Source organism: Acartia tonsa, chromosome 4 (genome assembly GCF_053477335.1).
Source record: "Acartia tonsa isolate MP-2025a chromosome 4, ASM5347733v1, whole genome shotgun sequence".
NCBI lineage: Eukaryota > Metazoa > Arthropoda > Copepoda > Calanoida > Acartiidae > Acartia > Acartia tonsa.
In genome coordinates, this window is record NC_137263.1 from 52,903,304 (window position 1) to 52,972,716 (window position 69,413).

General features: G+C 35.2%; 8 protein-coding genes across 28 annotated transcripts in view; 2 read left to right on the forward strand and 6 right to left on the reverse strand.

The window, feature by feature from the left end:
• LOC145317749 (uncharacterized) overlaps nt 1-5,747 on the reverse strand; it is a 5,865-nt gene extending 118 nt beyond the window's left edge. Inside the window, exons 1-9 of one of the 5 annotated variants that reach the window (XM_080158981.1) lie at nt 4,918-5,057; nt 4,005-4,118; nt 2,638-3,215; nt 2,342-2,398; nt 1,864-1,904; nt 1,394-1,530; nt 930-1,013; nt 452-536; nt 1-265 (exon numbers count right to left, since the gene is read on the reverse strand). The exon at nt 1-265 is cut by the window's left edge and continues 118 nt beyond it. In XM_080158981.1, coding sequence (XP_080015107.1) covers nt 533-536; nt 930-1,013; nt 1,394-1,530; nt 1,864-1,904; nt 2,342-2,398; nt 2,638-2,827 — 513 coding nt within the window. In that variant the 5' untranslated portion in view covers nt 2,828-3,215; nt 4,005-4,118; nt 4,918-5,057 and the 3' untranslated portion in view covers nt 1-265; nt 452-532. Of the gene's footprint in view, nt 266-294; nt 1,014-1,393; nt 1,531-1,863; nt 1,905-2,341; nt 2,399-2,637; nt 3,216-4,004; nt 4,119-4,917; nt 5,058-5,640 lie in introns of those variants that run through there. The other 4 variants (XM_080158977.1, XM_080158980.1, XM_080158979.1 and 1 more) reach the window with 4 other exon arrangements.
• Nucleotides 5,748-10,998: 5,251 nt separating this feature from the next.
• On the reverse strand, nt 10,999-16,863 carry LOC145317750 (uncharacterized). 5 transcript variants are annotated; one of them, XM_080158986.1, is made up of 9 exons: nt 16,034-16,173; nt 15,121-15,234; nt 13,754-14,331; nt 13,458-13,514; nt 12,980-13,020; nt 12,510-12,646; nt 12,046-12,129; nt 11,568-11,652; nt 10,999-11,381 (listed from the first exon to the last, which is right to left on the reverse strand). In XM_080158986.1, the coding sequence occupies exons 3-8, from the start codon at nt 13,941-13,943 to the stop codon at nt 11,649-11,651; spliced, it is 513 nt and encodes a 170-aa protein (XP_080015112.1). In that variant the 5' UTR covers nt 13,944-14,331; nt 15,121-15,234; nt 16,034-16,173; the 3' UTR covers nt 10,999-11,381; nt 11,568-11,648. The 5 variants fall into 5 exon arrangements, with proteins under 5 accessions (XP_080015112.1, XP_080015108.1, XP_080015111.1 ...); XM_080158982.1 differs by having other exon boundaries at nt 11,364-11,381; nt 11,568-12,129; XM_080158985.1 differs by lacking the exon at nt 10,999-11,381 and having other exon boundaries at nt 11,411-12,129.
• A 15,629-nt stretch (nt 16,864-32,492) lies between these two features.
• LOC145317754 (transcription factor Jra-like) lies at nt 32,493-37,626 on the forward strand. The gene is made up of 2 exons (XM_080158998.1): nt 32,493-32,639; nt 34,763-37,626. Exon 2 carries the CDS (start codon nt 34,833-34,835, stop codon nt 35,850-35,852), a length of 1,020 nt encoding a protein of 339 aa, XP_080015124.1. The 5' UTR covers nt 32,493-32,639; nt 34,763-34,832; the 3' UTR covers nt 35,853-37,626.
• Nucleotides 37,627-37,987: 361 nt separating this feature from the next.
• On the reverse strand, nt 37,988-41,803 carry LOC145317755 (uncharacterized). Of its 2 annotated transcripts, none has more exons than XM_080159001.1 (6): nt 41,648-41,803; nt 41,100-41,185; nt 40,735-40,825; nt 40,412-40,503; nt 39,645-39,816; nt 37,988-39,388 (listed from the first exon to the last, which is right to left on the reverse strand). In XM_080159001.1, exons 1-6 carry the CDS (start codon nt 41,670-41,672, stop codon nt 39,189-39,191), a joined length of 666 nt encoding a protein of 221 aa, XP_080015127.1. In that variant the 5' UTR covers nt 41,673-41,803; the 3' UTR covers nt 37,988-39,188. The 2 variants fall into 2 exon arrangements, with proteins under 2 accessions (XP_080015127.1, XP_080015126.1); XM_080159000.1 differs by having other exon boundaries at nt 40,412-40,524.
• Nucleotides 37,988-52,199, reverse strand: LOC145317752 (zinc finger CCHC domain-containing protein 8 homolog). Of its 10 annotated transcripts, none has more exons than XM_080158996.1 (16): nt 52,030-52,199; nt 51,598-51,654; nt 51,272-51,343; nt 50,797-50,877; nt 50,622-50,698; nt 49,327-49,481; nt 48,717-48,824; nt 48,543-48,623; nt 47,977-48,074; nt 47,594-47,679; nt 47,178-47,268; nt 46,858-46,970; nt 46,071-46,242; nt 45,538-45,784; nt 44,998-45,161; nt 37,988-38,620 (listed from the first exon to the last, which is right to left on the reverse strand). In XM_080158996.1, exons 1-14 carry the CDS (start codon nt 52,136-52,138, stop codon nt 45,585-45,587), a joined length of 1,500 nt encoding a protein of 499 aa, XP_080015122.1. In that variant the 5' UTR covers nt 52,139-52,199; the 3' UTR covers nt 37,988-38,620; nt 44,998-45,161; nt 45,538-45,584. The 10 variants fall into 10 exon arrangements, with proteins under 10 accessions (XP_080015122.1, XP_080015120.1, XP_080015121.1 ...); XM_080158994.1 differs by having other exon boundaries at nt 44,998-45,175; XM_080158995.1 differs by having other exon boundaries at nt 45,533-45,784.
• A 97-nt stretch (nt 52,200-52,296) lies between these two features.
• LOC145317756 (FUN14 domain-containing protein 1A-like) lies at nt 52,297-55,818 on the reverse strand. 2 transcript variants are annotated; one of them, XM_080159003.1, is made up of 5 exons: nt 55,298-55,818; nt 54,741-54,821; nt 54,376-54,522; nt 53,681-53,766; nt 52,297-53,293 (listed from the first exon to the last, which is right to left on the reverse strand). In XM_080159003.1, exons 1-5 carry the CDS (start codon nt 55,358-55,360, stop codon nt 53,221-53,223), a joined length of 450 nt encoding a protein of 149 aa, XP_080015129.1. In that variant the 5' UTR covers nt 55,361-55,818; the 3' UTR covers nt 52,297-53,220. The 2 variants fall into 2 exon arrangements, with proteins under 2 accessions (XP_080015129.1, XP_080015128.1); XM_080159002.1 differs by having other exon boundaries at nt 52,969-53,293; nt 53,681-53,781; nt 55,298-55,810.
• Nucleotides 55,819-56,103: 285 nt separating this feature from the next.
• On the reverse strand, nt 56,104-59,591 carry LOC145317751 (propionyl-CoA carboxylase alpha chain, mitochondrial-like). Its single transcript, XM_080158987.1, has 5 exons — nt 59,452-59,591; nt 57,871-58,912; nt 57,624-57,726; nt 56,546-57,333; nt 56,104-56,413 (listed from the first exon to the last, which is right to left on the reverse strand). The coding sequence occupies exons 1-5, from the start codon at nt 59,481-59,483 to the stop codon at nt 56,186-56,188; spliced, it is 2,193 nt and encodes a 730-aa protein (XP_080015113.1). The 5' UTR covers nt 59,484-59,591; the 3' UTR covers nt 56,104-56,185.
• Nucleotides 59,592-66,983: 7,392 nt separating this feature from the next.
• The window catches only part of Mtr4 (exosome RNA helicase Mtr4), a 29,621-nt gene continuing 27,191 nt past the window's right edge, over nt 66,984-69,413 (forward strand). For both annotated transcript variants that reach the window (XM_080159004.1, XM_080159005.1), the window contains exon 1: nt 66,984-68,575. In XM_080159004.1, coding sequence (XP_080015130.1) covers nt 68,345-68,575 — 231 coding nt within the window. In that variant the 5' untranslated portion in view covers nt 66,984-68,344. The remainder of the gene's footprint in view (nt 68,576-69,413) is intronic.

Genomic DNA, 69,413 nt, shown 5'->3' on the forward strand with positions numbered 1-69,413 from the left:
TGCTCCATTTTGGGATGGAAACATTGATTTTGAGGATTATTTCTTATCCTTATGGAGGGTTGCTAGGTTCGCAAAGTTGGAGGATCCTATGCTTTTCAAGGACATCCTGTACAATAGGATTTTTGAGTGCAAAGGGAAGAAGATGGGGAGGTTGATTACGCCGGAGGCTAATGCTTCCTTAAGTGCTTTAGGTTATTACCTGTTGATAAGAAGGTTGGTGATACCTTTTGCTGATACAGAGTCGGCTACCGAATTCTTTTACGCCCTGAAACAAAAGAGTGGTCAGAATGTGGATGTGTTTTTCAATGCTAAATTGCGTCTGTTTAGGCTTATGCATCCTGGTCAAATTTCTAGACAATCTTGGCGTGATTTTTATAATAATGTGGCTAAGAATTTGCTGTTTTCTGATTTAGCTAGAGATATGGCTAATTTCATTGAATCTATGCATTACCTGGAAGATTACAGTGCTTTCTTGACTTATTTGATTCGCAGAGGTCAGCATTATGTAAGCTGGGCTCGTTCTGGACACGTATCACCTGAAAATGTAACGTCCTGTTATTCTCAGGCTATGGAAGGGTTGAGGCTAGAGGATTCTAGGGAGGTGAAAGCTAGGCCTGTAATCAGTGAAGTGCATGTATCTGATATGGAGGGCAGGACTGAGATTGGCGATAATAATGCGTGGATTGAAGGGGATGATGATATTCCTTGGGATCAGGTTGAGAACGTGATTGGGGCTCTGAATTCGAAGGCTAAAACTATGATTTGTTGGTATTGTGGGAAAAAAGGTCATGTAGTGGCTAGTTGCTGGCAGAAGAGAGATGGCAAGCCGCCAGCTCCTGATTCTCGCATAGGAAAGACCAAAGCTAAGTTTTTCTCAGCCGGTAGCGAAAAGAAAGAGGGTCCTGGAGTGCCTAATAATAGGGTAATACCTGAGCAGTTTCTGAAGAAGACAGTCAATCAGGTGGGGCCTGTTGTGGATAGGTGGGGCAATCAGGTGGGGCCTGTTGTGGATTCTGAAAAGAGCAGAGATGAGAAACAGTATGAGGCTATGATTGCTGACATAGCCAGAAACAATTTCCAGCAATATCCTATGTAATGGATATGATTGATTTGATGTATAAATCTCATTCTAGGATGAAATTTATAGATCGTTCTTTTATTCATATTCATTATATAGGCTATAGTACTGTAAATAGTTAATTTTGCTGTTTTGTATTTACATTATTGCTTTCAACTTTATAAAGCATTACTGTCTTGTTTATTCGTCAGTCAAGGTGTGATCGTGTTAATGAAAACATTATATATATATATTTATATATATATATATATATCTACTATATATTATTTTTTGATAAGTACCTATGTAAGGTTGAATACTTCGAGAGGTACTTACCTGTATAAAAAAAACTTGGAGTGTAGCTGTGTGATGCTGGTAGTTTGGGAGATGTACAGGATTTCATAAATTGAACAGTATGTTGGCGGCTGGTGACAGATGAGGGGCTGACTGCTGTGTAGTGGAATGATGTATATCTAAAATATATGGATATATTAATTATAATGACTAGTGTTTTCAAGAGATTGTGAAGTTTTTGAAGATAACGAAAATGCCTATTTGTGCGGATTTAGAATTTCTTGTGCCTGGGGCTGATATTCCGGTGAAGGAGTTAGGAATTATTGATACAGGAAATAATTTTAATTCTTTGATATCTAGAGAAATTCTTGATAAACATGGAGTTGAGTTTTGTCCTGCTAAATTATCAGCATATTCAGTAGATTTAAAGAAAGTTAATATTATTGGATATGTTGAGTTGAAATTTAGATTTGCTGGAACTCAAGCTGTGTTTACGGAGATATTTTATGTACCTGAGGTGACGAGTAGGTTGGTAAATCTTGGATCTGATTTCCTGAAAAAGAATAAAATTAATATTTGTTTGGATGAAGATAAGTTTGAATTTTGTGGGGAATCTGTTCCTATTAATTCCTGTTTACAGAAACAGGTGGTGGCAGAGATACAGAAAATTCCTATTTTGTTCGGACGAATGAATTCTGAAATTCCATCTAAACCTACCTTGCCAGGGATAAAGGAGGGGGGTGGGTTTGGAGAGTTATATTCAACGAAGTATAATGTGAAGTTGCTGGATAAAACTATTTTTTATCCTGGAGGATCTACCGCTGTGGTGCATGTGACTGGATTAAAGAATGATGGGCTTTGGTACGTGTCCCCTAATTCTTCTAAGATGACAAGTGGCAATGGGATTATGATTATTGAGGGGGTGTATCAGCCACGGAAAGATGGGTCCTGTGTGGTTAATGTGGTTAATGCGTCAATAAAACCTATTACCTTGCTGAGAAATGTGAAGATGGGGCATTGTTTCATCATGGATAATCAAGATGTTACCTGTAATAAAACAATTAATGAATTGGATAAGCCAGAAAAGTTGTCGGGGCAAAAAATGCATGAACGGGTACAGTTTATTATTCAAAAATTGAAGTTAGATGAAAATCAGATGATTAAGGAAAATCCAGAATTGAAACCCAGGATTATTAAAATTTGTTTGGAAAATTTTGATATCTTTTCAATGAATGATTCAGATATTGGTGATTGTAGATTAATGACATATAATATAGAATTGTTACCTGGAGCTAAACCTGTGAAGGCCAGAAATATTCCTTTGAATCCAGAGTACGATGCTAAATTGAAGGAACAGTTGACCAAATGGCTGGATGCTGGCATTATTGAGGAGGGTTTCTCGGATTGGTCCAGTCCTATCTTTGCTGTGAAAAAGAAGGCTGCACCTGGAGCAGAGGCTAAGTTGAGGTTTGTCATCGATTTCCGCAACCTCAACAACGTGACTAAGCGGGTGGCGTGGCCGCTGCCACTGATCTCGGATAATTTGACGAAGCTGGGTTCTGGCAAGGTGTTCAGTACTCTTGATTTGACAGCTGCCTACCATTCGATGACTATGGATGAAGACTCTAAACCGTTAACAGCTTTTAGTGCAGCAAACAGGATGTATTTGTTTAACAGGTTGCCATTTGGGTTGTGTAATGCACCCAGCCTGTTCTGTGCTCTGATGGATAAGGTGCTGTCTATCCTGCCAGGTATGTATGGATTCTGTATCAGCTACTTGGACGATCTGATCGTGTTTTCATCAAGTCCAGAGGAACATGTAGAGCATCTGCAGGCACTGTTTCAAGTTCTTCGGCAGGTCAACCTGAAATTAAATTTAGATAAGTGTGATTTATTGACTAGAGAATGCCATTATTTGGGACATATTATTAGTGCCGATGGATTGAAAATGAATCCTGCATATCTGGAACGGATTAAGGATTGGGGCAAGCCTAGAACAGGGAAGGAGTTGCAGAAATTTTTGGGATTTACTAATTATTACAGAGGATATTTTGCTGATTATGCCAAGAGGTCGTGCATGTTGGATAGTCACAGGAATGACACTATAATAAAGTGGACAGAAGAGTTGAACAGAGTATGGACTGAATTTATGGAAATGTTCAAGACTGAAATGTGTAAAGGCTATCCTCAATGGGATAATCCTAATCTTTTTATTGTGGATGTAGATTATAGTTCTCAGTATTTTGCAGGGATTATTTCGCAAGAACAGGATGGTGTGGAGAGAGTGGTTGGTGTCTGTAGTAAGAAGTGTAATGCTGCAGAACAAAATTATCCTTCCTATAAAGGAGAATTAGGTGCATTAGTATATGCATTAAAGAATTTTTTACACTTTTGTAGGTTTCGTGAGTTTTTGGTTCGGACAGACAGTATTTCACTAGTGCATTATAAACGTTGGGCTAAAGGATCAATAAACGGTGTCACCTATCGATGGATAACTTTCTTGCAAAGTTTTGACTTTACAGTTATCCATCGACAGGGGACTAAGCATGTGAACGTAGATTATTTGTCGAGAACTGAGTTAGATTGTAAGAATCATCGACTGAAGGATTGTCAGGAGTGTAGAGAGACAGATAATAAAATTTTGGATCCTTACCTGGATGATTCACCATTTCTGGATCAAATCTATTCTATTATGCAGGTACATTCTGCAGAGGATGAGGCGGATGTTGAGTTTGTCTGGCAAAGTAGTCTTCAGCAGGACGAGATCCTAAATGAAATAAGGTTATGGATATTGGAAAGGAGACAGTTGTCGTCTTATGAGAGGGCGGAGTTATCTGGCAGAAAAGAACTATTGTACAATCTTATTGGCCATATGTATGTGCTAGAGGGGGTTGTAATTTTCAGACAGCCTTTGGCCGAAGGGGGTTTCGTCGAGAGGCCTGTAGTGCCTCTTTCTTTATACAATGATATATTTGATTCAGCTCATGGTGGATATGGTTCTGGACATAGAGGTGTGCAGGAGACAATACGTAAGATAAATGAGAGATTTTTTATGCCTGGCGTGAACAAGTTTGTGGAATCGAGAATACGAAGTTGTATTACATGTTTGAAAAAGGCTGGAAGTAATCCTAAACATGTTTCACCTATAACTCATTCTGTTCAAAGTAGTGAAGTTTTTGCTAATATGTCCGTAGATCTGGTTGGACCTTGGACTCCATGTTATCATCAGGGACAGACGGTTAAATTTGTCTTAATCATGGTTTGTCTATTTTCTAGATATGTTTTTACATGTCCGTTGGTTGATGCTAAAACTGAAACAACTGTAAAGGCTATATTGGAAAATTTTGTACCTACCTATGGTTTATTTAGAGCTTTGAGATCGGATAGAGGTACAAATTTTACAAGCAATGTGTTTAAAGGCGTGATGAAAGGATTGGGGGTGGATACTGTCCTAATTCCCCCCAGGAATCCAAATTCGAATCCTGTAGAGAGGCAAAATCAAAGTTTGTATGCTGCTTTGAAAGTAGATGAAAATCATGGAACAAAGGACTGGGCTAAAAAATTACCTTTGGCTACGTTGGTGATTAACTGTTCCAAGAGTACTAGAACTGGATATTCTCCATTTTTTCTGGTTTTTGGTCGGCAGCCACGTATTCCTCTCGATTTTCTATCACCAGTCCCGTCTGTTGAATCTTCATCCTCGCGGTCGTATTTGGAATTTCTGAAAAATATGGAGGATGTAATTAAGAGAATTTCTACAAAATCCAAGTTATATTTAGAGGTTCAAAATAAACACAGAGTACAGAGGGAGGCATTAAGAGTTACAGATGTTTGTTATGCTTTCTTTAATATTGTAAAAACTGACGTGTCCAAGAAATTACAGTCTTTCTATGGAGGGCCTTTTATTGTAGTTAAGAAATTTTCGGATGCATTGTATGAGTTGGCACCTTTTGGGAATAATCCCATCAAGAAAAATCAGGTTGTAGCTAGGGATAAAATTCGAAAAATTCATGCTCGAACGGAAGTTCTAGGGGAGGAGGTTAATTTTAACGTTTTTCCTTTACCTGAAATTTGTCCGTCCGATGAGATATTTTTGGAGGTTGACAATATGCCTGTAGAGAAAGAAACTGTAGAGGAGAGAGAGAGTGAAGATGTTGTGTATTTGTCATCTGAAAATGATGGTTTTGAGTTGGCAGAGGAAAGACAGAGTGACGAGATTCAGGAGAAGGAGAGTGAGGTTGAGGTTGATAATGACAGAGTTTCAGAGAATGAGAATAGAGAAATTATACCTGTAGGTGAAGGAGTAGAGGTGGGAGTGACAGATGAATCTGTGGTGCCTGCTCCTGTAGCTGAGGGTAATTTTGACGAGGTTGAGCTTCCATCGGAACAATCGTTTTTGACTACGGCGCCGCCACAATCTTCACCTGAAAAATTAGTTACAATTAAGAAAAGTGGATCACGGGTGGCGAAATATTTATGGGACACTGGGAGGAGGTTAAGATCTCAGGTAGGGGGTCCTGTGGTACATGTTCAGATAGGAACTCGAGGACGGAGAAAGTAGGGAAAGGAGAGCTGATAATAATTATTTTTGAGAAAAAAAAAATATTATTAAAATACATATAAATATTTAAAAAAAAAATATATTATAATAAGAGTTCATGAATTGTTATTTGATTATTTTAATAACAAATATGTGCTGACAAAGCTAGTAGGTAGAAAGTTGCCCTGCAATGAAAGGCTTAATCAGTTGATATTTGCGGGTGAATTGGTGAACAGTTATCAGCTAATAATGTCTGGTCATAATAATAAATTTAAATCAGGTAAATATTTTTTAATTTGGGGATTGTGTTTGTTACCTTGTGGTGCTGATGTGATATCTGTGCAAGTAAAGGAGTGTGTTGGCGACGGTCCTGAGTTGAGGGCTTCAGAATGTACAGTATTTGGTCAGCATGAGTTTAATGGAACAGTCAGCGGTCATCTGTTAAAAAAAGTTGGAGTGAGATTTTTGCCCGCGGTACAATGTCACGTCGACAGAACGGTTCACACCTGGTATTGCGGCAAATATAGCCATCTACATTTAGGGGCACCAGCTGTTGTTAGTAGTGATGAGTTAATTTCTAGTGAAGATTGTAAAAGGATGGAGGAACAGAGGGTGTTAGACATAGATGGACGACGGTTGCCTGTAGCGTTTTATGACCGGTCACTGACTTATTTCATAAATGGTAGCATCCTGTATGATGATATGATGACGTATGGGATTGACCCTCAGTGCAGAGGAGATGGTATTTATTTAAATAATACCTTTGTGCCTAATACTTTTCAAGAAGTTCAGATTACAAGTTATTTGAAAAATATACAAATTTCAATGTTACCTGATAACAGTTGTTTTCTTGAGGACCAGTTCATTGGGGCACACTGTCTGGAGTCTGATCTGCGGCTTGGGCTTGATCGAGTGATAGTTCACAATAGATCACAGGAAGATAGACGTTATTTTAGTTATTTTCGGACTGTTGAAATTGTAAACTTAACTTTGTTTACATTTTCTAATATGGCGGATGATGCTAATAATCAGGGTGGCCAAAGTTGGTTGGCGATTTCTCCACAGTTTTCGTTGGGATTAAAACTGGGGAAAAAAGTGGAGTTTTCTGACTTTCTGACTGATTTGCATTATTTTCATACCAACGTTCCTGATGTAGTTTTGTGGATTACAACTGCTAAAAAGAATTTCTTTCCTTGGATGCGAAAAAAAGAGGAGGATGGTGCTTTATTATTACAGTTAACTTCTTCCTATCATCAAGTGGAAAGGATTTTGCAGGCAGAACAGGGGTGTTGGGAGAATAATTTGTTTCATTCCAACATCAAGCAAGTCGGAAATTTGTTGGTACAACATCTGGGGGAGATGGAGCTTGTGTCTGTATGTAAAAAAAGATGGTTGAATGTGACTATAGGAGCAGATTTGCCGTGTTATCTTGGTCATTTTTCTCTGTTTATGGATGACAGAATTGTTGCTGTAGAACCATTCACAAGATTAGTTAAAAATGTTTCCTTGTTAATGGTTGTCGAGTGTAGGAAAAATCCAGTATTTGTGAGAGTTAAACCTGGATTATATCTAGGCAATAAGGGGGCAGGAATGCAGCTGGTTCAGACTAAACGGCTGGAGGATAGTTGGTTGAAGGTACCATTGAATTTTGAGCATCTGCTGGATAAGGGAGAGAAAGGACAGGTGTTGGAGTCTGTGGAAGAGGCTAAACTTTCGGAATTGGCTGCTAATTCAAATGCGTTTGTTGTAGAGGTGACAGAAGATTGGTTTGTACATTTGTATAATTCCTCAATTGATTGGTTGACTAATAGTTGGCAGCATTTTGTTATGGCGGTGATGGGTGCTGCTGGGGTGGTTATTGGATTGCTGTGTGTTGGTTGTCTAGGCAGACTGTGTAATTGCGTCAAATTTTCGCGTTATCGGGAAAACAGTAATTAAAATTTGGCATCCCTGATAAATATAATTTATGTAAAGTATTTCGTTTTGAATGTCGTCTTATATATGAAAAATGTTAAAATATTAGAATATTAAAATGTTAATATTTAATTATTGATTATTATCAGGAAATGGAGATGGAAACGAAAGGCGGTATCAGCGGCCGTCTGGTCGGCGGGAGGAGCGTGAACCGTCTGTTGAGATGTTGGAAGCTGGCAGATCTAATCGGCGGCATGTTGTGTATAGAAGAGATGACAGGAGGCAGTATGATGTAGAATCCCCCAGGTATGAGCCTGGATATGATGATGAGGACGATGTTGGCAACGTGAGTCTTGAAGTTGAGCTTGATTCCAGGGATCGTCTGCCCAGTGAACAGAGTGGTTCGGAGATAGACAGTTGGACTGAGCCTACTACGGACAAGCCTGAAAAGGTGGCAGATACTGGTTCTGGTGATGGACGGCGCAGATTTGGTAAGTTTGTGCCAAATCAGGCTGCTGGGTCGGTCAGGTCTAAGGGAGCCAGCAAGGCTTATGATGATGCTGGGGAAGGTACTTCCAGAAGGGGAGCCAGCAATGCTTATAATGATGCTGGGGAAGGTACTTCCAGAAGGGGCGTGGTTAAGCGGCCTGCTGGGGCAGATTCTCTTGGGCCTAAACAAAAGAGGGAGTTACCAGATTTACGTGCTGAGGTTGAGAGAAATAAGGCTGAGCGCAAGAATGACAAACGTGGCTTGGCGCCGCTCAGTGATGAAGATATAGGTAAAATCAGTAATTCTGTTGCTGTGACTCTAAAGCCTATGATTGAGGAAAAAATTCGTGAAGCTGTAAGAGAATCAGTCAAAAGTTTGAACACTGCACAGAAACTTTGGCAGACGGACAGTCATAATCGGATTAAAGATATGTTGGCCTCGCATAAGAGGGATCTAATGGACTGTATAAGGAAGGTAGATACAGAGATGCAGCAAATGGTGGCTACTACTGCACAGCAAAAGACTTCTTATATGGTACAAAGTGTACAGACAGCAATGACTGATAATTGGGAAAGTAGTTCAGCCAAGTTGGGACAGCAGGTGAGCCAACAAGTGGAAAGTGTTTTGGCAGGACAGGGAACTAAGGTTCAAGAGGCTATTTCTGAGATGGCGAAAAAAGAGGCTGAAGTGCAAAGGCACCTGTCCAATATTTTTAGTGAGCTTAGCGAGATCCGGCGCAGAATAAACAATGACTTACCGGCGGCGTCATATTGGCAGTTGCAGCAGGCTGGAACTTCTGACGGTGCTGGGGCTAGCAACGGAGTGATGATGGTCTCGGGAGGTGTTCAGGTCACTGGTGGCGTTGAGATGGAGGTGGCAATGTCGGCAGATGGGCCAGCGGTTGCTGCAGAGGTGGCTGTTGCGAATGATACCGCCTCAGCGGTAAATGATGCTGTGATGGTGGCTGTAGGAGGGCCTGTAACTGCTGCAGCGAGTAATGCTGTCATAGCGGCAACAGTGGGCGTTTCGGCTGAGGTTGGTGGAGGGGCGCTGAACACTCCTCCTCCAGTGGGTGAAGGAGAGGAAGGACTGGAGGCCGGGGTTAATTTCGATGTAGGTTCACCCAGTGAAGACATTGATCCTAGTTTATTGGATCAACCTGATGGATGGTGAAACCATGCTTAGCTGGATGGTTTCAGAAGGGGGTAAATGTCATATATTTATGTTGTGATGTCATATATTTAAGTTTGCAGACCATATGTTAATTGTTACTCTTAATTGCTCTTTAATTGCTCTCAGAAAGAATAAAGAGAAAATATATTTAAGTCAGTTGATATTGAGAGTCCTAACACAGAACATTATCTGGTTCGGGTTCGAGTCTTTATTAAGACCAATACAGCTATTTACAGACATCCTACTACTTTAGATAGTTTGCACAGACAGATATTCTACCCCTTCAAAGTGCATAGTTAATTAATACATTGTATTAATTAAACAGACAGTCATCCTGTTGTTTGGTGTCCTGATATACAGACAGACATCCTGCTACTTCAGAACTATCCAGCTTTGAATAATCAGTAGTTTTGACTTATTAACATATTTAATCATTTCTAAATATAGTATCAACATATAATCTTATTTAATCAAAAACTGCATTTAATCCAATATAATAAATACTTAAAAATCTGTTTGCATTTTGAATTGAACATTAAGTCTACTCTATCATTAACTTATGTAAGTCTGTCTATATCACATTTGGCGCAGTCTTATTGTGCTACGTGTTATTTAGACCTGCTGCTGAGTTAAGGGTGGGGGAAGTGGTGTTTAATTTGAAGTCACTCACTTTTTGAGATATTTTTTTATCTCGGATTTTTCACAGTTTTGTTTTAATTTTTATATTTCTAACTTGATTTATATTTCAGGTTTCTGTGGAATTTCATTCTTTAACTCTTTTGATCTAAATTTCACGGCGGATCTAGTTCCAGTGCTCGGATATGGCTGATGGAGAAAAAGGAGAGCGGGGTAAAACTGAAGGCAAGCGTGGACGGCCGCCTAAACGTCCTCGGGAGAATGACAGTCAGGATGATGATGGAACTCCCGAACATTGGGAGGAGGAGGATGCTGCGGCTGAGGATGCTGGTGCAGGTGCCAATGCGAATGTGGAGTTGGCGTTGGGCGAGGTGGAGAATGACGTTGTGCCTGAAAGCATAAAAAAATATGTTAGGGCAATGTTGCAGGAGCATACGACTGTCAAAGATCAGGTGGATAAGTTAACGGCGGCGAATAAACGGCTGGAGAATAAGGTGAAAGAGTTTAAGAACTCTGATGAGCATAAGAAGTTAGGTTATGATGTTGATTTGGCTACTATTAAGAAAAAGGTGGCGCAATTGCCAGTGGATGGGGATATTAGCGGTTTTTTGTATGAAACAAGTATGGGGGCTAGTGTATCTGCAGTCAAGGCGACGGGGGATGATTCGTTTAATACATCTTTCATTAATCGTTTGAGTGTGGAGGCTAAATTGGATTCTACAAATTTTGAGGCTAAAAGAGGGAAAAGTGCTCCTGGACATTTGAAGTTTTCGCAGATTGAGTTTTTAGGTCCTGTTGGGAATGGAAATTGGATGAATGTTCGTGAGAGTTGTCTGACCGAATATGAAAATCAATTGTTGGATATATTTCCTTTAATTGAGGAAAGGGCTGAAGTGCTTAAGGCCTATAAAAAGGTGGCCGGCGGTAGTGTAAGCCAACAGACTGTAGAGGAGCAGTTTAAGGAGTTTTGTCTTGTAAGAGGAGTCAAGTGGGATAGTGATTTTGTGCGGGATGCTCCATTTTGGGATGGAAACATTGATTTTGAGGATTATTTCTTATCCTTATGGAGGGTTGCTAGGTTCGCAAAGTTGGAGGATCCTATGCTTTTCAAGGACATCCTGTACAATAGGATTTTTGAGTGCAAAGGGAAGAAGATGGGGAGGTTGATTACGCCGGAGGCTAATGCTTCCTTAAGTGCTTTAGGTTATTACCTGTTGATAAGAAGGTTGGTGATACCTTTTGCTGATACAGAGTCGGCTACCGAATTCTTTTACGCCCTGAAACAAAAGAGTGGTCAGAATGTGGATGTGTTTTTCAATGCTAAATTGCGTCTGTTTAGGCTTATGCATCCTGGTCAAATTTCTAGACAATCTTGGCGTGATTTTTATAATAATGTGGCTAAGAATTTGCTGTTTTCTGATTTAGCTAGAGATATGGCTAATTTCATTGAATCTATGCATTACCTGGAAGATTACAGTGCTTTCTTGACTTATTTGATTCGCAGAGGTCAGCATTATGTAAGCTGGGCTCGTTCTGGACACGTATCACCTGAAAATGTAACGTCCTGTTATTCTCAGGCTATGGAAGGGTTGAGGCTAGAGGATTCTAGGGAGGTGAAAGCTAGGCCTGTAATCAGTGAAGTGCATGTATCTGATATGGAGGGCAGGACTGAGATTGGCGATAATAATGCGTGGATTGAAGGGGATGATGATATTCCTTGGGATCAGGTTGAGAACGTGATTGGGGCTCTGAATTCGAAGGCTAAAACTATGATTTGTTGGTATTGTGGGAAAAAAGGTCATGTAGTGGCTAGTTGCTGGCAGAAGAGAGATGGCAAGCCGCCAGCTCCTGATTCTCGCATAGGAAAGACCAAAGCTAAGTTTTTCTCAGCCGGTAGCGAAAAGAAAGAGGGTCCTGGAGTGCCTAATAATAGGGTAATACCTGAGCAGTTTCTGAAGAAGACAGTCAATCAGGTGGGGCCTGTTGTGGATAGGTGGGGCAATCAGGTGGGGCCTGTTGTGGATTCTGAAAAGAGCAGAGATGAGAAACAGTATGAGGCTATGATTGCTGACATAGCCAGAAACAATTTCCAGCAATATCCTATGTAATGGATATGATTGATTTGATGTATAAATCTCATTCTAGGATGAAATTTATAGATCGTTCTTTTATTCATATTCATTATATAGGCTATAGTACTGTAAATAGTTAATTTTGCTGTTTTGTATTTACATTATTGCTTTCAACTTTATAAAGCATTACTGTCTTGTTTATTCGTCAGTCAAGGTGTGATCGTGTTAATGAAAACATTATATATATATATTTATATATATATATATATATCTACTATATATTATTTTTTGATAAGTACCTATGTAAGGTTGAATACTTCGAGAGGTACTTACCTGTATAAAAAAAACTTGGAGTGTAGCTGTGTGATGCTGGTAGTTTGGGAGATGTACAGGATTTCATAAATTGAACAGTATGTTGGCGGCTGGTGACAGATGAGGGGCTGACTGCTGTGTAGTGGAATGATGTATATCTAAAATATATGGATATATTAATTATAATGACTAGTGTTTTCAAGAGATTGTGAAGTTTTTGAAGATAACGAAAATGCCTATTTGTGCGGATTTAGAATTTCTTGTGCCTGGGGCTGATATTCCGGTGAAGGAGTTAGGAATTATTGATACAGGAAATAATTTTAATTCTTTGATATCTAGAGAAATTCTTGATAAACATGGAGTTGAGTTTTGTCCTGCTAAATTATCAGCATATTCAGTAGATTTAAAGAAAGTTAATATTATTGGATATGTTGAGTTGAAATTTAGATTTGCTGGAACTCAAGCTGTGTTTACGGAGATATTTTATGTACCTGAGGTGACGAGTAGGTTGGTAAATCTTGGATCTGATTTCCTGAAAAAGAATAAAATTAATATTTGTTTGGATGAAGATAAGTTTGAATTTTGTGGGGAATCTGTTCCTATTAATTCCTGTTTACAGAAACAGGTGGTGGCAGAGATACAGAAAATTCCTATTTTGTTCGGACGAATGAATTCTGAAATTCCATCTAAACCTACCTTGCCAGGGATAAAGGAGGGGGGTGGGTTTGGAGAGTTATATTCAACGAAGTATAATGTGAAGTTGCTGGATAAAACTATTTTTTATCCTGGAGGATCTACCGCTGTGGTGCATGTGACTGGATTAAAGAATGATGGGCTTTGGTACGTGTCCCCTAATTCTTCTAAGATGACAAGTGGCAATGGGATTATGATTATTGAGGGGGTGTATCAGCCACGGAAAGATGGGTCCTGTGTGGTTAATGTGGTTAATGCGTCAATAAAACCTATTACCTTGCTGAGAAATGTGAAGATGGGGCATTGTTTCATCATGGATAATCAAGATGTTACCTGTAATAAAACAATTAATGAATTGGATAAGCCAGAAAAGTTGTCGGGGCAAAAAATGCATGAACGGGTACAGTTTATTATTCAAAAATTGAAGTTAGATGAAAATCAGATGATTAAGGAAAATCCAGAATTGAAACCCAGGATTATTAAAATTTGTTTGGAAAATTTTGATATCTTTTCAATGAATGATTCAGATATTGGTGATTGTAGATTAATGACATATAATATAGAATTGTTACCTGGAGCTAAACCTGTGAAGGCCAGAAATATTCCTTTGAATCCAGAGTACGATGCTAAATTGAAGGAACAGTTGACCAAATGGCTGGATGCTGGCATTATTGAGGAGGGTTTCTCGGATTGGTCCAGTCCTATCTTTGCTGTGAAAAAGAAGGCTGCACCTGGAGCAGAGGCTAAGTTGAGGTTTGTCATCGATTTCCGCAACCTCAACAACGTGACTAAGCGGGTGGCGTGGCCGCTGCCACTGATCTCGGATAATTTGACGAAGCTGGGTTCTGGCAAGGTGTTCAGTACTCTTGATTTGACAGCTGCCTACCATTCGATGACTATGGATGAAGACTCTAAACCGTTAACAGCTTTTAGTGCAGCAAACAGGATGTATTTGTTTAACAGGTTGCCATTTGGGTTGTGTAATGCACCCAGCCTGTTCTGTGCTCTGATGGATAAGGTGCTGTCTATCCTGCCAGGTATGTATGGATTCTGTATCAGCTACTTGGACGATCTGATCGTGTTTTCATCAAGTCCAGAGGAACATGTAGAGCATCTGCAGGCACTGTTTCAAGTTCTTCGGCAGGTCAACCTGAAATTAAATTTAGATAAGTGTGATTTATTGACTAGAGAATGCCATTATTTGGGACATATTATTAGTGCCGATGGATTGAAAATGAATCCTGCATATCTGGAACGGATTAAGGATTGGGGCAAGCCTAGAACAGGGAAGGAGTTGCAGAAATTTTTGGGATTTACTAATTATTACAGAGGATATTTTGCTGATTATGCCAAGAGGTCGTGCATGTTGGATAGTCACAGGAATGACACTATAATAAAGTGGACAGAAGAGTTGAACAGAGTATGGACTGAATTTATGGAAATGTTCAAGACTGAAATGTGTAAAGGCTATCCTCAATGGGATAATCCTAATCTTTTTATTGTGGATGTAGATTATAGTTCTCAGTATTTTGCAGGGATTATTTCGCAAGAACAGGATGGTGTGGAGAGAGTGGTTGGTGTCTGTAGTAAGAAGTGTAATGCTGCAGAACAAAATTATCCTTCCTATAAAGGAGAATTAGGTGCATTAGTATATGCATTAAAGAATTTTTTACACTTTTGTAGGTTTCGTGAGTTTTTGGTTCGGACAGACAGTATTTCACTAGTGCATTATAAACGTTGGGCTAAAGGATCAATAAACGGTGTCACCTATCGATGGATAACTTTCTTGCAAAGTTTTGACTTTACAGTTATCCATCGACAGGGGACTAAGCATGTGAACGTAGATTATTTGTCGAGAACTGAGTTAGATTGTAAGAATCATCGACTGAAGGATTGTCAGGAGTGTAGAGAGACAGATAATAAAATTTTGGATCCTTACCTGGATGATTCACCATTTCTGGATCAAATCTATTCTATTATGCAGGTACATTCTGCAGAGGATGAGGCGGATGTTGAGTTTGTCTGGCAAAGTAGTCTTCAGCAGGACGAGATCCTAAATGAAATAAGGTTATGGATATTGGAAAGGAGACAGTTGTCGTCTTATGAGAGGGCGGAGTTATCTGGCAGAAAAGAACTATTGTACAATCTTATTGGCCATATGTATGTGCTAGAGGGGGTTGTAATTTTCAGACAGCCTTTGGCCGAAGGGGGTTTCGTCGAGAGGCCTGTAGTGCCTCTTTCTTTATACAATGATATATTTGATTCAGCTCATGGTGGATATGGTTCTGGACATAGAGGTGTGCAGGAGACAATACGTAAGATAAATGAGAGATTTTTTATGCCTGGCGTGAACAAGTTTGTGGAATCGAGAATACGAAGTTGTATTACATGTTTGAAAAAGGCTGGAAGTAATCCTAAACATGTTTCACCTATAACTCATTCTGTTCAAAGTAGTGAAGTTTTTGCTAATATGTCCGTAGATCTGGTTGGACCTTGGACTCCATGTTATCATCAGGGACAGACGGTTAAATTTGTCTTAATCATGGTTTGTCTATTTTCTAGATATGTTTTTACATGTCCGTTGGTTGATGCTAAAACTGAAACAACTGTAAAGGCTATATTGGAAAATTTTGTACCTACCTATGGTTTATTTAGAGCTTTGAGATCGGATAGAGGTACAAATTTTACAAGCAATGTGTTTAAAGGCGTGATGAAAGGATTGGGGGTGGATACTGTCCTAATTCCCCCCAGGAATCCAAATTCGAATCCTGTAGAGAGGCAAAATCAAAGTTTGTATGCTGCTTTGAAAGTAGATGAAAATCATGGAACAAAGGACTGGGCTAAAAAATTACCTTTGGCTACGTTGGTGATTAACTGTTCCAAGAGTACTAGAACTGGATATTCTCCATTTTTTCTGGTTTTTGGTCGGCAGCCACGTATTCCTCTCGATTTTCTATCACCAGTCCCGTCTGTTGAATCTTCATCCTCGCGGTCGTATTTGGAATTTCTGAAAAATATGGAGGATGTAATTAAGAGAATTTCTACAAAATCCAAGTTATATTTAGAGGTTCAAAATAAACACAGAGTACAGAGGGAGGCATTAAGAGTTACAGATGTTTGTTATGCTTTCTTTAATATTGTAAAAACTGACGTGTCCAAGAAATTACAGTCTTTCTATGGAGGGCCTTTTATTGTAGTTAAGAAATTTTCGGATGCATTGTATGAGTTGGCACCTTTTGGGAATAATCCCATCAAGAAAAATCAGGTTGTAGCTAGGGATAAAATTCGAAAAATTCATGCTCGAACGGAAGTTCTAGGGGAGGAGGTTAATTTTAACGTTTTTCCTTTACCTGAAATTTGTCCGTCCGATGAGATATTTTTGGAGGTTGACAATATGCCTGTAGAGAAAGAAACTGTAGAGGAGAGAGAGAGTGAAGATGTTGTGTATTTGTCATCTGAAAATGATGGTTTTGAGTTGGCAGAGGAAAGACAGAGTGACGAGATTCAGGAGAAGGAGAGTGAGGTTGAGGTTGATAATGACAGAGTTTCAGAGAATGAGAATAGAGAAATTATACCTGTAGGTGAAGGAGTAGAGGTGGGAGTGACAGATGAATCTGTGGTGCCTGCTCCTGTAGCTGAGGGTAATTTTGACGAGGTTGAGCTTCCATCGGAACAATCGTTTTTGACTACGGCGCCGCCACAATCTTCACCTGAAAAATTAGTTACAATTAAGAAAAGTGGATCACGGGTGGCGAAATATTTATGGGACACTGGGAGGAGGTTAAGATCTCAGGTAGGGGGTCCTGTGGTACATGTTCAGATAGGAACTCGAGGACGGAGAAAGTAGGGAAAGGAGAGCTGATAATAATTATTTTTGAGAAAAAAAAAATATTATTAAAATACATATAAATATTTAAAAAAAAAATATATTATAATAAGAGTTCATGAATTGTTATTTGATTATTTTAATAACAAATATGTGCTGACAAAGCTAGTAGGTAGAAAGTTGCCCTGCAATGAAAGGCTTAATCAGTTGATATTTGCGGGTGAATTGGTGAACAGTTATCAGCTAATAATGTCTGGTCATAATAATAAATTTAAATCAGGTAAATATTTTTTAATTTGGGGATTGTGTTTGTTACCTTGTGGTGCTGATGTGATATCTGTGCAAGTAAAGGAGTGTGTTGGCGACGGTCCTGAGTTGAGGGCTTCAGAATGTACAGTATTTGGTCAGCATGAGTTTAATGGAACAGTCAGCGGTCATCTGTTAAAAAAAGTTGGAGTGAGATTTTTGCCCGCGGTACAATGTCACGTCGACAGAACGGTTCACACCTGGTATTGCGGCAAATATAGCCATCTACATTTAGGGGCACCAGCTGTTGTTAGTAGTGATGAGTTAATTTCTAGTGAAGATTGTAAAAGGATGGAGGAACAGAGGGTGTTAGACATAGATGGACGACGGTTGCCTGTAGCGTTTTATGACCGGTCACTGACTTATTTCATAAATGGTAGCATCCTGTATGATGATATGATGACGTATGGGATTGACCCTCAGTGCAGAGGAGATGGTATTTATTTAAATAATACCTTTGTGCCTAATACTTTTCAAGAAGTTCAGATTACAAGTTATTTGAAAAATATACAAATTTCAATGTTACCTGATAACAGTTGTTTTCTTGAGGACCAGTTCATTGGGGCACACTGTCTGGAGTCTGATCTGCGGCTTGGGCTTGATCGAGTGATAGTTCACAATAGATCACAGGAAGATAGACGTTATTTTAGTTATTTTCGGACTGTTGAAATTGTAAACTTAACTTTGTTTACATTTTCTAATATGGCGGATGATGCTAATAATCAGGGTGGCCAAAGTTGGTTGGCGATTTCTCCACAGTTTTCGTTGGGATTAAAACTGGGGAAAAAAGTGGAGTTTTCTGACTTTCTGACTGATTTGCATTATTTTCATACCAACGTTCCTGATGTAGTTTTGTGGATTACAACTGCTAAAAAGAATTTCTTTCCTTGGATGCGAAAAAAAGAGGAGGATGGTGCTTTATTATTACAGTTAACTTCTTCCTATCATCAAGTGGAAAGGATTTTGCAGGCAGAACAGGGGTGTTGGGAGAATAATTTGTTTCATTCCAACATCAAGCAAGTCGGAAATTTGTTGGTACAACATCTGGGGGAGATGGAGCTTGTGTCTGTATGTAAAAAAAGATGGTTGAATGTGACTATAGGAGCAGATTTGCCGTGTTATCTTGGTCATTTTTCTCTGTTTATGGATGACAGAATTGTTGCTGTAGAACCATTCACAAGATTAGTTAAAAATGTTTCCTTGTTAATGGTTGTCGAGTGTAGGAAAAATCCAGTATTTGTGAGAGTTAAACCTGGATTATATCTAGGCAATAAGGGGGCAGGAATGCAGCTGGTTCAGACTAAACGGCTGGAGGATAGTTGGTTGAAGGTACCATTGAATTTTGAGCATCTGCTGGATAAGGGAGAGAAAGGACAGGTGTTGGAGTCTGTGGAAGAGGCTAAACTTTCGGAATTGGCTGCTAATTCAAATGCGTTTGTTGTAGAGGTGACAGAAGATTGGTTTGTACATTTGTATAATTCCTCAATTGATTGGTTGACTAATAGTTGGCAGCATTTTGTTATGGCGGTGATGGGTGCTGCTGGGGTGGTTATTGGATTGCTGTGTGTTGGTTGTCTAGGCAGACTGTGTAATTGCGTCAAATTTTCGCGTTATCGGGAAAACAGTAATTAAAATTTGGCATCCCTGATAAATATAATTTATGTAAAGTATTTCGTTTTGAATGTCGTCTTATATATGAAAAATGTTAAAATATTAGAATATTAAAATGTTAATATTTAATTATTGATTATTATCAGGAAATGGAGATGGAAACGAAAGGCGGTATCAGCGGCCGTCTGGTCGGCGGGAGGAGCGTGAACCGTCTGTTGAGATGTTGGAAGCTGGCAGATCTAATCGGCGGCATGTTGTGTATAGAAGAGATGACAGGAGGCAGTATGATGTAGAATCCCCCAGGTATGAGCCTGGATATGATGATGAGGACGATGTTGGCAACGTGAGTCTTGAAGTTGAGCTTGATTCCAGGGATCGTCTGCCCAGTGAACAGAGTGGTTCGGAGATAGACAGTTGGACTGAGCCTACTACGGACAAGCCTGAAAAGGTGGCAGATACTGGTTCTGGTGATGGACGGCGCAGATTTGGTAAGTTTGTGCCAAATCAGGCTGCTGGGTCGGTCAGGTCTAAGGGAGCCAGCAAGGCTTATGATGATGCTGGGGAAGGTACTTCCAGAAGGGGAGCCAGCAATGCTTATAATGATGCTGGGGAAGGTACTTCCAGAAGGGGCGTGGTTAAGCGGCCTGCTGGGGCAGATTCTCTTGGGCCTAAACAAAAGAGGGAGTTACCAGATTTACGTGCTGAGGTTGAGAGAAATAAGGCTGAGCGCAAGAATGACAAACGTGGCTTGGCGCCGCTCAGTGATGAAGATATAGGTAAAATCAGTAATTCTGTTGCTGTGACTCTAAAGCCTATGATTGAGGAAAAAATTCGTGAAGCTGTAAGAGAATCAGTCAAAAGTTTGAACACTGCACAGAAACTTTGGCAGACGGACAGTCATAATCGGATTAAAGATATGTTGGCCTCGCATAAGAGGGATCTAATGGACTGTATAAGGAAGGTAGATACAGAGATGCAGCAAATGGTGGCTACTACTGCACAGCAAAAGACTTCTTATATGGTACAAAGTGTACAGACAGCAATGACTGATAATTGGGAAAGTAGTTCAGCCAAGTTGGGACAGCAGGTGAGCCAACAAGTGGAAAGTGTTTTGGCAGGACAGGGAACTAAGGTTCAAGAGGCTATTTCTGAGATGGCGAAAAAAGAGGCTGAAGTGCAAAGGCACCTGTCCAATATTTTTAGTGAGCTTAGCGAGATCCGGCGCAGAATAAACAATGACTTACCGGCGGCGTCATATTGGCAGTTGCAGCAGGCTGGAACTTCTGACGGTGCTGGGGCTAGCAACGGAGTGATGATGGTCTCGGGAGGTGTTCAGGTCACTGGTGGCGTTGAGATGGAGGTGGCAATGTCGGCAGATGGGCCAGCGGTTGCTGCAGAGGTGGCTGTTGCGAATGATACCGCCTCAGCGGTAAATGATGCTGTGATGGTGGCTGTAGGAGGGCCTGTAACTGCTGCAGCGAGTAATGCTGTCATAGCGGCAACAGTGGGCGTTTCGGCTGAGGTTGGTGGAGGGGCGCTGAACACTCCTCCTCCAGTGGGTGAAGGAGAGGAAGGACTGGAGGCCGGGGTTAATTTCGATGTAGGTTCACCCAGTGAAGACATTGATCCTAGTTTATTGGATCAACCTGATGGATGGTGAAACCATGCTTAGCTGGATGGTTTCAGAAGGGGGTAAATGTCATATATTTATGTTGTGATGTCATATATTTAAGTTTGCAGACCATATGTTAATTGTTACTCTTAATTGCTCTTTAATTGCTCTCAGAAAGAATAAAGAGAAAATATATTTAAGTCAGTTGATATTGAGAGTCCTAACACAGAACATTATCTGGTTCGGGTTCGAGTCTTTATTAAGACCAATACAGCTATTTACAGACATCCTACTACTTTAGATAGTTTGCACAGACAGATATTCTACCCCTTCAAAGTGCATAGTTAATTAATACATTGTATTAATTAAACAGACAGTCATCCTGTTGTTTGGTGTCCTGATATACAGACAGACATCCTGCTACTTCAGAACTATCCAGCTTTGAATAATCAGTAGTTTTGACTTATTAACATATTTAATCATTTCTAAATATAGTATCAACATATAATCTTATTTAATCAAAAACTGCATTTAATCCAATATAATAAATACTTAAAAATCTGTTTGCATTTTGAATTGAACATTAAGTCTACTCTATCATTAACTTATGTAAGTCTGTCTATATCACAATAACATATGAAAAGATATTCCTTCTTTTTGTGAATGTTTTTCTATGAGATATAAAAGCAGGAATCTAAAGGGATAAGACAGTAGCCGATAAATGGATGTACATTGTACATCCTCAATGATAATATATAAAATTACTCATTCTATAGATTACAATTAGTGGTAAAAAACGTTTGGATACTCAGTTAGATGAACCAACCAATTATAATTCAATAAAAGTCCCCAAAGTTATTCGCCACGTAAACGTTATTATAAAACTTTGGGGACGAGAGTAATAAGCAGCCTAATGTCCCCTTCCTCCCTGGGGGGATAAAAGGGTAAATTGGGGAGCCTGTGATAACATAATTTTCTATTCATGTAATATACATATAATAAAGGGCGTGCGGAGGGGGGGTATAGAAGGGTTGTGCATTGGGTTGTGGGGAAAAAGGTGGGTCCGGCTTTCTGGCATATCTCAAATTTGGCGAACTTAAAACTTTGCAACGTCTAGATAGAAATAATTTTTTTCTATTTAGAATATTTACATTCTATATTTAATTGCACTAAAAATTATTAAAGGATTATTATTTTGATAACAAAAACATTAATTTGATTTTAAAAATTAGCGGTTGTATCGGAGACAACTTCGCAGGAAACTAAATAACATTCGTGTTACATCTAGGATGACTTTAGAGTTTAAGTTTTAGTAGCGAATTTACTCTATGTTTAACCCTAAACAGTCGGTACCCTTTCTGGACCTTAATAGGTTTGGGGGGGGGGGGCGTTGAAGTTCCCCCCTATTAAACAAACATCCTGTTATTTTCTTATGAGGATTGCTAAATATTCTTTTTAAAAGCGAAGCTTTTCTATAATTAGGGTCGGTCCGTCCGTCCGTCGGTCCGTCCGTCCGTCCATAACAGATAGCTTTTTTTGTTAATTTAGGCATGTTAGAATTGTCCTATCGATTTCAAATTTTGAATGGTGATTCCTTTAATAGTTAGGTACGATTTAGAAAGCGTAGCAACTCTATAACCATTACCAAAATGTCCCTACGTCCATTTTAAACATGTTGATTTTTTTACTTTTTTAACAACAAATTTTTTGTGATCTAATCATCCGATTGATCTGATTTTTGGTGTATTAATTCCTGGGACAACAAACTATAATGTTATAAGCAAAGCAACTCTATAATCAAGTCCTAAAAATGTAAGTATGTCCATAAACATTATCCTGTATTAAGCAGTTTTTCAACAAATTAAATGTTGACAAAGAATTTTAGCCTTCTATCTTAAATGGCAGCTTAGAAAATCACATTTTCCCAAAAGTATTATTGACTGACAGACTAATGGACTGATGGACAGACTGACAGACAGATGAACAGACATCTCAATATCTCTAAAATTAAGCTCAGAGCCTAAATTTTTAATGTTTGTGGGGTCTTTTGCTCAACTAGCTCCTAAAAGGAAATTCCCAATATGAATTCTGTATTGATTACTTAGTACGGTAATGTTAAGAAAGATTTCTGGAAAAAATCATCTCAATATTTCTAAAAATAAGCTCAGAACTTAATTTTTTAGTGTTTGGGGGTCTTATGCTCCACTAGCCCCTAGAAAGAAAGTCTCAAAATGAAATCTGTAATGATTACTTAATTGGTTATGTTAAGAAAGTTTTCTGGAAAAAAAATCATCTCAATATCTTTAAAAATAAGCTCAGATTTAAAATGTTAGTGTTTGGGGGGTCTTTTGCTCCAATAGCCTCTAGAGGGAAAGTTCCAAAATGAAATCTATAATGATTACTTAGTACGGTTATGTTAAAAGGTTTACTACAAAAAAAATCATCTCAATATCTTTAAAAATAAGCTCAGAACCTAAATATCAGTGTTTTGGGGTCTTTTGCTCCACTAGCCCCTAGAAGGAATGTTCTAAAATGAAATCTGTAATGATTACTTAGTTTGGTTATGTTAAAAAAGTTTTCTGAAAAAAATCATCTCAATATCTTTAAAAATAAGCTTAGAACTAAAATTTTAAAAATAAGCTCAGATTTAAAATGTTAGTGTTTGGGGGGTCTTTTGCTCCAATAGCCTCTAGAGGGAAAGTTCCAAAATGAAATCTATAATGATTACTTAGTACGGTTATGTTAAAAGGTTTACTACAAAAAAAATCATCTCAATATCTTTAAAAATAAGCTCAGAACCTAAATATCAGTGTTTTGGGGTCTTTTGCTCCACTAGCCCCTAGAAGGAATGTTCTAAAATGAAATCTGTAATGATTACTTAGTTTGGTTATGTTAAAAAAGTTTTCTGAAAAAAATCATCTCAATATCTTTAAAAATAAGCTTAGAACTAAAATTTCTACTGTTTGGGAGTCTTTTGCTCCACTAGCCCCTAGAGGGAAAGTCTCAAAATGAAATCTGTAATGTTTACTTAGTTTGGTTATGATAAAAAAGTTTTCTGGAAAAAAAAATCATCTCAATATCTCTAAAAATAAGCTCAGAACCTAAATTTATTGTGTTTGGGGGGTTATTTTGGCCCACTAGCCCCTAGAGGGAAAGTCACAAAATTAAATTTTTAAAGTTTTATGGGTAGATCCAGTCATGTAAGAGAGCTTACAAAAAGAATTAGGTTGATAACTAGAAAAACAAGCCAGGGCAAAATTTGCTATTGAATTTCATTTCCTATAAGTGTACTAACTTCCCCCCTCCCCCCTTATTTCATTTTTTTTGCCAGCCGCTAAATATTAAAACAGCTGTAGAGCGGCCAAATCTAAAGCTATGATAACCAAATTTTAGGACGAACTCTTAGTTTACATAACAAAAAAATATTTTTCTGACCATCGCTGAAAAACGGCAAATAACGGAAACGGCCATGTTCGGCGTTTACGGCGGTTGCCGACGCCAATTAAGTTTTTCATATGTTTATGATTACAGTAATAGACTACATACAAAATTGGCTGGTCTAGAGCTGTTTTGCTCCACTAGCCCCTAGAGGGAAAGTCCCAGGATGAAATCTGTAAGTGTACAAACTCCCACCTTAAATTTTTTTATGGAATATGGATATGATTATACATGAATTATAATAAAATTAACAAAATTTACCTATTATTGCCCTTTGGCGCATATCTTATTACAGACTTCCTCATTTGGCAACATCCATATGAGAAAACCTTTGAAATGCAGGACAAATGAACATAAACACTTGTAGCGTATCAGAACTTAATAAGAAGAATACTAAACACAGGTCTAAAAAAAATTTGAAGTAAAGTAAATTTGTTGCAATCTTCTTTAATACAGGAGAATTTTTAAGGACATTTTCAACTTATTTATAGAGATGATTTGCTTGTAACAATGTACCTTGTTGTAATAGGAATCAGAATCCCAAAAATTAGCTGAATAAATAAAAAATCATCATGTTTTAGATGTACTTTCTAGTAACAATTATAAAGTTGCTACAATTCAAAAACATACCTAATTATTATAGGAATCATTATACAAAGTTTGAAATTAATAGGACAATTCTAACCTGTTTAATTTAACCAGAAGAGCTAACTCTGCTAGAATAATAAACTTACATACAGACAGATAGACTTTAATTATATAAAAGCTTTGCTTTTAAAAAGCTGATATGAATTTACTCACTAACAGAATAATACTGATTAATTTTCCAATATTTTTCTCAACCAGAGTACACTTGAACAGAATATATTTGTTTTATTTTTGAATCTTTAACCATTTGAGGGTGAGGAGAAAGTTGAATGGCAGGAAAATGTTGGCAAATAAACTAATTTTTAAAAGCAAATCTACACTGCAACTCACTTTGTTTTTTCTCCCTGTTAATCTATCACTCTGTTTGAAATCCTATAAGGAAAATACCTAAAAAATATAAAAAATTAAAAATAAATGTACTAAAAGGGTTACATTAACCCTTTACAGTCGGGCCCCTTGCCGCTTATTAATCGGTTTTGGGATGGGGGGGCGTTCAACGCCCCCCTTATTATCTCAGTTCCTGTCAGAGCTAATGGGCTAATTTTTTTTGTGCAAGTCCCCTGTTTGATAATGAATTTCCGACCTTTTTAAGTCTAAGTCAATTTTCGCTTCCTTCACCCTTTTATTTAACAACCTTTGTTTTTAGGTCTTTTTTAATTAAAAATTTCAAACGGCTGTAATTTTCTTATTTTTGAAGCTAGAAGAAAAATTTTTTCCAGAAAATGTTTATCTTTATGTAAATTTTACATTAGAAATATCAAAATATAAATTTCTGCGGCCGCAGCTGTACTTGGCAGCTGCAAGCCGCCGCAGTCGGCGGTCGGCGGGAAAACGGCGGCGGATCTTCATGAAATTTTAATATGTAATGTAGACATGTAAGAAAATCTTAAGTTTAAAATTTGAAGTCTCTAAGTCAAAAATTGCGGCCACAGGAGCCTTTTAAAGATTTCTGGAGACCTGGAGGATCAGGACCTGTTGGATCATACCTGGAACCTGAAAGTGACTTGAACACCTGTATTTTATATAAGGATGTACTACTAGAGGATTTTTTAGTATTTTGGCATGATAAAATGCTTTAGTCAAAAAAATATTTTTGCTCTTTACCTGGATGACCCTGCCAGGTTTGCTGGCATCCTGTGCCCTCCAGGATGGAGATATTCAAAAAATTCCAACTCTCAGTTATGTGTCACACCCATACTTAAAAAAGTCAAGCAGTTTGGGCTCTTTATCTTTCACACACAGAAAATGAGATAGAAAAAAACAGGATGGAAAAAATGGAAAATGAGATAGAAAAAACAGGATAGAAAAAAAAACGCCCCCACCCCCCAACCGTTAAGGGTTGACAGACATCTAAATTATAGATAAAATTCACCAACAATTTCAAGATCCATATTTCAACTCCATTTATCCCTGCAAACATAATTTACATTGATGCGAATACATTCAAACACATGCGACGCATGTGAATTAATTGATACTTTATCTAAAGTCGCTTGTAATAAAAGATTTAAATATATCTATGTATATAAAATACATTAATATACAGATTTTTATTTTTGTTTAAATTTTAATTATTGGTGGTGTTTAAACCACTTTTTTGAACAACGCCCCCATAAAACGTTTCCATGTATAAATTGAAGAAAAGTACATTAAGCTATTAAGTACATCGATAAAGTATTTTTTCTTCATAGTATTAAAATTAATTTTTGAAACAAACTTAGAAAAAAAGCTTTTGAGATTTTAATAATCATTAATTAATTCTTTTTAAAAAAATTAATCTAAATATCTGAAAATTTGCCGTTAGTTCTTAGTTGGTATAAAACAAAATAATTTAGAGTAGCGGGGCTACTCTATTACTATTAATATTACAGAAATTTTAAATGAGTAGTAAGTAAATATCATAATATTAGCAGCAGTTTTGTTAGCTCAGGCATTTGGAACCTTGTTTTTACTTATTAACCACGGAAAGATGTCTATAATACGATGTGGTAAATTACTCAGCTAAATCTATTTAGGATCTACAATATTTTGATATACATGATACAAAATATATTTTTTTTATTTAATGAAAAAAATATATTTCTTTTATTTCATGAAAAAAAAACATTTTCTACTTTTCATCCCTTTTGTCCTTGTTAACACAGTATAAACTTTGTACAGCAGAGAAAGAGTGGGCAATGACAATAGTCCCCAAAGTTTTAAATAACGTTTTCTTATTTATTAGCTTAACAATTTTGGGGATTGAGTCAATTTGAATTGGTTGCATCAATAGGTTGAGTGTTCACACTTTTTAACCACAAATTTTAATCTACATAAGGGGTTATTCTAAGTATCATCATCGGGGATGTATATTAATTTATCAGCCATTGTCTTATCCCTTTAGATCCATTACACTCACTACTGTATACAACTTCTAATTTAATTTGCTTTTGTGTATTGATAAAACAATATGCTTATGTGATAATATGCGGAAATGACCGCACACTGTTGAATTGGTCTTTTCCCCCCCAACTAATTTGTTTCACTACGCCTCCCACTGTATAAAAGTAGTCAGTAATTAAAAACGATAAATCATGAGATATTTGATCATGCACGTAATGCATGGACCCACCATATTCCCCACAACCGTGCATTGGGGTGTCAAATTGTTTAACAAAATTGTATTTTTAAAAGTGAAGCTTTTCTATAATTAGGGTCGGTCCGGTTGTCCGACCGTAACGGATATAGGCATGTTAGAATTGTTCTATCGAATTCAAACTTTGCATGGTGATTCCTGTAGTAGTTAGGTACGATTTAGGAAGCGTAGCAACTTTATAATCATTATCAGAATGTCCATACGTCTTTTTTAAACATGTTTATTTTTTTACTTTTTTAACAACAAATTTTTATGTGATTTAATTATCCGATTGATCTGATTTTTGGTATACTGATTCCTGGGACAACACAGTACAATATTATAAGCGAAGCAACTCTATAATCAAGTCCTAAAAATGTAACTATGTCCATAAACATTATTCTGAATCAAGCAGTTTTTCAACAAATTTACTTACAATTTTGCTTCGACTCTTATACATCTAATTCGGATCCGTTTGTCCTACCGTTTCAGAGCTTCGCTTTTATTAATGTTGTCATCCTTGTTATGTTGAAAAATAATGTAAAATGATAAAAGTTTTAGTAATTTATATTTTTTTGTAGGGGGGGGGGGGGCAATTTTTTCGGGATGTGTATTTCCACTCTCAGAAAAACATTGCTGAAAACATTTATGAAAATTACAATCTAATCAGTTCAGCGAATAGCGAGATCTTAAGTGACAAAAAGACAAAGTTAGGCATCGTTATACTTTGTATTATAGAAGATTGATATATATTATTTGAGAGAATCCTAATTTATTATTCTGATGGAGTCGCCTTTATTCTATAGCACAGAAAGATTTATTTATCCACAATAAATAAATATCTTATTTAACATTCAAAAAGAATACCCAGGCCAGGGAGGGAGGGTATCATGGACTTTACAGTTTATAACATTTTTTAAAAAAGGTCTAAAAAAATGTTCCAAAATTGGTGAAACTAAACAATGAATGTATAGAATATACGTAGATATTATGACAAGGTAAAAATGGTCTTCAATTTAGGTTACTCACATGGACATCACTTATTGGTCAGTTCGTTCATCCAGTTAGGAGGGAATGTGATATGGTAGAGGGAGTGTTATAGCCAGCTACAAGTTTTACCTCATTAGAAAACATGATAATTTGGTGTAAGATCCAAGTAATATAAAAACTCCATTATTATATTTGTTATCTTAAAAGCTTGTTTAAAGTAACAGTGTTCAATTTTTTTTCGAATCATTTTAATCTCTACTAGCGGCTACGCCCCTAGAGGCCTCTAGAACGTTACAATCGACCCCAACCCATTTTTTTATATTTTTTTTTTGAGGGGGGGGGGATTAACCTGCCTTAAATTAGTTTTAAACCTTCCAAGGATCTATGAGAACCTAGGGGAACCATATCGGTTTAGTGGTTAGTGAGATCGGTATATACACACAGACAGAGATCCTGTTTTGTTATAAGGATAAGGGGTAATTTTGTGTACTATAATTGGGGGTGGAGTGGGCTATAGAAGTTATTAATTGGCATATCCCTAATCCCTGAGAGTATCAAACCAATGAATATACTAACAAGGATGACAACAACCAAAAAAACCTAAGTTCTGAAACGGTAGGACAGACGAACATTAATTCTTGTAGAGTGTCAGAACTGAATATGCAAAATATGAATATATAAGTTTTGACAAAATTATACATATATTTGTTGCAAAACTTCCCAAATACTGTTTAAGGACATACTAACATTTTTAGGACTTACGGACATTCTTGTAACGATTATAGAGTTGCTACGCTTTCCAAGTCGTACCTAACTACTACAGGAATCACCATATGCAAAGTTTGAAATCGATAGGACAATTCTAAAGCTATCCGTAACAGGCGGACCGACCGACAATATTTATAGAAAAGCTTCGCTTTTAAAAAGTAATAATTGTACATGAAAGTAAAACTAAAACATATATTTCATGTAACAATGGATTTATTATTATATGGATCTTACACCAGATTATCATGTATATTTTAATAAAGTGAAACTTGTAGCTGGCTTAAAATAACGATTCCTCTATCCACCCCCTTTACACAACCCATTCCCTTCTACTGGAAGGTTGAACTGACCAATATATGAGTTCCATATTAGCAACCTAAATTGACGACAATTTTTCTCCTGTCATATTATCCACATACATTCTATATCCCTTGACGAAAAGTATTTTCTAAAAGTGAGGATTTTCTTCATTATATGTTTAAATTTTGATTTGCTTTTATATATGATTTCGTCCTTGGTTATGTATTCAATTATTCAGGTGATTACTGAGATAATAAGTAACACATAACAAACATTCAATATAGAATTACTTAACATGTTGTTATAGTCCATTTCGGAGTGCTGGCAATTTCCATCAAAATTCACAAAAACCCCTCCCCCCCCCCCTATTAAAAAAAAATTAAAATAAGTGTAAGGGGGAGGGGGGGTAGTTTTTCATTTGTTTGTTTATTTCTTTCTTTCAGGTTATATTGGGTTCTGGGTAGCCCTATAGGGTAAGGGAACAGCGTCTAGGGGTTCGACATCTTTTTTATATTCAATTTGTTTAAAAACAATTGTAGGGGGGATCTAATTGCGCGTTAAGCACGTTAAGGGAAAGTATCTGAATGTTTGATTCGTCTTTATTAGTTTTGTGATGTAAATTAGCCTGATTGTGCAGTTTATTAGATTATCCTTATTCTTGATTGGAGATTTCTACATGTAGCACAGGGATGCCGTGGACAATGGACAAAAAATTAATCTTTACCCCAAATATTATAAGCAAATTTCTGCAAATGGTAGAATAGATCTATGATATAGATGTATTGTATATATAGATAACTACCTTCCCCCCTTTCTCTTCAAAAGTCCTTTTTCGTCTGCTAACAAATTGTTTTCTGCTTCTTAGCTGTGTTAATATTCTCAGAGCTATTGGTTGATTTTCAAAGACCTAATCGAGAGTCGGCACATGGTCCTTAGGATAGAGACATACAATTATTTAACCCCTTCCCCCTCTAGTATTTTACTCTAATATTTGTAGCTTATAGGCCTTTGATACAAAGTAATCGATTATCTTAACAAGGATGACAACACCCATAAGTAGCGAAGCTCAAAAGGGATGAAGGGATATCGGGAAAAAATTTAATATAGAGCAGTGTCATACAATAAACATTAAACTTGATAGAATAGGGAAATCTCTAGGTAAACCTTTAAAATCACGCAACTTTTAAAATCATGAAAACTTAAAAATCTAGGCATCGATCTAGCACCGCAATCAATAGACAAATCTTAATGAAACTTGATGGAAAAATGTAGAATATGAGCATATTCAATCCCTGATAATTTCATCCATCAATCCGAATAGGAAGAGAGAAAATCACGAAAACCTAAAAATCTAGGAATCGATCTAGCACCCCAAGTTATTGACAAATCTTAATAAAACTTTGTGTAAATATGTAGAATATAAAATTAATTCATCCCTGAAAATTTCAGCTCCTTATCTTGAAAGGGAGTTTAGAAAATCACGACAGCGTAAAAATCTAGGAATCGATCTAGCACCTCAAATAACAGACAGATGGACAGAACAATGTATATATTAGATTGGCATATATAATGGGAATCTTCACCAAAAATTTCAGCTGTCTATCTTTTATAGAAGCAGAGAAAATCACGTTTCTCCCAAACTAAGACAGACAGACAGACGGACTTACGGACATTTCAAGTTAAAGAGTAGCTTTGCTACTTAAAAGTTTGATCTGATAGGGGGAATAATGGATATAGGATATACGTGGATATTGACAGGGGAAATAACGATCTTATTTATTGGTCAGTTATTTCATCCAGTTGGAGGGGAGGGAATGGGGTAAATTGAATGGATTATTATCGTCGTATTGTCACATTATCTTTTGATAGTTTATTTTAGGTTAGGTTAGGTAAATGATTATGATTGTCCCGCAGGGTTAGAGCCTCCCCCCCCCCTCCTTGTGGTTAGAAATAGAAGAAAATCCACTGTGAAAATACGACAAATCTCGCTAGTTCATTTTCTTTACATGATCCAAATATTTTTTCTTATGTTTTATACTTTTATAAAAATAAATTTGCCTAAAACCATCAAGGGATATATAAGAGGCTTCACTGTTAAAAGGAGTACACTGTGCCAGATCAAAAGTAAGTATATATTCAAATATAGGAAGAATGTATTCAGCGGTTATATAATGAGTCGGATTAAAAATTTTAAATTGAATCATATATGTTTTTGAGGGGCAGAAACTTTAAAGGCTAAAATGGCGAAGCAACTATATATAAAGTTCTTTATAAAGGTTATATTAAGCTGGAAGGTTAGTTTACCTAATTTTTTACTCTGGCCATTAAAATTTATCTATCAATCAAAAAATCTGACATTTAATTCATTTTGACCTTGAATTTATAAGAGTTAGAAAAAGAAAGCCAATTTTTCTTGTACATTTCAATTTGTACCTAAAATAGGTAAAAAAAGTATAAGCAAAAACTTGCATGTTTTTCTCAATAAATACTGGTCTAAATGAAAAAAAAAACATTTTCATTTAGTGTATTTTTATATCCTAAAGTTAATTTTAATTACCACAGCAAAAAAAGTAATGAATTCTTTCCTAATAACCCAGAATTTTCTCTGGTCAATGACGTCATTAAATATTATTGGCCAATAAAATTGCTTTAAATAATACATTGACCAATCAGAGAAGAGTACTGAATCGCAGCCAATAGGAGGGCCAAATTTCTACGTCAACAAATACTATACAGCCAATCAGAGGCCGAGAAAATTACATCAGGATTTAATTCCAATAAGAGGAGGATAATATTTTAGTTGCGGATTTTTTTTTCACTGCACTAAAAAAAGCAGGAAGGCTAGCTTAAAAAAATAAAAGGAGTAATATCAGTTTAAAATAATTAACGCTTTTCTAATAAGTATTTAAATATAAAGGCCAAATACAATTTTATACCATCATATTTTGCTTGAAGTCCCATTATTACACGATGGAAATTGGATATTATGCCTAATAGGACAAGAAATCTCACCTAATTTTATACCATGAACAACATCTTTAAAAAAATATTGATTTTAAACTACAATAGAAAAAAATTGAGCTGTTTTAATCTCTCTAAAATGCCTTTTTACTTAAACAGGATATAAATACACGAAAAGCTGACTCAAAATGCGCAAATTTGAAAAATGTCGGTAACTTGACGTAAAATGTGTGACTCATATCATGGCTATCTATCTATCTACAATGCATTGCATAGCAGAAACAGAAATTGTAAAGGCACAATAACACACTAACATAATAATGTCACAAGCTATTTTGAAAAATGTGTCCAAATTGTGAATTATTTTTGGATATTAAGATATAGGTGAGCTTTTTGAATGTGCATTTTTTATTTTTAGTTTGTGTATTTTTTAGTAAAACGTCTTTTTATATATATAAATTTAACGTATTTAAAAGCTATTACTCTTTTTTGAAGCTTTTATGAGTAAAATTTAATTTATATAAAATGATTTATTGATTCTAAATTCAGTAAATTTTTATTTTTAATTTATGCCTTTTTTATAGGTATTATATATAATATATTTTAAAAGTTTTTTTAGGGTAACCTATTTAATTAAAGTGGTATACCTAAGTTTTATAGGATTTAACCTTCCCTTGCATTTCATTGATATTGGATATAGGATATACATGGATATATTGACAGGGGAGAATTTGTCGTCACTTTAGCTTGCTAATATGAACCTCATTTATTGGTCAGCTTGTTTATCCTTATCCAGTACGTGAGGGGAGAGGATAGGGCAAAGGGGATGGAGACAGGGTATTGTTATTTTAGCCAGCTGCGAGTTTCACTTTATCAGATTACATAAAAATCTGGTGCAACATCCAAGTAATAATACATCGATTATTTCACGTCATGATATATTAAGGGACTTCTAATGTGTTAAAATGGTCCTATTTCTTATAAATTCATAGGCATATTAATAGATTACTTTTTATTTTAGAATTGAATACCTAATGTCTTTAATTGTATGATTTTATAGAGTTGAACATTATAATGTTTTCTAAAAAGGAATTTAAGGGTATGCTATATATAACCTATTTCATCAAAATGTTATACCTAATATTTGTCTGATGTGTGATTTGACTTAATATCATTATTAGAATAGCCTCAGTTATATTCTAGATAACTAATAAGACTAGTTTAATATCATAATTTTTTATTTATTTATGTGCGGAATGCTGTCTATAATACGATGTGATAAATAACTTTTTTGAAAGACAGTAAAAGTGTCTGACTATGACGTCAGAAAAAATTAACAATTAACCAATGAGAAGCCAGTATTCACAATGGTAAAATATATAGCGGCCTCTCATTGGTTAATTGTTAATTTTTTCTGACGTCATAGTCAGACACTTTTACTGTTTTCACTTTTTTGGTTTTAAAATTGGAAACTAAAATTTGCCTTTTACAATTACATTTCAAGTTTATTTTAAGACTTAAAAATAAAGTTAGCATTATATGAATCATATTTTTCAAAGAAAACTTATTATTATTTTTGCGGCCGTTATTATTGGATATCTTTTCTCTATGATTCATTTAATTACAGTTTTAGACCAGGGAGGGAGAGGACATTGGTATCATTGTTTATCACACTAGTCCCCAAAGTGTTAAAATAACGTTTTCTTATGAGATGGCCGACGCTTTGGGGATTTTTTTTTTTGAAATTTGATTGGTTAGTCATTAAGTTGAGGGTCCAAACGTTTCAACCACAAATTGTAATCTACAGAAAAAGTAATTTTGGATATCATCATTGGAGTGTTTATTGATTTTTCGGCCATTGTCTTATCCCTTTAGATCCCTAGCATTAAGGCATTCTTAGAAATAGTTGGATGTTGGCAAAAGAAAAGAAGGAATTACCTCTATCTACAAGCATTAAGTTCAAATGAAATAAAATAAAGGGCTCTTTTAAAAAATTACCATGTTAACACGAGTAACTCATTATGTTGATGATTATTAGTCAATTAAAGTAACAGGATGTCTGCCTGTGTGTACTGAAGGATCTTGTTAACTAAGACATATCGCCCATAGAAACAAAATTTCTTTGCCCAATTTTTTTACTTTTTGTTTTTAAAATTTAAAGTGGAGACTCATCTCCCCCCCCCTTTCTTTTAGTATCCATAGAGGCCTCTAGGGGCGTAGCCACTAGTATTAAGAATAGTAAGAGATAATTCGTATGACTTTAATATTGGTTCCTCTAATATAAAACTACAATATAACATCATTTTTAAAATAAAAGTAATTAAAGAGTCTAAAAATAAATTTTCTATGACATATTAATTATATTTATATACAACAATTATAAACAAATTAATCATAAAAATATATACCTAGTAATTAGATGACGTCATTATTAAACAAAAAATACCTTTTTTTTGTCTACCTAACGTAACAGAAAAAAATATTTATATCGTTTTTGTTTATTTCAGGTTTTTTGCAGAAGCCGAATTCTACAAATTAAATCACTCATATACAAGGCGACAAAACCTCGCCGCCAAAATGGAGGCCGGCAACATGCACCCGCCGACCACGACCTCATCCGTCGGCGGTGCGCACAACCCCCGCAAACGGCAAATGAACCTGACCCTTGACCTGGAGAGCGCCAGCAATCCCTCTCGCCGCAAACAGGTGCAAACGCTGCTCACCTCGCCCGACGTTCAAATGCTGAAGCTGAACACGCCTGAGTTGGAGAAGTTTTTGAGTCAAAATCCAAGTTTGGCGACGCCCACGCCGTCCGGCTACACGTTCCCGGTAACAGAGGAACAGGCACAATATGCCAAGGGCTTCGAGCTAGCGTTGGAGCAAGTGAAAAAACAGCAGACATCGGCAGTTGTGACCGGCACAACGACGGGTGACCCGTTGACGTCCAAATCGGCTTTGTCGGCGGCGGTAACGGCGTCGTTTTCCTCTAGTCATCATGCTTCAAGCCACGAGGCGGCGACAACCCTGGCCGGACTCAGTAACGCCGTGGTCAATCATTATAATAGCAATAATTTACCGTTATCATTGCCGAACCATCCCGCCTCGGTCACGTTAAAAGTACAAATCAAGGACGAGCCTGACGATATTAGCGTGGCGGGATCATCGCATAACCTCGACCATTCGCATCTCAGCGGTGACTATTCACACCAAAGCGGTGGCGACCACTTTTCGGCGCCCTCCTCAATATCGCCGATCCCGTCCAACGCGTCGACGGGTGACGGCAACAGCCAGCTGAGCCCGCTCGACATGGACAACCAGGAGCAGATGAAGCTGGAGCGCAAACGGATGCGCAACCGAATGGCGGCCAGCAAGTGCCGCAAGCGCAAGCTAGAAAAGATCGCACAGCTCGACGAGCGGGTGAAACAGCTAAAGAATGAGAATAGCGACCTAGCGGCCGTCGTCAAAAAGATGAAATCCAGCGTGGCGCAGCTGAAGCAGGAGGTGTTGGAGCACGCGGAGAGCGGCTGTGAAATACGCTTTGCCGGCGGCATCGACGGTAACGGGGCCGCTGGCTCGTCGACTACTGCGGCGTCGTGATGTTAAAATTTGTGAAAATAATAAAACAAAATTTTTTTTTGTAACAGAGCTAACAACTAAAAAAGAACATTAAGTTACAGGTTCGAGTTAAGAATCACGTGAAAACTAAAATCTGTCAAATCGAAATCTCGGCTCTGTTTTAAAAGAAAACGTTAAAAAAGTGACAAATCCTTAGATTTTCAGGATTGAAAACCTACAAATTGTTATTTTTTGCTGAATAGAATTGCCGTTGTTGCCTAATTAAAACACAGGGGGAGGCAAATAGCACTTGAAGATAAAACTATATTGCTGCTTTCTTTTCCACTAAGCAAATAATTGCAATTCTGCGTCTTATTGTACATTAAGATCTGGTCAACCAATAAAACTATTTCTACATTTTTGGGATTCTTCACTGATTTGATCCAGGATGGTTTTAGCCTATTTTCTAACCCCCTCTCAACCCCTTTGAATATGAAAATCTCTTATAAATATGCTCAGGGAGCAGCCACTAGAAATATATATTTCAAGGTACTATTTGAAGAACTTGCTGAAAAGTTGGAAGCAAAATGGTTTTTATTTATGTGCAATTACCCATACCCTGTCAAAAAAAAAATTGTACTACAATCACAGTGACCTTATTGTTGTTTTATTGACAAGGATAATTATTATGAATTGAATTTTAAGATAATTTTCAACAGGGGGGTTATGTCCTGTCAAATTTTTGTGCTGTTCTTAGCAGTGGCGTGCACCACTGGGTAGTAAAAGGAAATGGCAGGTCTTCCAAATTTAAATTTTTAAGGGGTGTTGACACCCCCTTCTGCACCTTATACGAACATTATTGTCTGTAGTAATAATGCCTTTAGAAAAAGTCGATGCCTAGTCAGATATGTAGTGTCTATAATCCAAGGGAGGAAGGGGACAATGGACTGTAAAGTTACTGGTACCCGTACCTATGATCTACATTCGTTAGCTTTAAATTGTTTAAATTAGATTGTACAAACTGAGTGTCCAAACTTTTAAACGAATATTTTAAGCTACAGAAAGGATACCTAGTTAGGTTTATTATATTTGGGAGTTTACATCAATTTATGATCCATTGTCCTATCCTATTAGATCCCTGAATAGAATCTACCATATAACACTATTCTAATAGTAATTTAACAGTCTTATATTGATATAAAAACAGCACAAGGGGAGCTATCTGATTTGTTCTATTTTATCATAATAATAATCTTTGTCTTCTATTACATGTTATTTTTTGTTATAAAAGTGAAAATTTAGATTTCAGCAATTATAAAAAAGTTATTCAAAACTTCCTACCTACTAGTCAAAAGAAAAAAACTTTAAAATGTTGACAATCATAGATTTTGTACTTCCTAGGTACCTAATGATTTTTTGTGCTTTTAAATTAGTTTTAACCGCAAATGGAGGAATAATTGTAACCTAATAAATCCTAGGGTATTCAAATAAGTATGTAAAATTTCTTTTTTGTGAAGTAGTAAGATAAAAAATCCGTTAAAATCTCGCCAATTGCTAAAATTGTCAAGTCTTCATTTGGTAAGCTTTGAATGGTGTTCGGCTATTTTTCTACCCCCTACCTTCACTTTTAATAATGAGATGCGAGGAGCAAAGCTTCTAGTTATAAAAAAGCACTGCTTTATTTTGTTGACCAATGTATTAAAAAATAATGGAAAAATTGTTGTTAGTTGCCAAAATCAAAGATTATAGAATTTTATTTAGTTATGAAAAAAAGAAAATTTATTATGAAAAATAAAAAGATGTTGTGATCTATAAATTGTTTTTTTCATTAGTAGCAAAGCTACTCTATAGTTCAAGGGCGTCCAAGCTGTGCGCGCAACTGTTACCCACAAATCGCGGTACGGAATATTAGAAAATGTGCAGGTATAAGGTATAAACAATAAGTGAAATAAAACTAAAATAATATTTGTTGTCAAATTCATAAAAATCAGCTTTTTAAAGACGTAGACTTTCTGGTAACGATTGGAGAGTTGTTATGCTTCCTAAATCGTACCTAACTGATATGGGATTCCTCGTTCAAAGTTTGCAATCGATAGGTCAATTCTAACATGTCAAAATTAACTGTTACGGACTGACTGACTCTTATTATAGAAAAGCTTTTCCTGTAAAAATATTACTTTCTTGATGGTGTATTTATTTCAATTAATTAGTGTATCACATTACAAATACTTGTCAATTTAGAATTTAATTTAAGTAATTACAATTAAAATGGTTATCTACCATACTAAAAAATCCTGTGTAGCATCGTATTATAGACATACACCTTTCCGCGAAAATTAAATGAAAAATTTTAAGAATAAACCAGTTTAGTTAACCCCGAGAAATAAAACTAATGGGTTTTAATTTTATGATTTTTATCTTAATATTCGTGGGAAATCGTCTTTAATACGTTGCTAATGGCTGAAAACCGATTCTAATCCTGCGGATATTATAGGTTTCGAAATCATATTGAAAATAATCCTAACAATTTCATTATACTTATAGAGTAGCTGTGCTACTAAATAAAAATGCAACAAAAATAAACTATCACGAGAGCATTGCATAATTTATCATGAATTAACAGGAATAAAGAGACAAGACAAAAAACGAGAATTAAAAATAAAGCTGGGTAAGATTAAATTAATTGTAATCACTGTATGTCAATTTTCACTAATACCCAAAAGTTAAAAAACACTACCAAAAACTGTTGAAAACTTCGAAGACTTTTGAAAACTTAACAGGACTTATTATACTAAACTTGAGTGTCGAAACTTTTTCACCTATTATTTAATATACAGAAGAGGTAATTTTGTTTATCGTAATTGGGACTGTAAATCAAATTATCGCCAATTGTCTTATCCTTTAAGATCCCTGGATACTTTTTACAAAAAATATTTTTTTAAAATCCCAATGAAATATTTATTAATCTACTAGGTACCTAATGTAATTTATCTAAAAAGGCAAAAGAAAAAAGTAACATCAGATTTAGCAGTTTCCCCTCAAAGTGCCTAGTCGAGCAGATTCCACCAGCCCTTATATTGAAATATTACCTATTGGGGTTAATTTTCATTTGTTTTTTTTAGGTTAGGTTATATTGGTTACTGTGTATCCCCACAGGGGTTAGACATCGGTATACCTCCCTGTCCCATAACTTTAAATTTTTTTAAATCAAAGGAGAGTTGACTGTGGGGGGTTGAAATTGCAGGCATTTTTAGGGAAGCCACCGCTACAGTATTTGATTGAGTAATTTAAGTTGGAAAGCAAGAAAGTAACTAAAATTTAATTGAAATATACCAACATTACATGATTTAAATCAGATTTTTAGGAATAACATTGTAACTAATCATTATCCTCATCACCACCGTCCTCACACATCTCCTTTCGTTTGCGGATTCGTCCCAGGAGCCCCCGCATCTGGTCCCACTTGCCCGTGTAGTCGGGCAGGTTCTCAAACACGATATGCTCGGACATGTCCTTGCCGAAGCTGTTCTGGCTCGGTAGGCGGGTGAACGGCGAGTATATTTCAACGATAGGCGTTCCTAAAAGTAAATATTTTTTATTAATTGATTTGGTTGTACAAATCAGCAGTGTCAAAACTTTTTAACCAATAATTTTAATTTGCAAAAAGGGTATTTTTGATCTAAATTAAGGGTAAACAATGTACATCAATATTTTTTAATTTTCTTATCCATGGCTAATATATGTCCATTCATATGCTACTCTACAAGACAAAATTTTATGTCGGCTATTTATCACGTAACTGTGGGTAGACACTCGTCGCGGAATTTTATTTACCTGGTTCAGTCTTGGCAATACTGCTGGAGGTACTAGATGCCTGGCTACTCTGCCTGGATGGCGTGGCCATGGGGTTGCTGGATTCCCGCAGGGGTGTCGAGGTGGCGCTCTTACTACTTGTTAATTCTAGCTCACCATCCTCGAGGCCTTCCATAGCAGTCTCTACGTCTTTCTAAAACAAGTGATGAACTTGTATAAAAAAAGAATATTGATGCTTTCCCTCAAAGTACCTATCGAGCATTGAAAGACCCCGCTCTCTCCTTAATTTTGATAAACAATTTCAAGTAAGTGGGCCCTAATACTGTGGGGCTTCCCACAGTACCAAATATAACCTAACCTTATTTTAAGTAATAAACAAACAAAAAATACACCCCCTATTTCAATTTATAATTTTTTTCTTCAAATTAAGGTGCTATTTTTTAGTGACAATATTTTTCAAAGGGAAAAGTTACATGAAGTGCCTCTCAAAAAGATGATTTCAAGCATACGTTACAAGTATACCATCAAATATATATAGTTTGTATTACAATAAATAACAAACAATCAGACATCACCAAATTAGTCGTCATGCTGTTTTGTGAAAGTATGCTAGCTATTTAAGTTGCATATATCACAAGAATAAAAGTCTTGATGTCTTTAAAACTAATTGGTAGAAGATTGAAATTCTTTCGAATATATGCCTTATAAACCATTGAACAAGAAAAAATATGCACTAAATTCATGTTTAGATGCATTTCGTGCAACTACCCCTTTAGATTATTTCTTACCTCTAAAATAACGACACTATCATCCTTCTTTATCTTCTTTGAATTGTAATGTTCTTCCTCTATAATGATAACAGAATCATCCTGGGACGAATCTAAATCAATAACTTCGCCTTCTAAATCATGTTTTGTTTAATATACTTGTATTTACGCATTATGACGCAATTATTTTAAATCGTTTTCTCTATAATAAAACTCTAATTTTTAGGGATCTTAGGGGATAAGACAATGAAAATAAACAAACTCCACTCATACAATCCCCCCCCCCCCCCCCCAGGAGGTCTCTAGGGGCGCAGTTGCCAGTAAATAAATAAAACAAAACATCCCTTCATCGCTTTCAAACTTGGTGGTGTTGTTAACCATTTTTCTTCTCACATATCCTTTCTGCTCCTTCGGTTTCAGCTCCTCGATCATTTGCTGAAAAAAGAGGGATAGGATAACAAATAGAACCTAAAAAATAAATATTGAAAAATTTTATTTTTTCCCAGTATGAAAAATCATGTGTAGCATCGTATAACAGACAATTTTCAACATATATCAAAATGAAAATCATAAAATTAATACCAGTTTTTTAAAACCCGAACCGTCGGCCCCTCGAGTCTAACAAAACTGTTGTTAAAGTTAATTTTTTTTATTTTAATATCCGCGATATCTATGCTATCATCCCATCCCATAGGTATTATAAACTCACCTTTAATGTTTTAACAGCAGAATAAGACAGGGCTCCATATTTTTTTGATTCATCTTTATATTCTTTAGGTAACCTCGAGTTAAAACCTAAAGGAATAATATTAAAGTAAAAGAATAGATGAGGAGGGGTAAATAACTGTATGTCCAAGGGGTGAGGAACCTGTGCCGACTTTCAATTGGGTCTTTGAATATCAGCCAATAGCATCGGAAATATTAACACAGCCAAGTTGCTAAAAAAGAGCAGAAAGAAATTTGCTAGCAGAAGAAAAAAGTCCCCACTACTGGAGCCAGGTAGTAGTTGTCTGGGTTATATATCATTCTGCACTTTTACATTTATTAGGATAATTACATTAAAATCATCATATTAAAACATTTGCAATATAATCAGAATTATAAACCTAATCATTTGTAATTGCTAGTAAAAACCAAGAACCTTAAGGATAAGACAATAAAGGATAAAAGGATGTACTTCCCAAATTATGTTAAAAAAAATACCCCTTCAAATACTTTTTATATAGTAGCTGCAATACTACTGTTACAAAATCTTACCTGGCCAATCAATAAGTTTTTCCATGTTATATTTGATCTTGTCTTGTTCATCAACTACTTCTCCATCTTCCTCTCCTAGACCACCAACAGTCTTCCCTCTAGAAATAGATAGATATGCTAGCTAGATAGATATACAGATAGATAGAAAGACAGAATGATTTGCAACGTTATATTTGATCTTGTCTTGTTCATCAACTACTTCTCCATCTTCCTCTTCTAGACCACCAACAGCTGGAATGTGAGAAAATTGTGATTTTTGAAGGAAAAACTATGAAAATTTGGGTATAAAAGTAATTTTTAAAAAAGCCACAAAAATGATCAGCTGTGATTTAACGAAAGTCATGTACTGAACCGTCATTGTCTCCCGGTAATGACTACATAGGTCTTGTGAGACGTATGTCAAAAAAAACCTGTTTCCTATCCAGGACACCGGTGTCAAGGAACTCTTTGAAGAAGTTGCTGAAAAGTTGGAAGCAAAATGGTTTTTATTTATGTGCAATTACCCATACCCTGTCAAAAAAAAATTGTACTACAATCACAGTGACCTTATTGTTGTTTTATTGACAAGGATAATTATTATGAATTTTAAAATAATAATCAACAATGTGTCTTTAAAAATAAATCAGCCAGGCCACGACCACTTTTATTTAAGAAAATACCTATAAATCTGAAAGAATAGCGTAGAAACTCTTTTACATTAGTTTATGTCGACACTTCGACATTTAATACCTAAAATCTGACATAATTTCGAAATATATTGAGATGAAAACAGCAAAAGTTTGACTGTGTTGATAAATAATTTAATATTTAAAGGGAGGGGGGCGTAATGACATTTAAACGTAAACCGTGAGCAAAATGGTCTAAATATTGAGCTAGACACTTAAAACTTGATACATAAGCCTAGTCCTATAGATACTACATCTAAATGAAAAAAATTCAAATTTTTTTATTTTAAGGTTAGGTAAGAAAACCCTGCAGAATTGGATTTTTAGACCTTTTTTGGAGTAATTTGATGTAAAAACTCACTTTTGTTTTTTCCTTAAATACTGTGTGTCTATTCATAAGGACATTATTTAAGATGATTCAGCAAGTTTGGGACCAAAACTCAAAAACATATATTTCATATATGACACACAAACTTTAGAAAAAATGCACTTTAGTCCTGCGAGCCACCCACCTAGCCCGCTGGGGTCGGTCCCCGACTTGCTGAATCATCTTAAATAATGTCCTTGTGTAATGACACAGTGTATTCAAGGGAAAAAACCTAATAAAAAAAAACAATTAAAGGAAAGTTTTTACATCAAAATAGACCAAAAAGGCCTAAAAACCCCATTTTCGCAGGGTTTTTCTTACCTAACCTAACCTAAAAAAAAATTTCAAATTTTTTTTGTCATTTAGATGTAGTACCTATAGGACTAGGTTTATGTACCAAGTTTCAAGTGTCTAGTTCAATATTTAGACCATTTTGCTCACGGTTTACGTTTAAATGTCATTACGCCCCCCCCCCTTTTTGTCTGCCTTTTCATAATAATTATCTTTGTCAATTATTAAATGTTATTTTTTTGTTATAAAAGTGAAAATTTAAATTTCAGCAATTGTAAAAAAGTTATTTAAAACTTCCTACCTACTAGTCAAAAGAAAAAAACTATTGAAAAACTTTAAAATGTTGACAATCATAGATTTTGTAATAATGTAGTAAGATAAAAAATCCGTTAAAATCTCGCCAATTGCTAAAATTGTCAAGTCTTCATTTGGTAAGCTTTGAATGGTTTTTGGCTATTTTTCTACCCCCTACCTTCCCTTTTAATAACGAGATGCTAGGAGCAAAGCTACTAGCTATAAAAAAGCACTGCTTTATTTTGTTGACAAATGTATTAAAAAATAATGGGAAAAATGTTGTTAGTTGCCAAAATCAAAGATTATAGAATTTTATTTAGTTATGAAAAAAAAAAATTTATTATGAAAAATAAAAAGATGTTGTGATCTACAAATTGTTTTTTTTTAGTAGCGGCGAAGCTACTCTGTTGTTTATGTTCGTTAGTTAAAATTTTTTTTGTGTGACTTTTATTAAACTTGATTAGTTTGTACAAACTTGTCAACGAGCGGCAGGAGTATGTCAATGATGAATCTCTGTGCACGCCACAGTTTACCCACAAATCGGGTTACGAAATTATGGAACAAGTGCAGGTATAAACAACAAGTGAAATAAAACTAAAATAATATTTGGGGGGCAGATGTAGAGGTCGTCAATTCTACAATATGTTGACCTCAATGACAGCTGAAATTACCTAATATGTTCCGCGATTTTTTTAGAATTAATTTCGTTGTTGGTATAAGCTGGAAAAAGTGGACTATAGAGTAACAAGTAAACCATCGTGAAATTAACTACGATAAATTTAGAATAATAATCGATATATATCAAATTTGCATGTACTCTGTTGGTAATAAAAGTCCCCTTCCCTTATACTGGATGAGCGAACTGGTCCACGTTAACAACCCAAAGTGACGACAAATGTTTCAATTTATCCATGTAAAAAAAACAGATCGACCCATTTTAAAGTAAAAAAAATCCATATGTTTTAAAGGGATCCTGGTAACTATTAAAGAATTGATACGCTTCCTAAATCGTACCTAATTGTTATAGGAATCATCATGCAAAGTATATTTAATAGGACAATTCTAACATGTCTAAATTAACGAAAAGAGGTAACCGATACGGACGTACGAACTGACCCTAGTTATAGAAAAGCTTCGCTTAAAAAAATATTCCTATGTTAATGGTGTATTTATTTCAATTAACTAGTGTATCACATTACAAATACTTGTCAATTTATAATTTAACTTAGGTACAACTAAAATGTGCTAAAAGACTGCCACAATTAGACCCATTACTTCTTTCATAGTCAAAATCTGTCAAAAACATTCAGTTCATCTTAGATTTTAAAGCTAAATCACAGAAGATAAACTGAATTTTTGGAAAAATTTTGACTACGAAAGGGGTGCTTTTATTATTAAAATTTAATAGGTGCTGGCATTCTAACTTTGTCCCTAAAATAAAATCATATTTTTGTTTGATAATAATTATAGAGTAGCTGTGCTACTAAATAAAAATGCAACAAAAAAAAACTATCACGAGAGCATTGCATAATTTATCATGAATTAACAGGAATACAAAGAAAAGACAATAAACGAGAATTAAAAATAAAGCTGGGTAAGATTAAATTAATTGTAATCACTGTATGTCAATTTTCACTAATACTCAAAAGTTAAAAAACACTACTAAAAACTTTTGAAAACTTCAGAGACTTTTGAAAACTTAACAGGACTTTACTAAACTTGAGTGTCAAAACCTTTTTCACATATTATTTTAATATACAGAAGAGGTAATTTTGTTTATCGTAACTGGGACTGTAAATCAAATTATCGTCCATTGTCTTATCCTTTAAGATCCCTGGATACTTTTACAAAAAATATTTTTTTTAAAATCACCATGAAATATTTATTGATCAACAACCTAATGTAATGTATCTAAAAAGGCAAAAGAAAAAAGTAACATCAGATTTAGCAGTTTCCCCTCAAAGTGCCTAGTCGAGCAGATTCCACCAGCCCTTATATTGAAATATTACCTAATGGGGTTAATATTTGTTTGTTTGTGTTAGGTTAGGTTATAATGGATACTGTGTATCCCCACAGGGGTTAGACATCGGTATACCTCTCTGTCCCATTACTTTAAATTTATTTAAAATCAAAGGAGAGTTGACTGTGGGGGGTTGAAATTGCAGGGACTTTGAGGGAAATCGCCGTAAAAGTATTTGACTTTTCAAAATTGAGTAATTTAAGTTGGAAAGCAAGGAGGAAACTAAAATTTAATTGAAATATACCAACATTACATGATTTAAATCAGATTTTTAGGAATAACAAAAAAAATTACATAGTACTAATCATTATCCTCATCACCACCGTCCTCACACATCTCCTTTCGTTTGCGGATTCGTCCCAGGAGTCCCCGCATCTGGTCCCACTTGCCCGTGTAGTCGGGCAGGTTTTCGAACACGATATGCTCGGACATGTCCTTGCCGAAGCTGTTCTGGCTCGGTAGGCGGGTGAACGGCGAGTATATTTCCACGATCGGCGTTCCTACAAGTAAAGATTTTGCTTATTTGGGAAATTTTATCAATTGATTGGGTTGTATATACTAGCAGTGTATAAAAAACTTTTTGATCTACAGAAGTGGCATTTTTTTTTGTTTATCCTAATTTAGAGTATACAATGTTATCGAAAATTTTCTTATCCCTTAAGAATCCTGGCTAATTGTTAATTTCTAATATTCAAGTCTATGTTTTCTGCCAGCTGTTGGTAGGTTTATAACTTTACTTAATTGTTAATGTGTGTGTGTAATCACTCGTCGTGGGATTTTATTTACCTGGTTCAGTCTTGGCAATACTGCTGGAGGTACTAGATGCCTGGCTGCTCTGCCTGGATGGCGTGGCCATGGGGTTGCTGGATTCCCGCAGGGGTGTCGAGGTGGCGCTCTTACAACTTGTTAATTCTAGCTCACCATCCTCGAGGCCTTCTATTGCAGTCTCTACGTCTTTCTAAAACAAGTGATAAACTTGTATAAAATAAGAATATTGATGCTATCCCTCAAAATACCTATCAAGCACAGAAACCCCGTTACCTCCTTAAACTTGATCAACAATTTCAAGTAAGCGGGCCCTAATCCTGTGGGGCTTTCCAGTACCAAATGTAACTTAACAAAAAATACACCCCCTATTTTCAATTTATTTTTTTTCAAATTGCTATTTAGTGATAATATCTTCCAAAGGGAAAATTGCATGAAATGCATTTTTTTTAAAATTATTTAAAGCGCAAGTTACAAGTCTACCATCAAATATATATAGTTTTGTATTACAATAAATAACAAACAATCAGACATAACTAAATTAGTCGTCATTCTGTTTTGTGAAAGTATGCTAGCTATTTAAGTTGCATATATCACAAGAATACAAGTCTTGATATTTTTCAAACTACATGATAGAAAATTTAAATTCTTTGAAATGTAATCCCTATAAATGTAGTTTAAACCATTAAACAGGAAAAAAATATGCAATTCACTAAATTCAAGTTTAAATGCATTTCGTGCAACTACCCCTTTCTAAATTCAAGTATAAATGCATTTTGTGCAACTACCCATTTTGGTACTTTCTTACCTCTAAAATAACGACACTATCATCCTTCTTTATCTTCTTTGAATTGTGTTGCTCTTCCTCTATAATGACAACAGAGTCATCCTGGGACGAATCTAAATCAATAACTTCGCCTTCTAAATCGTGTTTTGTTTAATATTCTTGTATTTACGCATTATGACGCAATTATTTGAAATCGTTTTCTCTATAATAAAACTCAAATTTTTAGGGATCTTAGGGGATAAGACAATGAATATAAACAAACTCCATTCATACAACCCCCCCCCCCCCCCAGGAGGCCTCTAGGGGCGCAGTTGCCAGTAAATAAATAAAACAAAACATCCCTTCATCGCTTTCAAACTTGGTGGTGTTGTTAACCATTTTTCTTCTCACATATCCTTTCTGCTCCTTCGGTTTCAGTTCCTCGATCATTTGCTGAAAAAAAGATAATAAGTAGAGATAGTATAACAACTAGAACCTAAACTTTTCTCAAAGCAAAAAGTATATATTAAAAATTCAAAGCCGAATGATATCTGCTGGATTAGAACCAGTTCTCAGCCATACTGAAAAATCATGTGTAGCATCGTATAACAGACAATTTTCAAAATATATCAAAATGAAAATCATAAAATTAAAACCAGTTTTTTAAAACCCGAACCGTCGGCCCCTCGAGGCTAACAAAACTGTTGTTAAAGTTAAAATTTTGTATTTTAATATCCGCGATATTTATTCTATCATCGCATAGGTATTATTAACTCACCTTTAATGTTTTAACAGCAGAATAAGACAGGGCTCCATATTTTTTTGATTCATCTTTATATTCTTTTGGTAACCTCGAGTTAAAACCTAAAGTGATAGTATTAAAGTAAAAAATAGATGAGGAGGGGTTAAATAACTGTATGTCTAAGGGGTGAGGAACCTGTGCTGACTTTCAAGTGGGTCTTTGAATATCAGCGTCGGAAATATTAACACAGCCAAGTTGCTAAAAAAAGAGCAGAAAGCAATTTGCTAGCAGAAGAAAAAAGTCCCCACTACTGGAGCCAGGTAGTAGTTGTCTGGGTTATATATCATTCTGCAGTTATACATTTATTAGGATAATTACATTAAAATTATCATATTAAAGCATTTGCAATATAATCTTACCTGGCCAATCAATAAGTTTTTCCATGTTATATTTGATCTTGTCTTGTTCATCAACTACTTCTCCATCTTCCTCTCCTAGACCACCAACAGTCTTCCCTCTAGAAATAGATAGATATGCTAGCTAGATAGATATACAGATAGATAGAAAGACAGAATGATTTGCAACGTTATATTTGAACTTGTCTTGTTCATCAACTACTTCTCCATCTTCCTCTTCTAGACCACCAACAGTCTTCCCTCTAGACAGATAGATAGATAGACATATAGACAAATAGTTAGATAGATATATAAGATAGAAAGACAGAATGATTGTCAACGTTATATTTAATCTTGTCTTGTTCATAAACTACTTCTACATCTTCCTCTCCTAGACCACTAACACATACAGGCAGACAGACAGACACAGACTGACAGACGGACAAATAGATAGATTGACAGACAGACAGAAATAGATTATGATAAATAAAGGGATGGATTTAAGAATATCTACATTGCTAGATTATTGATAGATGGATAGATGTCTAGGCATTTTAGAGATCATAAGTAACCTAAAAGCTGTGACTTACTTGGAATGATACATGACAATTCCAGAGGAGCCAACTTGAGCTGCCTTCAGCCATCCTGGGGGGTACCCCAAGGATCTCATCCTGGATAAAAAAAAATTAATAGATTTTGAATTTCTCTACTAGCTAGGTGAGTCTTATTTCCACAAATATTAATAAATATCTCTGTCTGCTTACCTATAAATATATTCAGGTACTTGATCTTCCTTAAGGCCCAGAGCTGACCGCAACTTCTCCGAGGGAAGGCCAGCTCGAAGATGTCCAAATCTTTCATCAACGTGATACCTTAATCAAACAAAATTCAGGTTCTTTTGCAGACGAATGTTTTGTTAATGTTTATTGTTTAGTCAATATTAAACGTTGGCTGACACATGTTATTCAATCCCATAATGGGACAAAAAATTCTTAAGAAAAATTAACACTTTCACCTCAAATTATACACTTTCTAACGAATAATATCATTAGATTGCTGCTTTAATGTCACTGTGTTCCCATTGGTCCAATTCAGGCATTGTTCAATTACTTATTCAAAAAGTATATCTGGCTAAAGAAAAATTATAATACCAAAATGTATACACTTAACAATAATGGGAATGTGTTTTCCAACACTTTGTTAATATTGTCCCAATAAAGGGCCCTTTGACAGGAAGTACCCTGTTGAGCACTTATAATCCCACTATATTATTTTTGATAGGTTAGGCTATATTGGGTGCCGAGGAGCCCCACAGGGTTAAGGCCCCCCTCTGGGGTTAGCATCTATACTTTCTCAAGTTATTATAAAGTATACCTGGAATAGGAAACATTCTTGGACATAAACTCTCTCCTATTCATGGCAATGGCCTTCTGGTCCCTGGGCTGCGGACAATCATTGATCATGTGGTCACCAAGGCAGTTAAAACATTTGTTACCAGATGCAGCTTTGGTCTCTTCTACTTTTTCCTCCTAAAAGGATATTTTAAGGCTATTGTTTCACTTGTTTTAGTTACCTATATTCATAAAAAGGACTCGTACCAACTTTCCCGATCCCCAACAAGGACGAAAAATCAACACATGAGGCACCACATGTTTTAGCTACTAGGAGGGGCGATTTACTATTGGATGGGTGGAGTTAACCTTCCCCTTGTTATTAACCTTAATTCCCTACACTTTAATAGTAAGTTTCACTGTAAAAAAGAACCATTTTGGTTCAGCGGTTAGCGAGATCTAAAGCTAGATAGAAAACATCCTGTTACTTTTATGCATGATTCAGCTCCTAGACGGTTAAAACCAGAAAGGTTGGTGTTAAAACTTTCCCACTAATAATTCTAAAGGGTGTGCAAAAAAATGCGGACATTTTTAGAATTGAAATTGCGCGGCTTGTGTTAATAGTAGAAAAATGTTACTCATATCGTTAGAACCGTTAGGAAGTCTAGTTTTTGGAAATATAAAAACGATTCCTGTGCTACGTATAGTTTGGGAGCGATGTGATAAAATGTCCCAACTGCCTTAAAACTTGAATTGCGAGTAAATCATTAAAGATTAAAGTATATAAAAAATTATGTACCTTTTAAAAATTCAAATTGCGCGGCTTGTGTTAACAGTAGAACAACTTTATGCATACCGTTAGAACCGCTATAAAGTCTATTGTATAGAAATATAAGAACCATTACTGTGCTACTTATAGTTTAGGAGCTACGTTGTAGAATGTCCCAACTAATTTAAAACTTGACTTGCGAGTAAATCATTAAAGATAAAAAAAGGGTGTGCAAAAATGCGGACATTTTTAAAATTCAAACTGCTCGGCTTGTGTAAATAGTAGAAAAATGCTATGTATATCGTTAGAACCGTCATAAGCTCTATTTTTGGAAATATAAGTACGATTTTTGTGCTATTTTTAACACAAGCCGCGCAATTTTAATTTTTAAAATGTCCGCATTTTTTTTCTCAAAAACCTTTAATCTACATGATTGTTTTTGTTTGTCATTAATTTGCTGATTTTTGTCTTATCACGTAGGATAAAACTTACTAGGTAAAATTGTTGGATACAAGATTTTGTACTTTGGTTTCCTACAGAGATAGTTACATGAAAGATAGAAAATTTACCTCTTGTGAATTAGTGAGGATTCTTTCAGCCTCTCCGATGGGAACTTCCTCAGCCTCGTCAAAATCCTCACCCAAATCTAAATAAAATTTTGGGTACTTTTGTTTATCATCAATAAGTAGGATGTACGACAATTTATCATTTTACATGTTTCACACTCCCCCTTCTAGTATTTACCTATTCTAAATAACATGTTCATGCTTTGGTCAGATTGTTGGCTGGTTTCCTGTAGCTTGGCCTCCAGCCGTTTTACCTTTGCCTGTCATGAGCAATGAGGAATAAATAATCTGTTTTTAATAGTATAATCAATAAGTTTATGATTTTAAAGAAGTAGAAATGAAAAACGAGTATTTCTTTAAAATAGGCCAGAATTGGCAATCGCCAATATGTTAAAATAACAAAACAAAAAATAATAAATAAAAAAATATACCTAGTAGGTAAAAAATTACAAATAAAAGAATTAGTAATTTGATAAAAAAAAAGCTAGGTAAATAGGTAGTAGAGTGGAGCAAATAAAAAAACCCTCCAAAAATAAACCTTTTTTGTAATGAAAATCTTTCAAAACAGTTTCTATCTCAATTCTAAGATAAATTTTAATATAACTTATTCGAAACTTTCTGAAAATTGTCCACTGTTTTATTCATATTCCTTTCCTTAAGTAATAAGTTTTCTTTGACAATATTTCTAACATTTCTCTTCAACATTTCTTTACTTCTTATCTCAACTTAGTAAAAAAAAATATTGAAATCAATGGATTTAAGATATACATAGGTATATTGACGGGGGAAAATTTGTCGTCAATTTAGCTTGCTAATATGGACCTCATTTATTAACCGTTTCGTTAAGTTGGAAAGGGAAGGGGTAAACGGAGGGGTCGTTATTATAGCCAGCTACACGTTTCGCTTTAGAAGAGTACATGATAATCTGGTATAAGATCCAAATATTATTAAATCCATTCATTATTATATTTTGTTTGACCTAGATCACTGACTTGTTCCTCAAGTTCTTTTTCATCAATTTCTTCCTCAGTATCATCTATGACATTGATACACTTCACGACTGAGATTTTTTCAAAGTAAAAATTGTCTACAAGTTACATAGCATTAATTTTTTAAATAATGAATCATAGGAGGAATAAGAATAATTTAATTGTAGAATAACTCAAATCCACAAAAGTATCTAGAGAGAATAGTTTAGGAGATTTATAAATTAGCGCTCCTCTGAAAAATACTATCGATTCGGACCAGCATATTCCGAGATCTTTAGCTAACAAAAACTTTACTTTAAATTATAGTAAGGATGGTTTAATCAAATATTTTTTATAAGAACAGATATACTAAGGGATGCAGCAATTTATTGAACACACCCTGCGTGTTATTGATACTAAAGTAAAAAAGTAGTGTAGTGTCCCTTTGCTATCAGCTGTCAAATTTTCTCCATTTTTAGCGCCATTTATTGCCTTCACTCCTCCTTCACTACCTCCACCTAAACTCTCTAACACGGATAAATAGTCCGCCATTTTTAATTTATTCAACACACCTCACAATGAAGTGTTTTCAGCAAAACTGGCTTGGTCAGATTAGACTATAATCTTTGGTTTTATTCTGAAATTATTTTTACAATTTTATTCAATAAGGGTCAATTGTTTACAAACACTAAATGACTAACAATAATAACTTATAAACACAATTAATTTTTATTAATCATACAAATTACAGTAGTTTTGGTGAAAAATCAGGAGATTCCTATTAAAAGATGAGGGGGGGGGGGGGGGGGGGGTTCAAAATGAAACATGTGATCACATGTAAAAAATAATTTGGTATGTTGGCTAGTTAATTAGTTGAAGAAGTTGGTCGAGTGTTTACCTTTTCGTAGAAAACTCCTTTAAGTCTGTAGGATTAGAAAATCATAAGTAAAACATAGGAAATATAAAACATTAGGTATATTTAGTTTAATCACATGACTAATTTTGATTAAGATGGAAATAAATTATCCCCCACCCCACTAAATATAATGTCTATAGATAAAATAATCAAATTTAATTAATATAAAACATTTAATGGATTGCAGAATAAAATTCAAAAACATTTACTAATAATACTAATTTTGATGAATTTAAAGCCTAACTGATATAAAAAAAACTACATAAGAATTTAATAAAAAAAAGTTAATTCTAAATTCTAATTTTATGACAAATGATTAGCTGAAACTAAAAGTCTAATGAGTAATGAATCAAGTCATACAAAAGCTCTTATAAATAATAAATATAAATATTCTTTTTTTTTTTTACATTTTTTTAGTTTTTTAAAAAGTAAATACCTATGCAATTGATTTTTAAAATGTAGAGGGTATTTTTTTTAAAAATACATTAATATGGCAATAAAGTTAAAATACCTATGTAAAATCATTACATTGTATGAGTAAAGTTTAAGATTAAATATTATTTTCAAAGTTGCCATTTCAAAATATATTTTTCTGCATTTTCATAAATATACAAGTTTCAGAATATGGCTTACTAGCTGTACCACTAGCCACGAAACAGCTGCTAGCCTACGGCTGCACCCTGGCAGCTGGCTGTTGAATCAGTGCCGCCGGTTCAGGTCAAGAAGAGGCGATGCCCAGGAAAAATCCGCCGGTAAAGCCGCCGGCAACGTAAATATTTTTGGAGGCGAAATCCTGATTTTTGTCAATCTTTAACTTAGTAGAAAATTATGATTTTTCATTCTAAGAAAAACTATTTGATACTTATTGAAACAAGACGCATGGATGAGGCATCAGAAATAAGTTACTGTTAGTTCCTAATCCCCTTGTTGTATAGACTAAAATCATTGTTGGAAAAGTTTGGACACTGCCAGTTGGTATTTTTAAAAAGTCTACAAAGTCATCGAATATGGGAGCCTGTTTAAAACTTTGGGGACTAGTAAAACTGTCCTCAATTTCCCCCCTTATAATGTATTTTTAAATATTTCATTAGAGCAAAAACTATTTTGCCTTTATGTTTTGGCTAGTTATAAATAATCATTATTGGCACAGAGTGTTGTAACAAATTTTAAAGATTGATTCCTGAAACTTTTCAAGTCCTGACTTTGACTTGATGTGCAGTTTCTTCTTGAGTTTATCCGCCATTGTGCTCGAGTCATTTGTCATCTTGTCCCAGTTAACCTACAAGTTTAGTATCAACACACTTTGAAGTAGACGTTTCATGAATAGGGTTCCAAAGTGAACGTTTTTATATGGTTCCTAAAGGGAGCTTTCTAATAAAAGTATAAGAGTTTTAAAATGACATAATTGTCAGTCTTTTGGTATATAGTCCTAGTTGACCTAAAAGTTTAGTATCAACACTTTAAAGTAGACGTTTAAAGAATTAGATTCCAAAGTGGACGTTTTTATATCATGGATAGTTCCTAAAGGGAGCTTTCTGTTGAGAGAATTTGGTATGATTATCAGTCCTTTCAAGTTTCAAAGAATATCACTGGACTAATTAACACATAATCAAACTTTGATAGCCTAAATTACAGCTAAAATTTACCATATTCTATAAATAACGAAAACTATCAATGCTTATAATGATATATGTGGATATATTGATATAGGAAAAGTTTCGTTTGCTAATAAAATTATGGACCTTATTTATTGGTCAGTTAGTTAATCCAGTCGGAGGGAATGGGATAATACAGCTGCGAGTATTTCTTAATCAGAGACCCTGAAAATCTGGTACAACATCCAAGTATCTATATATTAATTAAACAGTCCTACCTTAATATATCCCTTGTGATGTGCGATCTGTAGAATGAGCAGGGTTCCGCCGATGGCGGTCGCCGCCATTTTACCAAGTTTCATGGTTGTGTAACCGGCTAGCCATCCGGCCACGCCGCCGACCGCCATTTGTTTTGGGGCAGGAGCCTAAAAGATCAAAACAAATAAATTTCAATTTGAAAATAATCTATTTTGGTTTGTATGTATATGGGACAATCCTTTAAAATCAGAGCTTTAATTAACAAGATTATTTTTTCCAACAGTAGGTATTTTTTAAAAATGTTGTATTTACAAAATCTTAGCTGTACAACTCCCAATGACCCTTGCTTGAAAATAAACACCAAAAAATCATCTAAAACCTTTACCTTAGAAAGATCTTTAAGAACACGTTCAACAACACCGTTCCCCTCGTCCGTGATGTCGGACAAGTCAAAATCCTTCAAATCCCTGAATACAAACAATATACTTATTAACATTACAATGCAAGAATTTGTTATTTTCATGTAAGAAATTCCTTTTGGTATTTATTGCAAAATTTGTAAGAAAATCTTATGACTATTTGCCTGTGAGCTAGTTTTCAAAATGTCTTGGATTTCATTAAATGGAGATTCATTTAGCCCAATTAAAGTTATTTCTTTTTTGTAAAAACCCATTTTTAAGTAGGTAAAGTTTTTCTCTTTTTGAAAGAAGTTCTATGGACAAGAGACGAGCATCTTGAAAACTATTATCTTGAAAATAAACTATTTCGTCTTAAAAATCCATAAAAATAAAACCAATTTCTGAAAATTTAAACAGGGATATAACCTTGGAAGATAAATTGACATATACCACAAATTATCAAAAACAAAATTCTCCTTACTGTAGACAATAAAAGGTGGAAAAGTTTGAATGGTTAAATCTTATTTGTTCTTAAGTATAGTTTCCTGATCAATGCGACAGCATCTTCTTTAGCAGAGCTTGTGCTAGCACCACCACCTTCAGCCATTTTTATTCTTGTTGGGCGATTTTTTAAATTCTGAAATCAACTGATTTATCAATCAATCAATAAACAATTATTGTTTTTCATTTGTTAAATCACATTTTTATAATCTTATACATACATACAAAAGATTGAGGGATATTTGTAAACGTAATGCCAAAAGAACATTCTTTTTGAAAATAACATTGAACTTATGACTACTAAAAGTGTGTTTTTTTATGAAGAAGAAAGATTTAAAAGAAACTTCTACTTTTTTGGGCAAAAAAATTAAAGAAACCTAATCTATTCATATTTTTGTGTTAAAAAAAGCGCTTAAACTATAAAAAATATGACTTAACAACGAATAATAAGGACTAAAATGAGACAAATGCTATCCACTGTATCAGATTCATATCAGACTTTTTATACATATATTTATATAAACTCTTCTTATATTATTAGCACCATTTTTGTATGTAGAAAATACATAATGTTTTATAACTATAAAGCTAGGATGTGGGGATAGGTTAAAGAAAGATAAAAATGACTTCATCTTCAATTCTAAGTAAGAGCTAACTATCTTCCAATGACCTATCACTGTACCCAAACTTTTAAGGCACAGAACTTTTGAATATATCTGAATGTATATTTTTAAGATGTCTTTATAAGCTGAAAGATTTTTGAAATCTTTTTTTAAAGATTTTTTTTAAACGAAAAAAAATTACTTTATTAAACTCTATGTATAGGTACCTATTGTAATTTTATTTACAACATAAAAATAAAATATTTCATATAACAAAATATATAACTAAACAAAACTCTAACAAAGACAACATCATGTCGGCATACAACCTATTCAATCTCGACAAGTACTTGGTCCTCGTCGACTGTATCGCCAACCTTGATGTGGACCGCCTTGACGACACCGGTCACGCCGCTGGCCAGGCTGTTCTGCATTTTCATGGCCTCGACGACGCAGCACTCCTGGCCCTCGCCAACCTTATCGCCGACCTCGACGCCGACATTCTTGACGACGCCAGGCATGGGAGAGAGAATTGTACGGCTGGTGTCAATTGGAACCTAAAAAATATTGCATTCCAATTTTTGAAACACTTATTTTTAAAAGCGAAGCTATTAAAGGACACATTAATATAAGATTTTGCTTTAAAAATATCAAAAGTGCTACCCTTGTTCATCAAAATGTAGGCTTACCTTTACTGGCATGTGGTGCTTCAGTTTGGCAGCCTCGGCGGGGATAACGGCAAGATCCATGGCGGTGCCGTGATAACGGATCTTCAGTGTACCATCCGCCTTACGGTCCTTCAGCTGAACCACAACTCGATCGCCGTTAACGGTTGTGTCAATAACCGAATCGGCCAATGAGAAATTATCAACAACCTCTTGAGTGCTGCCGTTAACTGATATTCTATAGGAACCGTTACGTTTAACGATTGTCAGAGGGAAAGATTCTCCCTTAATTGTGACCTCTAACTCCCAGCTTGTAGGAGCAGAGCGGTTTTTCAGTGTGTTATCATTTAAACGTGTGCATGCTCTTTGTGACTCTTTAACAAAGCAAACAGCGGCTAGGCTGACTAATTCCTCTTTTTCCCTGGCGTTCAGCTGTTTGCCCTTGAAGCCGTCAGGATAGGTTTGTGGCAGGTAGGACGTTGTAAATTCTCCAGAATTAAAGACGGGTTCTGTAAGCACGTCACGAAGCAGAGGAATATTATGTGTGACGCCGCGAATAACATAGTGGTCCAGCGCGTTGACAGAGGTAGCGATGGCGTCCTCGCGAGATCCTGCGTAGCAGGTCAGCTTACAGATCATGGGGTCGTAGAACATGCTGATCTCTGAGCCCTCCTCGATGCCGGAGTCGCAGCGAACACCCGCAATTCCCTTGGGCTCCTCGTACTTGTACAGGCGGCCGATAGAGGGCATGCCAAAGTTTTTGAATGGGTCCTCAGCGTACACACGGTTCTCAAGGGCCCAGCCACGAATTCCTAAAACAACAAATGAAATGTTATTGGTGCAGCCACTTTTTGACGTTCTTACATTTGAGAGCAAAAACAACCTTGATTATATGCAGGTTTTTTGGGGTGAAAAATTAATAAATCAAACAAAAGAACCTTATTAAGCTTAAGTTTTGTATATTAATTTCAATAAATACTCCTTATATCCATTTATGCGTCAATTTTAAACTAAATTTACTAAAAGATAATTTTAAAATGCACATAGGTAAATCCTTATTATTATTCATCTTGTCTCCCTTATGGATGGAAATAAAACTGACCAATATCATTCTGTGTGAGTTTAAGGGGATGTCCAGCGGCCACTCTGATCATCTGATGGACAAGATCTACACCAGTGATACATTCGGTGATTGGGTGCTCCACCTACAAATTTAACTCGTTAAAAGGATTGTTTGACTGATTTTTTGATTTCCTAAATTTTCAACAAAAAAAGTGGTAAATTCTAAACATAGGAAAATATTCTTTTATTTTAGTAAACTATAATGACTTAATATAAAATATATAAACCTGAAGCCTTGTATTCATCTCCAGGAAATAAAACTTCTTCTGTGAGTCACAGAGGAACTCGACAGTTCCAGCAGAATCGTAGCCGATGGCCTTTGCCAACTGTACAGCCTGCTCGCCCATAGCAGCTCTAGTATCAGGATCCAAGAACGGGCTGGGGGCCTCCTCAATAACCTTTTGATTTCTTCTTTGAATAGAACATTCACGTTCGTTAAGATGAATAGCGTTGCCGTGTTTGTCGCCTAGCACTTGGATTTCAATATGACGTGGCATGTCGACAAACTTCTCGACAATCATACGATCGTCACCGAAGCTGCTTTTTGCCTCCTCTGAGCACAGCCTAAACGCCATAGCGGCCTCTTCGTCGTTCCAGGCAATTCTCATACCTTTACCACCACCACCAGCGGAAGCTTTCACCATCACAGGATAGCCAATATCACGACTTAGTTGAACACAATGATCGGCGTTTTCAACAACGCCGTCGTAACCGGGAATGCCGTTAACGCCGGCAGCTGTGGCCAATCGTTTACTGGCCAATTTATCACCCATTTCTGAAATAGCTTTGCTGTGTGGTCCGATAAACTTTACGCCAGCCTTTTCTAACTCGGCGACAAAGGTTGTATTTTCTGATAAAAATCCGTAGCCCGGATGAACCGCCTGGGCGCCGGTTTGCTCCACCGCCTTTAAAATCTTCTCCATAACAAGGTAGCTCTGACTGGCGGGAGCGGGACCAATATTAATCGCCTCATCCGCCATTTTAACAAACAGTCCCATGCTGTCCGCAACACTGTGCACCGCCACTGTTTTAATACCCATTTTGCGACAGGTGCGGATAACGCGACAAGCTATTTCACCGCGGTTGGCTATCAATACTTTGTCGAAAGTTTTCTCGTTGGGGTCGATTTGTTCAGCTGTGTAAATTTCCTCCCATGCTTCTGATTTGTAAGGATTGGCGACAGAATATTTGGCAGAAGCAAGGCTGATATTTCTGCTCTGGACAGCAGTGGCAGGAAAGCGTCTGGCTGCAGCGCCATGCTGCAGGGATCTGAAATAAGACAAACATTTAAAAAAAAAAAACATAAATAAACAAAGGAAAATATTTATCAGTTATTCTGCGTTATATCTAAATGAAGAAAATTCCAAAATCTTGATCTCAATTAAATCTGTAGTTTATAGACCAAAGTAGCTACACAAAAAAAAGTAAAGAGATATACATAATTTTACATATATTAACCATAGGATAAGTGTAAAATAGAGTTAAAATACTTGCAAATTAAGTGATATACTATATAACCGTAACTACCTTAATTAAATTAACCTTATATTTAGATAAACAGAGATAAAAATTTTACTAGTTTAACAAAAGTTTTCTTTAAACTGATTCAAAAGTGTTGAATCATTAAATTAAAGCTTTTCTGATCTAATTGAAATTACTAATTGCGTCATTTCTTAAAATCTAGAAAGATTTAATCTTAAAATAAAATTGATTTGAGAAAAAAATATTCTCTAAAAAATCCAATTATTTCAAATCATTAACTAAAATCAAGTTTTACTAATATTTTAGTAAAATATCTAAAAAATTACCTTAAAATATTTATATTATGCAGCGGAGCCATTTTTTCTTTCAAAAATCAACTTTCATGTGTTTTTTGAGCATCCACTAGTTTTTCTGCTAATTCAAGATATTAAAAATCAAAACAAGTTTTCACTAGATATGAAAGGACAATTTTTACCTCGAAAATAGTTCCCTTAAAAAAATATGTATTTTTGAATGTGTATTATTTATAAATTTAGATTTTTATTTGCATTTTGTAAAATATTAGGTCATTTTTTAGTTTAAATTATAGTAAAATTCCATTTCATAGGAAAAACTAAAACAATTTTTAAAAAAAGGAAAATGGGAAAGTGAGACAGGTGTATATTTGTCCCTTTAAAAGTACATAAGAAAAAGGTATACAACTTTTGATTTATTAAAATTTTAATTTAAAAAAATAACGTGTAATTATGTAAAATATACATGTTTAAACACAAAATGTAATGTAAGAATACTAAAACTGAAAGTATGTTTGCCTGATTGTCCTAATAATAAATCGTGAAAATAAAATATAAAAAAGATATGGATAAAGTTGTATTTCTGTTTTTGTAAAAAAGACGACATTTAAAAATTGGAGAGCGCGAATACCGCGGAATATTATTTACATTTGTCAACATGCGTGCAACAATTGTAAAATTCGCACGAAAATATTTTATTACATAGATTTATTGTTTAAAGTTATCTATGCCTTCGCCCTTAATATCTGCGGGCTCTGTATTTGAGGGGACAAAAAAAAACGTACTTGATCAGTGATTATCATGATCTTAAATTAAATAACGCCTATATCTTTTTTTGATATAAGATTATTGAAAATTATATAATACAAATATACTGTTTGAAGAAGTATTGATATTTTTGAGTCCTTTCATAGTGAATTTTGTAAATTTTGAGAAATCCTATCTTGACTTAATCAATATTGCTTGAAATGCGCGCGTGAGCCTTGACGCGACAGTCATTTTTTGTAGTTATTAAAATTTAATAATTCTTATTTTCAGAAGATTTGTCTACACAGGCCAAGCTTATTTTGTTCGCTTTACGTCACTAAGAAGAGGAAAACTTAAAAATGGGCAAGAAACGAAAAAATGCTCCTGAGTTACCTGAAAATTTGGATAACCAAGGGAGGGAGAGGACATTGTTTATTACACTAGTCCCCAAAGTTTTATAATATTGTTTTCTTTTTCGTTTGCTTGACAACTTGGGGAATTTTATTGAAGTTTAACGGTTTCCACACGTTTCAACCACTAATAAATTGTAATCTACAGAATGGGTAATTTTGTGTATAATCATAGCTAGGGGATCTAGGTCAATTTATCGGCCCAATGTCCTATCACTTTAGATCCACGGGATAACCTAAAAAGCAAAAATAAGGAATCAGAGGCAGAGAAATTGGCTCTTATGGCCAGAATTTTAGAATTGGAGACCACAAACAAAGATTTAGAGCAAGAAATCCGCCAGTTAAAAGAAAATTGTACATGTCCGAAAGATACTGCCGGTAACTTCAGAATTGTTCCTTTGTTGGCCATGAGAAAAATATTTGAATTCCTATCTTTTGATGATTTGAAAGAATTGAGATGTGTTTCTTCTTGGTTCTTCACAACTGTTTCAGATGAATTCAAATCAGGGATCATGTTACTTATAGAATTAGCAAATACCACGTGTTACTAAGGGGGGGGGAAGTTTGTACACTTATAGGAAATGAAATTCAGTACCAAAGTTTGGGAGGGTACTGTGGGCTTGTTTTTAAAGTTATCAACCTAATTCTTTTTGTAGGCTCTCTTATATGACTGGATGTACACGTATTTCTTTGAAAATTGAATTTCGGCACTTTCCTTCTAGGGGCTTGTGGAGCAATAGACCCCCAAAACACTAAAAATATAAGTTCTGAACTTATTTTTAAAGATATCAACCTGATTTTTTTTAAAATACTTTTTTTAACATAACCGAATCAACGAACCATTACAGATTTCATTTTGGGACTTTCCTTCTAGGGGCTTGAGGAGCAATAGACCCCTCAAAACACTAAAAATATGAGTTCTGACCTTATTTTTAAAGATATCAACCTGATTTTTTTTTATAATACTTTTTTAACATAACCGAATCAACGAACCATTACAGATTTCATTTTGGGACTTTCCTTCTATGGGCTTGTGGAGCAATAGACCCCCCAAAACACTAAAAATATGAGTTCTGACCTTATTTTTAAAGATATCAACCTGATTTTTTTTAATAATACTTTTTTAACATAACCGAATCAACGAACCATTACAGATTTCATTTTGGGACTTTCCTTCTAGGGGCTTGTGAGCAATAGACCCCCCAAAACACTAAAAATATGAGTTCTGACCTTATTTTTAAAGATATCAACCTGATTTTTTTTATAATACTTTTTTAACATAACCGAATTAACAAACCATTACAGATTTCATTTTGGAACTTTCCTTCTAGGGCTTGTGGAGCAATAGACCCCCAAAAACACTAAAAATATGAGTTCTGACCTTATTTTTAAAGATATCAATCTGATTTTTTTATAATACTTTTTTAACATAACTGAATCAACGAACCATTACAGATTTCATTTTCGGACTTTCCTTCTAGGGTGTAGTGGAGCAAAAGACCCCTAAAACACTAAAAATATGAGTTCTGACCTTATTTTTAAAGATATCAACCTGATTTTTTTAACACTTTTTTAACATAACCGGTTTGGTAACTTTTACAGATTTCATTTGGGACTTTCCTATAGAAGCTAGTGGGGCAAAAGACATGCTGTATTTGTTGCAATTGAAAAACCAATCAATAACTAATAGTTTTCTTTTTTTACACTGAATACTTAAATTTTTTCAATTATGTAGATAGTTTTTGACTTTTTTTAATTTTTTAAAATTTGTTAGGATACATCATCATTTTTAGTCTTTGTACAGTATTTCTATACCAAGTATTATGAAACCTTAATCTAGTCGTCTTAATGTAATTTTTTTTCAGAATACTACATAATATTTGAATATGACTGTGAATTGATTCAAGCGCATTTTCATTGGACCCTAGAAGGAAATCAAAATCTGTAATGATTAGGTACCTAGTTCATTTATGTGGAAAAATTTCACATTAAAAAAATATTTTTAATGTTTTGGGGATCTTTTGCTTCACTAGCTTCTAGAAGGAAAGTCCCAAAATTAAATCTGTAAAAGTTACCTAGTTCAGTTATGTTAAAAAAGCAGGGTGGCCACAATGTACGGATGTACGGAAATGTACGGATTTTTAAAAAAGTGCTAAAAAATGTACGGATTGTACGGATTTTTCATTTTGGTGTACGGAATTTCCGAGCATGGTGTTATAATTAGTGTATTATCTTTAAAAATTAAGTAAAATGTATCATTTTTTGGGATCATGGAAAGAAAACGAAGTTTCCGGTTTCGTCGTTTTTTCACAGTAGCCTTTCTCCTATTTCTAGCCCCTGCGGGGGGCTCTAGCCCTGCGGGGCATATTTTCTAACCCTGCGGGGCAATCATTGACATTTAATTAACCTAACCTAAAATAACCCTTCAAAAGCTGCTGTGAAAATTACGATGAAACCGGCAACTTCGTTTTCTTTCCATGATCCATTTTTTGTTCTGTATCATTATAATATTTGTAAGTTACATTTAGATTTTACGGGAACCAGTTTGGACAAGAATGGTGTACCAGAAGTTGAATTATTCAAACTATTCAAGATTTGTCTTCAAAGTTTCTATTCAATTGTTAACTTAACTAAACATTAGTATGTAACAATACCCTTTTCAGGATATAAATTAGTTCAAGTTTTTTTTTTATCTGCTTATCTGCTGTATTTGTCCCCATTATGAAACAGCAAAATACCCCCCCCCCCTAAAAGTTTATTTTACCCGTGATGTAACTGTAATTCTAGTCTTGCCCTTTGACATTGTGTAAATTGCTAGGTACCAGTAACCAAAGTATTAAGATGTTTCATTATTTTTAATCAACGGGAGTATTTTTTTGATAATCATTCATGGGGATGTAGATGAAATTATTGTCTGATGTCTTATCCCTTAAATTCCCTGATATTATTAAGGAAATATCAACCAAGGATCTAAAGGGAAAGACAATGGCAAATAAACTTAAGATCATTCCCAAAATACCCCTATGAACTCTCACACTGTAAAATTATCCTATTATTTTTTTTATTTATTTCAGAGAAAATGAGATCTTGATCAGTACATAGTATGAAACCAATTTTACTAAATAATATATTTACTACATAGTAGAAAAATGTACGGAAATGTACGGAAAAATGTACGGATTTTTTTTTTAGCATGCACGGAAATGTACGGATTTTTTTAAAAACCTTGTGGCCACCCTGATAAAAGTGTTTTTAAAAAATCAGGTTGATATCTTTAAAAATAAGGTCAGAACTCATATGTTTAGTGTTTTGGGGGGTCTTTTGCTCCACTAGTCCCTAGAAGTAAAGTCCCAAATGAAATCTGTAATGGTTCATTAAGTCAGTTGTTAAAAAAGTTTTCTTTAAAAAATCAGGTTGACATCTTTAGAAATAAGCTCAGAACTCCTATTTTTAGTGTTTTTTTGGAGTCTTTTGCTCCACTAGCTCTAGAAGGAAAGTCCCAAAATGAAATCTGTATTGTTTCGTAGATTTGGTTATGTTAAAAAAGTATTATAAAAAAATCGGGTTAATATCTTTAAAAATAAGCTCAGAACTCATATTTTTAGTGTTTTTTTGGAGTCTCTTGCTCCACTAGCCCCTAGAAGGAAAGTCCCAAAATGAAATCCGTAATGGTTTCTTAGTTCGGTTATGTTAAAAAAGTATTATTTTTAAAAAAACAGTTTGATATATTATTTAAAAATAAGCTCAGAACTCATATTTTTAGTGTTTTTTGGGGTCTTTTGCTCCACAAGCCCCTAGAAAGAGAGTCCTAAAATGAAATCTGTGATAGTTCGTATATTTTGGGGGTCTTGCTCCACAAGCCCCTAGAAGGAAAGTACCAAAATGAAATCCGTAATGGTTTCTTCAATCGGTTATGTTGAAAAAGTATTATTTTTAAAAAATCAGGTAGATATCTTTAAAAATAAGCACAGAACTCATATTTTTAGTGTTTTTTGGGGTCTTTTTCTCCACAAGGCCCTAGAAGGAAAGTCCCAAACTGAAATCTGTAGTGGTTCGTTGATTCGGTTATGTTAAAAAAGTATTATTGAAAAAAATCAGGTTGATATCTTTAAAAATAAGGTCAGAACTCATATTTTTAGTGTTTTGGGGGGGTCTATTGCTCCACAAGCCCCTAGAAGGAAAGTCCCAAAATGAAATCTGTAATGGTTCGTTGATTCGGTTATGTTAAAAAAGTATTATTAAAAAAAAATCATGTTGATATATTTAAAAATAAGCTCAGAACTCATATTTTTAGTGTTTTGGGGGGTCTATTGCTCCACAAGCCCCTAGAAGGAAAGTCCCAAAATGAAATCTGTAATGGTTCGTTGATTCGGTTATGTTAAAAAAGTATTATAAAAAAAATCAGGTTGATATCTTTAAAAATAAGTTCAGAACTCATATTTTTAGTGTTTTGGGGGGTCTATTGCTCCACAAGCCCCTAGAAGGAAAGTCCCAAAATGAAATCCGTAATGGTTTCTTCAATCGGTTATGTTGAAAAAGTATTATTTTTAAAAAATCAGGTAGATATCTTTAAAAATAAGCACAAAACTCATATTTTTAGTGTTTTTTGGGGTCTTTTGCTCCACAAGGCCCTAGAAGGAAAGTCCCAAAATGAAATCTGTAATGGTTCGTTGATTCGGTTATGTTAAAAAAGTATTATTAAAAAAAATCAGGTTGATATCTTTAAAAATAAGGTCAGAACTCATATTATTAGTGTTTTGGGGGGTCTATTGCTCCACTAGGCCCTAGAAGGAAAGTCCCAAAATAAAATCTGTAATGGTTCGTTGATTCGGTTATGTTAAAAAAGTATTATTAAAAAAAATCAGGTTGATATCTTTAAAAATAAGTTCAGAACTCATATTTTTAGTGTTTTGGGGGGTCTATTGCTCCACAAGCCCCTAGAAGGAAAGTACCGAAATTCAATTTTCAAAGAAATACGTGTACATCCAGTCATATAAGAGAGCCTACAAAAAGAATTAGGTTGATAACTTTAAAAACAAGCCCACAGTACCCTCCCAAACTTTGGTACTGAATTTCATTTCCTATAAGTGTACAAACTTCCCCCCCCCTTGACTAAGCAATATCCCCCCTTCATTTTCTAAAGATATTAGTTTTTTTAATCTAAATTATTGAGATTAATTCTTTAAGTAGCTTATTATTTATTAGTAAATTACCTCGTATGGGCGATATTCTCCTCAGATTTAAGTGATCATCTAGAGAAGGCAGAGCATCATCATCGATCAATTGGATGCGATACTCTAACACCCAAGGATATTAAGTTACATCTATCAGACAACCAACCCTTTGATTGCACGACCTTTGTCTGAGAAGTCCTAGCTGTGCATGGTAGTGAGTTGCGCCTGTTCATGGGCCAAGGCATTCCCCCTACTCTTACTATTTATGTCGCGCCCTTGACATATCAGCAGTAGGAACCATTTTTAACGTCTTTAGTTATGACGCTGTGTCGGCCTGAGATTCGAACTTATCACCTCCCCGGCGACGAGCGGATGCGCTACGTGTTGAGCCACGGTCGCGGGTTATTTATTAGTAAAAGTATTCATTACATTCTAATGCTAAAAATCAGTGTTGCGGTTCCGGATCCGCAAGGATCCGCATTTTTTGAGTCCAAGGATCCGGATCCTGGGGTATAAATTTATGGAAAAATCTACCTAAATTTATATAAAATAGTCACTTACAAATTTTGAAATATCTGGTAACTTTGTTAAGATCAGCTGATTCACTCCCACACTCTTCTCTCTCACATTGACATCGAGATTAAAGAATAAAATTTTTTTGAAAAATTTGGTGATTTTATTTTATTGTCAAGGATCCGGATCCGCACTGACCAAATTTGGAGGATCCTGATCCGCCAATCAATGCGGATCCGCAACACTGCTAAAAATATTTTTAAAGGGGGGAGGCGGATGTGCCACTTTTTGAAACCAAAACTAAAAGTCAAAGGAACTCAACTAAAAAAAGAGTTACAGGTCTGAGATTTTGCATGGCAGTTGCTTTATAGGGTTACAATATGGAACAGTGAAGAAACGGCGGCGGATCCGCCGAAAACCGCCGAGAAATTGCAAAAAAAAATTCGGCGGGAAACGGCGGTTTTCGGCGGTTGCGCCGCCGTTTCTTCACAGTTCCATATTGTACCTCTATAAAGCAACTGCCATGCAAAATCTCAGACCTGTAACTCTTTTTTTAGTTGAGTTCCTTTGTTGACTTTTAGTTTTGGTTTCAAAAAGTGGCACATCCGCCTCCCCCCTTTTTACATATGATATTGTGTTGCACAAATTGTAAAATGCATTACATGTTACTAAAGACCAAGCGCTCAGTCTAATAGTAACATGATCTCCAAATCAGTGTTTGGAACCTACCATATGAAAATGCGCTCACTTTTGTCAGACGCCTGCTCAGATACTGGAAAGAAGTGGATACTGAAAGTGCCAAAAGAAATTGAGACAATTAAAAGACCAGGAGTTGAGCTTGCCTTCAAATTGGAAATGTGTTATGGATTTGAAGACATGGGAAAACCTGATGCAGATTTTGTTCAGAAAATTCAAAAGTACAAGAATAATATTACTAAAATCAGAGTTGCATTGTGCCATGACAGTTATGATTATCTTCTAAAAGAAGATTTTTATTTTAAACATTTGGAGAAGATTTGGATAGTTGTGATGAAGTGTAAAAGCAAAAACTGTCATAATGAACACACAAATTCTGTGAGAGAAGCTTGTAATAATTTTATTTCAAGATATGCCAATCAACTAAAATATTTGTCCATTGCTAGTTTACATGATTGGGAAGATCAATACGAAAATAGTATTAATGACCTAGGACTTCTACCTAATATGAAATATCTACTTCTTGATAGGTCTGGTTTTAATCAAGCTTCATTTGTAATGAAATCGGTTAATTTTGAAAATGTGAAAGGATTATACTTGAATTCATTTTACAGTCCCAACATTGATATTGAAGATCTGAATATAAGAAAGCTCTCAGAGTTGAGTTTATATGATGTAGATAAATAGTGGTCTGCAAGGTTATTGAAAGATAACTCAAGTACACTTACAACGTTGGGTATTAGTTTTAGTCGTATTGATGAACATGATTTCAAGGATATAAAATTTTCTAAACTGAAGCAACTAAAAATCAGAGGAATGTATGAAACTGATGCTTTAACACTAATTGAAAAATCAAAAAATTCTATAGAAGAAATTTATCTAACCCTTCGTCCTTATGGAAATAAAAAACTAGAATCTGTCAGGAACCTCAAGCTTCCTCGCTTGAAGAAAGTTCATCTGGATAATCAAGATTTTATATCGTCTAATTTGGTATCTTCTTTAATTAGTGCTTGCAATGACAATACTATTATTCTCATACAAGAGAAAAAAATCAACAAATCTCTGCTGGAAAAACTGCTTTAATAAAAAGCATCAAATGAAAGAACTGAGAAAGTACTAAACTTTGGTGGATGCAAGTATTTATTTGGCACTGTTTCTTTTTATGTGGCTAGATACAGTATATGTCTCACCTCTGTCCTGACTGATATAATTTATTAAGAATGCTTGTTAATATTTTTACAAGTTCAGACTACTAGACACACATTCAGCTAGACATGAAAATTGTAATTGAAAATATGATAATAAGAAGTGTTCTACCATAACATGACCTTTTAATTTTCAGATTTTAGGACTTAAAACATAAAGTTGCAATCGATCTTGTAGAAAATGGATTTTGGGGACGAAGATCTATTTGCTGTCTTTGACAGCGAGAGCAGCAAATCAAAACGTAGCGCAATTGCCTCAGAAACACTAGATGAAGGCTCGGCTGTGAATGAACAAACTGAGCGCCCCGTTAAATTTGATGCCGGTGTGTTGACGGCGGAAATAACGCCGTCGAAACGGGCTAAATCTGACGATGAAGAAGAACCAGTAAAGAAAATTAAACGAGATGATACAAGGAATTAAGTGGTTAAAAGATTTTGTTAAAAAAGTATGATTTTTTCTATATGTTGTTCAGTATAAGAGGGGGGGGGGGGGGGGGGGGTTAATGCAACCATCTTGTAAGCAATGTATAAATGGCACTTAGAATTGGAATTTCGATCTGAAATTTTGCATGAGTAATCCTTGGTAGGTCTATTTTCCCTAAATCGAACAAAAAGTTGGAAAAGTAACAGCTAACGGCTGGCGGCTCAGCCGTTTAGCCATTTTCTGGCTATTTTCGAGGCTAATCATCACGAAACCTATCTCCACATAATACTCTTTGCTGCTCCAAAACGTTTTCAAACGTTTCTAGCCGGTAGTTGCTGGTACTAGAAATCAAAAAATGTTTTTTTTTGTTGTATCATTTCACATGATTTAAAGCAAAAATATGTTTCAAAAAGTTGATTCCTACGTAATTTATGACAGATTTGCCATAAAAATAGCCAAAAAAACGGCTAAACGGGTTAGCTGTTACTTTTTCAACTTTTTGTTTGATTAAGGGAAAAAAGACCTACCAAGGATTACTCATAGTAAATTTCAGATCAAAATTCGAATTCTAAGTGCCATTTATACATTGATTACGAGATGGTTGCATTTAACCACCCCCTCCCCCCCCCCCCTTAATTCAAGAATTCCCAAACAGTTTTATTATAGTAAATCTAATATGTAAAGGATGAAAGCTTTTCAAGTAAAAAACATGTTTAGTTACAACGTTATTTAAATTTTACTTCTTAAAAAACTTTTTTTGTACAGAAAGTAATAAGCACTTACTAAATTATATACTTGGTAAGAAATTAAATTATTGTTTTGACAA

Excerpts from the sequence above, each read along its gene's own strand:
- LOC145317750 (XM_080158982.1), bottom strand. The coding sequence starts at position 13,943 with ATGACAAACCTCAACTTAGCCTCTGCTCCAGGTGCAGCCTTCTTTTTC. Across the intron at positions 13,515-13,753 it reads CTTCACAGGTTTAGCTCCAG|GTAACATCTTGATTATCCAT; the intron begins GTAACAATTCTA and ends GTTTTATTACAG. Across the intron at positions 12,647-12,979 it reads CAACCTACTCGTCACCTCAG|ATATACATCATTCCACTACA; the intron begins GTACATAAAATA and ends CATATATTTTAG.
- LOC145317754 (XM_080158998.1), top strand. The coding sequence starts at position 34,833 with ATGGAGGCCGGCAACATGCACCCGCCGACCACGACCTCATCCGTCGGC.
- LOC145317755 (XM_080159000.1), bottom strand. The coding sequence starts at position 41,672 with ATGGAAAAACTTATTGATTGGCCAG. Across the intron at positions 41,186-41,647 it reads AAAACTTATTGATTGGCCAG|GTTTTAACTCGAGGTTACCT; the intron begins GTAAGATTTTGT and ends TTATTCCTTTAG. Across the intron at positions 40,525-40,734 it reads CAAGTTTGAAAGCGATGAAG|AAGGCGAAGTTATTGATTTA; the intron begins GGATGTTTTGTT and ends AACATGATTTAG.
- LOC145317752 (XM_080158996.1), bottom strand. The coding sequence starts at position 52,138 with ATGGCGGACTATTTATCCGTGTTAGAGAGTTTAGGTGGAGGTAGTGAA. Across the intron at positions 51,655-52,029 it reads TTTGACAGCTGATAGCAAAG|ATGATACTGAGGAAGAAATT; the intron begins GGACACTACACT and ends TCAATGTCATAG. Across the intron at positions 50,878-51,271 it reads AGAAAACTTATTACTTAAGG|CAAAGGTAAAACGGCTGGAG; the intron begins AAAGGAATATGA and ends GCTCATGACAGG.
- LOC145317756 (XM_080159002.1), bottom strand. The coding sequence starts at position 55,360 with ATGGCTGAAGGTGGTGGTGCTAGCACAAGCTCTGCTAAAGAAGATGCT. Across the intron at positions 54,822-55,297 it reads ATGCTGTCGCATTGATCAGG|GATTTGAAGGATTTTGACTT; the intron begins AAACTATACTTA and ends TTTGTATTCAGG. Across the intron at positions 54,523-54,740 it reads TTCTTAAAGATCTTTCTAAG|GCTCCTGCCCCAAAACAAAT; the intron begins GTAAAGGTTTTA and ends TTGATCTTTTAG.
- LOC145317751 (XM_080158987.1), bottom strand. The coding sequence starts at position 59,483 with ATGGCTCCGCTGCATAATATAAATATTTTAAG. Across the intron at positions 58,913-59,451 it reads CATAATATAAATATTTTAAG|ATCCCTGCAGCATGGCGCTG; the intron begins GTAATTTTTTAG and ends GTCTTATTTCAG. Across the intron at positions 56,414-56,545 it reads AGCACCACATGCCAGTAAAG|GTTCCAATTGACACCAGCCG; the intron begins GTAAGCCTACAT and ends AATATTTTTTAG.